The sequence below is a fragment of the Cyprinus carpio genome, chromosome B14, assembly GCF_018340385.1.
Source record: "Cyprinus carpio isolate SPL01 chromosome B14, ASM1834038v1, whole genome shotgun sequence".
Classification (NCBI taxonomy): domain Eukaryota; kingdom Metazoa; phylum Chordata; class Actinopteri; order Cypriniformes; family Cyprinidae; genus Cyprinus; species Cyprinus carpio.
The window spans coordinates 10,700,749-10,772,837 of NC_056610.1; the positions used below are offsets into that span (position 1 = coordinate 10,700,749).

General features: G+C 35.8%; 5 protein-coding genes across 6 annotated transcripts in view; 3 read left to right on the forward strand and 2 right to left on the reverse strand.

The window, feature by feature from the left end:
• Nucleotides 1–2,622: 2,622 nt before the first annotated feature.
• On the reverse strand, nucleotides 2,623–7,365 carry LOC109070423 (CDGSH iron-sulfur domain-containing protein 1-like). Of its 2 annotated transcripts, none has more exons than XM_019087004.2 (3): nucleotides 7,169–7,365; nucleotides 4,749–4,951; nucleotides 2,623–3,220 (listed from the first exon to the last, which is right to left on the reverse strand). In XM_019087004.2, the coding sequence occupies exons 1-3, from the start codon at nucleotides 7,239–7,241 to the stop codon at nucleotides 3,131–3,133; spliced, it is 366 nt and encodes a 121-aa protein (XP_018942549.1). In that variant the 5' UTR covers nucleotides 7,242–7,365; the 3' UTR covers nucleotides 2,623–3,130. The 2 variants fall into 2 exon arrangements, with proteins under 2 accessions (XP_018942549.1, XP_018942550.1); XM_019087005.2 differs by having other exon boundaries at nucleotides 4,749–4,921; nucleotides 7,169–7,332.
• An 836-nt stretch (nucleotides 7,366–8,201) lies between these two features.
• Nucleotides 8,202–14,965, reverse strand: ube2d2 (ubiquitin-conjugating enzyme E2D 2 (UBC4/5 homolog, yeast)). The gene is made up of 7 exons (XM_042738036.1): nucleotides 14,689–14,965; nucleotides 13,389–13,452; nucleotides 12,103–12,134; nucleotides 11,867–11,944; nucleotides 11,376–11,481; nucleotides 10,452–10,545; nucleotides 8,202–9,348 (listed from the first exon to the last, which is right to left on the reverse strand). Exons 1-7 carry the CDS (start codon nucleotides 14,710–14,712, stop codon nucleotides 9,303–9,305), a joined length of 444 nt encoding a protein of 147 aa, XP_042593970.1. The 5' UTR covers nucleotides 14,713–14,965; the 3' UTR covers nucleotides 8,202–9,302.
• Nucleotides 14,966–16,380: 1,415 nt separating this feature from the next.
• LOC109091092 (serine/threonine-protein phosphatase 2B catalytic subunit alpha isoform-like) lies at nucleotides 16,381–59,748 on the forward strand. Its single transcript, XM_042738037.1, has 14 exons — nucleotides 16,381–16,860; nucleotides 36,850–37,050; nucleotides 39,720–39,844; nucleotides 39,975–40,086; nucleotides 42,713–42,858; nucleotides 44,081–44,220; nucleotides 46,104–46,181; nucleotides 49,463–49,557; nucleotides 51,050–51,175; nucleotides 51,594–51,671; nucleotides 52,007–52,091; nucleotides 52,933–53,030; nucleotides 53,380–53,427; nucleotides 57,981–59,748. Exons 1-14 carry the CDS (start codon nucleotides 16,803–16,805, stop codon nucleotides 58,157–58,159), a joined length of 1,569 nt encoding a protein of 522 aa, XP_042593971.1. The 5' UTR covers nucleotides 16,381–16,802; the 3' UTR covers nucleotides 58,160–59,748.
• A 3,109-nt stretch (nucleotides 59,749–62,857) lies between these two features.
• LOC109091093 (stimulator of interferon genes protein-like) lies at nucleotides 62,858–67,488 on the forward strand. Its single transcript, XM_042738038.1, has 7 exons — nucleotides 62,858–62,981; nucleotides 63,898–64,124; nucleotides 64,415–64,592; nucleotides 65,513–65,621; nucleotides 65,976–66,199; nucleotides 66,662–66,848; nucleotides 66,970–67,488. The coding sequence occupies exons 2-7, from the start codon at nucleotides 63,898–63,900 to the stop codon at nucleotides 67,254–67,256; spliced, it is 1,212 nt and encodes a 403-aa protein (XP_042593972.1). The 5' UTR covers nucleotides 62,858–62,981; the 3' UTR covers nucleotides 67,257–67,488.
• A 3,383-nt stretch (nucleotides 67,489–70,871) lies between these two features.
• The window catches only part of si:ch211-39i2.2 (DNA damage-inducible transcript 4-like protein-like), a 1,346-nt gene continuing 128 nt past the window's right edge, over nucleotides 70,872–72,089 (forward strand). Inside the window, exons 1-2 of the mRNA XM_019105289.2 lie at nucleotides 70,872–71,153; nucleotides 71,764–72,089. The exon at nucleotides 71,764–72,089 is cut by the window's right edge and continues 128 nt beyond it. Coding sequence (XP_018960834.1) covers nucleotides 70,997–71,153; nucleotides 71,764–72,089 — 483 coding nt within the window. The 5' untranslated portion in view covers nucleotides 70,872–70,996. The remainder of the gene's footprint in view (nucleotides 71,154–71,763) is intronic.

The window sequence follows — 72,089 nt, forward strand, 5'->3', positions numbered from 1 at the left end:
ATGAATTTTTTAAATGTTGAAAAGTTGAAAATTGAGTGTCGCATTTTTAGAACATCGTGTCATGTGCGAGATGCAGTGGTCAAAAACATCCTTCTAACATTTTCATTGAAAAACACTTGGAAAAGTAGAGCACTGAAAAGGAGAAACACTTTCTGTGTGAATGCCCCCTAACTTTAGCATCACGTTTTTATAATGCTGCATCATGCACAAAGCACTGCAAAAGACACAAGTGCGACGGCCAAACAAATCCATCTAGTGCATGTTTTCATGGGAAAAAAAGATTGAAAAATAGTGCAGTGCAATACAAACATCCCCTTACACACTCAAAGGGATAGTTCACCCAAAAATGACAAAAACAAAAACAAACCCTTATTTCTTTCCAAACTCGTAGACCTTCGTTCCTGCTGATGTAGAACACACACACATGTGCTGCACCTTGTTTAAGAGCATGCGTCACTACTCTCGATAATGGAGGAGGACAGTGATGCAGGAAGAGAAGATTTGTCGAATAAAGTCTTATTTTTGTTTTCTTTACACACAAAATGTATTCTCGTAACTTTGTAAAATTACAGTTGAACCACAGATGTCACATGGACTATTTTAACAATAGGGCCTTTCGCACCACTTTAGTTCCAGAACTAAATGTACATTACTAAAGTACTGGGATGTTTTTGCGAGAACTATTTCCCAGTACCATTTAAAGGGTTGCATTCGCACCAACAGTGTGTATTAGGATGTGACGTAAGCCAGTCGACAGCGACGTTATTTGTGCACGGCGTTCAACAACAAAAACAAAGAAGAACAACGTTAACAACAGGAGGATGAAGGACGCTGTGATCGGAGCTGTGTTTTTGTTGTGTCTCGGGGGTTTCACAATAATGGACATGGAACGTTGACGTATACGTAAAGCAATTGAAAGAACGGAAAGGAGGACTAAGAATCTCCAACGACAACTGGCAGTGCTACATTTGCTACAAGTGCCTGCAATTCAGCGTCCGTTCATTTATCTCTGTTCTCCATACTTGCGAAATAAGTTGACACAATGTTTACAGTATGTTTACACAGCTTTTTAAATCATTGTGGGTTAGGGAGTTTTCGCCTGCGTTTGGCCAATCAATGTCTACTTACAGTATGTCATGGGTAGTACCAGTTGTGCTGGTTAGACCATGCTCCGGAGTAGGAGCTAATTTGGTTCTTGAAAAAGGCAGTCCGGTACTAAAATCACACCCAGTTCCGGCAGTGCGAAAACGCCAAAAAGTGGGTAGTTCCACAATTAGTTCTGGTTCTATGAAAAGGTTCCTGCGGTGCGAAAGGCCGTAATGTTCTTACTATGCTTTTGGGTCAGAAATTCAGAAAGCTCTCTAAAACTTAATTTGTGTTCCGAAGATAAACGAAGGGCTTACGGGTTCAAAACGACATGAGGGTGTGTAATTAATGACAGAATTTTCAGTTTTGGGTGAAATATCCCTTTAAGCCCTGGCCATATTAACAACATTTTGCTATTTTTTGGAGACTAAAGAGCCCATGCACATGGAGACGCGTTTAGCCGTATACGTAAAATTTTTTTAATCGTATCAGCATCCGGACAGATCCGATTTTTTGGGATCCTGAAACCGCTATTTTTTTAAACCAGGTCCTGGAGTGGCTAAAACTGAAAACAACTTTTTGTGTGTACAGCCAATCTGTATATTTTGTGCAACAATGATGTCATCACCCCGCGGCTGCATCCGAAAACTTAGGCAGGTGACTTGCTGTCTCGCTGCCGTTTTTGCACGAAGGCACCTCACGAAAGATAAACTAACAAATGTGCTTAAAATTTTATTTTTATTTTTTTGCTTAAGAGTGTGGAACCTTCTTCTCCTGCGTTCTACTGTACAGACGTGAATTTACTTTTCCTTCAGCCTGAGGTTTAATCATTACACTTTTTGGTGTGAAAGAGCTTATACATTTGCTATAAATAGAACTTCTTATATTAAAAACAATAAAGCCATGCTCATATTTAAAGAAAGTATCGCGAAAGTAACGCAAAATAATGTAATGCATTACTTTCCATAAAAAGTAACTAAGTAACGTAATGAGTTATTTTTTATGGAGTAACGCAATATCGTAATTCATTACTTTTAAAAGTAACTTTCCCCAAAAATGTTGACAATAGACCTTTTTTTTTTTTTTTTTGCACAGCACCTTTAAGTTACATAAAACAGCTAAATATAAAACATATCAATATAAACCCACTAAATAACAGTTCGTGGGACTATATACTTTAGAACTGACTATAAATATTTAAAAAACACCGAAGAACCTCTTAGTAAACATGCAAGATTGGGGTGTCCAGGATTTAAAAATCAATATATTTATAAACCTCACACTTCCTGCAGAGCCAAAGAGGTGACGCTGCAACAAAATCCCTTCAAAATAAACTCAAGAGCATTAAACTGATACAGTGGCTCCATCTGGTGGCTGCAAGCGGAACTGCAGCAGGTTATTTCCTGTGTTTTGCAGCAGTACAGGAAGTAGAAACACATTATCTCCCACATCCTGTTTTAAAACGTTGGCTGTTATAACCCTGCTTACTGAATATAGAGAGTAAAGATCCAACCCTGACAAAATGACACAAGGGTGAACCTTTCAAATTACATTTATTCAAAATGCACATCTTCATCATACAGCAAAATACACATGGCCTCCGAAATACACATCAATTATATTTCTATGCTGTTTTTAAATGGAACCTGGTTTAGTTTTACACCTAATATGGTAAAAACTACACAAATGTTCAAGTCATAATTACCAAAATGTTCATCAAACTGTGCGTAGTAGTTCTGACCTCCTCTCATCCACATTCATCTGCGCTGTACTACAAAGTTATTTTTGAGTACATTTAAAGCACATTTAAATGATATGGTTTGTGTTAGAGGCAGAGAGGAAGACCAAGTATAGAACCACATGTTTACAGGAAATACAGTATGTTTGCTGATGCATGTCTGCAGTGCTACAGGAAGTCCTCATGTGAATGAGACGCATTAACATTGAGAATTACAGTAATTGTAATATTAAATGCTCAACCAGTTCCTCTCATCGCCAGTGGATGGAAAACACTGATGCAAACACACACACACTCATTGAGTATTTATGGGTTTTTCTTCTTAATGATCAAAGGTCCGACATTATCGCCAGTTTCCTCATTGTGTTTGGTGTGTGCGCCGTCACAGTATGGAAACTGTCCAGGGAACAAACAAATACAGATAAAATTCACAACCAAATATGATTATCATTCAGAGAGTGCGATGACGTATCTGTACGCTTCCTGCAGTTTTAATGTTTAAACTTTGCATTGGTACATCTGCAGGAAGCTCTTCTAGATCACTATGGTGCTTCAGGATATGACAAACAGTGATATGAGGGTGCATAAATGACAGAAATCACAATTCTGGGGGAATTATACCATTAACCCTGTAAAGCCTAGCGTATGGAATAACGGCCAAAAAATAAAATAAAAAAATAATTTTTTAAATGGAACAATGTATTGAACCTTTAGAGAAAAGTCTGCACGTGTAATTTTTTTTAGTTGAATATCATATTTGATACATCAGGATTTGTATGGCTAATATAATATGATATAGTGAGATTACGGAGTTCACACTTGAGGAAGAAGAAAAAAAAAAAAACACCATGTTATTAATGTAATAATTTTCTTCCTTATTATTTTCTATCTTACTTTCCAATCTTAAATGAAGATACAATTAAGAAGCAAAATTACATACGTGAACATGTTACAAAACATTGTTTTTTGAAAATGTATCAAATTTAAGTGACTTTAGGCTTAAAACAAGACAATAAGTCTGCCAATGGGGTTAGAAAAATAAACTTGTTTTTCCTTTGAATTAAGTCTATTTGTTTTGGGCTTGGCAGACATATTTTTCTTGTTTTAAGCAAAACTCAGTTAACTGTAATAAAGTTTTCAGTTTTATAATTTTATATCTATGCAGGAAGATATATGTTTGTATCCTTTTTGTATATCTTTGTTACAGTGAGAAAATTAAGCAAAAACATGCATTTAGGTGAAGATGTTACTTTAATGGCTAAAAAGTAACAAACTTTTATGTAAAACAATATATATATATATATTTTTAATAAAATAATTACATAAAATGCTTATAAATATCATTTGTCACTCCTAATTATATGTCTTAGTAAGATGATATTTAAATGCTTAATTTTTTTTTTAAATTTCAACACTGTAGTTTTTAATTGTGGGTTTAAATCATGCAATCAAATGCAATACAATGATGATCAAATAAACGTTCCTCAAAAGCCTGATATCTGATATTCATATTTTAACATGATTATGAATGGATAATTGTTTTAGTCCATCAAACATTCATCTCAAAATATTTCTATCAATATAAAAGCTATATTGATGTTTATTTTTATAAAAAATCATTAAATATTTAACAGCAAAAAGAAACGTGCAAAATATCCTGAAGGGGGTTGTTTTGAAATAATACCAAAAGGCCTTTTACTTGCTAAATAAGTATAAATGAACATTCAGACAGAAGACATGTACAAGGTTGTTTATAACAGGTTTTTAAGTAAAGTTAATAATTAAGAGGCCTTAAAATGCATGTATCAAAAAAAAAAAAAAAAGGTTCAGATGATCTCCAAACAGGCCATTGGGATGAAGAATAGCCACACCATCCTATTAATATGAACTCATACACGTGATCCACTGAGGAGGCTGCACTCACCTTCTTGGACCTCCAGCAGCGGCAGTAGACGGCCTTGTTGCCGATGTCCTCCATGTCGAAGCTGTGCACTACTTTGGGGCTGTCTTTGTTGACTGACATGTTGACCCTGCCTTTGGGGCTGCTCTGTGAACTGAAGTAGCGTGTCAGCAGGTAGGTGCTCAGAGCCGCGGCCACTGCAACGGGAACGATGGTGATCAGCTGATCTGTAAATGTACACATGAGGAGGCGCTCGTTTTTGACAGGGCCGGGAGGTTCCTGCACACTACTCTACGAGCATTACTATTTTCTAGAAAAGATTTAGTTTAACCTTTGGGTCAAGCCCAGCTATGTTGAAACTGGATTTTGGACATAATAACATAGGTGGTGCCTTATAAAGTTTTCCCTAAATTCCTTTTGTTTTTCTATTTTACTCCTTTTTGGAATTTTTCTCAATTCCATTTTAATGGTTAATATAAATATTATTAATCAAAAAGCATTTCTACCTATTTGAAATCATGAAATGTGTACAAACTTAACAATTTATAACACATTGAACAAAAACTACATTTATGGCCCCATGGAATCTGTTTTTGTTTTATTTTTCCCAAATTCCATGCTTCCTGTTTTTCAGTAATTTATTGAAACTTTTAAAGTAATAGTGCTTTTCCTATATGAACTTGAAAATGGGCAAAGCACTTAGGTTCATTTCCAAGTTCAGAGAAGAGTAACCTTGAATTTGACATCTATAAAGTCATATTAAGGACTCTGATCTGTATAGCATACAAAAAACATAACTGTTAAAACATTTCACAGTATCCACCTGCCAAAAACCATACTTCATTATTAACAGTTAGTGTTTCCAAATGTTATTTGTAACAATAAAGGCTTTGTTTATTAAAGCACATTTGTTAAAATGTCTTTAAAAAACATGATTCATCATTACATGTCATTTGGAAATTGTGCCTTTATGAAAAATTAAAACATAAATTTGGTCCTCCACACCTGGAGAAGAAAAAAAAACTTACAATGTTATAACTAAAACTAATAGTAAAGTAATTTTGAAAGTGGCTCTCATTTCACAATCATATTTAACAATTATTTCACAGGTCTGAATACCGCATTACCTCAGCATTAGAAATAAGTGAATCTTCAGCTCAGAAAATAAATCTGAACACTAGTTTGTGGTCATATTCTAATTTCCCTGGTTCCGAATCATTTTTTCAAACCTATGATTTTCTATCTTCAGTATTACTCATTTGTATATTTCTACTTCACACAGCCTGATCCAATAGCACCATATTATTTCTATATTATTTTCTTGGCTTAAGAATTTGTATGAAACACACTTGGTAGTTATTAATTAACAGCTATACAACCAAAGCAATACTACAAACTCCTTTAGACAAAATAAATTTACAATCTGATATCAGTAAACCAGCAAACTCCAAACAACAGAAACACAGTCTAGTGTACAGCCTTTAAATCAAATCAATGATTTGCAAATAAATATTACATGATTCTAAGCACACATTACGCTTATACAGCTTTAAGTGCACTATAAAACACATGCAGTTCAGAATAAAAGTGGTTATTGACATTATGGTGTGTCTTTATGTGTCTGATCTTCAGTGTCATGTGAGCTAAACCCACGCAACTTAATCAGCACTAAAATACAGCCACGACCTACTGTATATCAACACAGATACAGACTGGCTAAATCCAAAGAGTCTTTCAACTCAAACTGTAAATCCTGGTCAGGTGAGAAGGATTCGCTCTGACTCTACTAATGGTAGTCCTACAGCTTTCCGCGAATCGGTTCTTTAGAACGAATCGTTTCGCAATTCTTTAACCTCATCACGTGATCACTGACATCTCGATATGACATTATAATAAAGCTAGTCTAAACTGTCATACAGTTAAGTTGTAAACGTATTTTAACACGTTTTTTATTTGTGAATGTGTGGACGAATCGTACAGACAGATTCGGTTCAAATGATTCATTTAAAAGATTCGACTCAAAATAACTATTCGTTCATCGCGGTGTTTCCAGAGATATCAAAACAATCGAGTTTGTCAGGCTCATGATGTGCCGCATAACAAATGCTGCAGAGAGACATGGCAACAGGATGCAGCTTTATTTCCTACTAAAACAGTGCATTCATTAAATATCCAAACTGCATAATCAATCAGTCCAAAAAATACCTGCAAACCTATGACCTAATAACGCGTGCGTGAAATAAGCGCCATACAACTCTTCTGTACTGTGTGCATATTAGAAAGCATAACAATGTAAAATAACATAATGTATACGTTAATCTGAAATGGAGACAATTTCCGATACACAGCATAGAATCGAACATGCTGACAAATATGTGTTTGATTCTTTACGGAATTGCTGCAATCAGCTTTATTTTAAAATAAAACACTAACATTACTCTTACCTTTAGAAACCTTGAAACCCGGTATTAACCCCGGTTTAGTCAGAGCTGAAAGCCCTGGCACTTGAGATGCCATGACGGTAGAGTTGTTTAGACTTCAAATTTAAGGGCACCACAAGGTCTGAGAGACGCTGAACCTGAGTGGCGACGTCACTGCGGATACTCTGCGTGATTGCGTCATTGGATATCTGACCAATGGCTGGAGAGCGTGACTGCTAGCTCGGATTACTGTAAACATGGGTCACAAATCCCTCTTTACTGTGCAGCAGTAAGTTTGGTAGCGAGGGTTTTTTTTATTATACACTTTTTAGCCCCGATATTTAAATGTTTCATAATATAAAATGTTACATAAATATCAAACATATAAAAGAACGTTCACTTGAACCTGACTGAAAAGATTTAAATGAACAATTTGTCCCTTAACTATGGACAACCACTATTAAATAACTTGGTATATAATACAAATAAATTAATTTTGTAATAGCCCATTTAACACAAAGCATTTCATGATACCCAGTTACACAAAACTATACTTCAATTATTCGTTCCATAATATTTCTGAATGTCACTTCAGATAATAAAAAGCTTTGTTTTCATTATATATATATAAACGATTTATCCATTAGGTGCCATTTGGAAATTTTGGTTTTATGAAATATTAAAGAAAATTGCACATGGTGCATTCAATTGTTTCCATCATTGTATGTGCTTTGGTCCTCCACATCAAATGGGGAAAAGGCTCCTATAAAAAGTTTATGTACAAGTCTCTTTCAACTTTTACTATAGTACAGTAACTGTGACAGTGGCTGTCATGAGGCTCATATTAAACAATCACTGCACATTTGTTTTGATCAAAAGAACCACCGAATGGACAAACATAAGAGATCAGAGAAATAATCCTTTTTCAACAGAGCTTTCGAAAGACTTGAGGATTAAAACCCCAAAAGGACAAAGTTCCTCTCATGCAGTTTTTACAACAAGACCTGCATCACCTGTTTAACAAACACATCAGGAAAAACCATGCAGACACAAAGCATTTCAGACTTTAGTAATCATTTTATTACACAGTTTTAATCAACACACAAAGCTCAACGAGCCTGTCAGGAAATTAAATATACAGAAGTTTGTCTGTGAGGAGTTTTTGTCCTCTCACCCAGGGACCCAATCGAGTCTGGCTTTACCATGTTAGCATCTAATTAAACAAGAGCAGGGAAAAAGAAAAAAGAAAGAAAAAAAAGCAACCTAAGAGTTACAAGGGTGGTTTGGGGGAGAGAGAGAGAAAAATAAAACAAAACAAAACCAATAAGACGCATGTTATAGAGACTGCTTTAAATAACTGGCCCGAAACCCTCCATATGGTGAATGTTTGTGATGTTGGTCATGGCTAAGGAAAGGGGTAGAGACAGTCTTTGCATTGAAAAATGGAAACAAAATATATATATAGTCATCGTTTTCAAAGTCCATTAGAATACTCCGGAGGAGAGGACAGGAGGTCCATTTTCATTTATTTAACTGCTATGATTTTAAAAGAATTCCTTATAGATTTTATACAAAAAAGATAGCCAGCATACCCCTCCCTTCTCTGCAATAAAGAAATAAAGAGAGGAAAAAAAAAACAACTTCCTGATCCAATGTACAGTTGGAAGCCCAGGAAATGGAAAAGTAAACTGTAAAAAACATATCCCTCTATGTCCAGACTATCACAAATTGCAGGGAGAAAACAAAATGATAATAATATAGCCTTCCCGTCCCAGTTCTTAAAAACAACAAGGAATGCTTTTAGAGCCATAAACATCTTCTACAGCAAAATTGATATGGACTGATCCTAAGCAGCGGGGACGTCGCAATAGCAACGGAGAAGTTAAAGCAGGAGCTGTGGAGTCGAGGTTTGCATTTGGGGAGTAAAAGGGGCTACAGTTGTAGTTTGAGTATGTACACCATGGCTGCCAGAGGGCTAAGAGTGGGGGGAGGTGCTCTTGTGAGGGGAGGCGTGGCTTAAAGCACTCCAAATGGAAACCAACAAGATCTGCTTTTTTCTTAAGCTTTTTTCTTTTTTTATCTTTTGAACGTTCAAAATCTCCCCTAACCTTAAGATGGAGAGGTGTAATTTTCTCCCATCATGATTTTAACTCCAAAACTACATTGCATACTTTTGTGTCCATTCCCGAGCTATTCTGTTGTACCTGTGAAGGAAGAGAGAGAAAAAAAAAAAAAAAAAAAAAAAAAAAACATTACCATCGCATGTAAGAAAGGCATTTGCATGACACATACGCTCTTAAAAATAAACACTCCAAAAGCAAATAAAAGAACCATTTTGGTTCACCAAAGAACCTTTCAGTGAACAGTTATTAAAAGAACCATTATTTTCCTAGTATGAAGATTTTAAACATCTAAACCTTTTTTCACTACATACAGAACCTTTTGTACAATAGAAGGATGCCACTGATACTAAAGTTTCTTCATGGAACCATAGATGCAAGTAAGGGAACTCTTTTTTTTTTTTTTTTTTTTTACTCAAACAGGTTGCAAACAACCTGTTGTTGAAAGATGTGGCAGTAAAAACTATTGGAATTAAACATTAGTGTGGAAAAGTAAAGGGCCAAAAGAACTTTGTTTTGTTTGTATGTGAAGAACAAAAAGTTATAAGAAAAACATGAACTGCCCCTTTGACACTGTCAATAGCCCTCTTCAGGTTTTAAAGGAAATTTGGAAAAAGTTGGGAATCGCCAATAATTTACAATCTATTACAAATTTACTTTTCAGTATTCTCTTGAGTTCTTACAAGCTCTAGCACTCAACCTCAATTGCTTATTCCACCCACATTTGCCAATAACACCAGTTTAAAACAATAAGAATGTAATGGGAGTCTGCTGGGATTTAATTACTTTTTCTGTTGAATTTGATTAGAATCATCCTCCAGTTCAAATTATTACACCCAGCTCATTCTGGTTTAGATAAAATGAAACACTGTTGCTTATTGAGCTATTGAAGCCTGCCTTTTGGAATTACAGCAAGCTGAAAACATTTACACTTTTGCTATGTCTCTATTTCAGACAACTTCAAAGCTCAACAACAGTAAAAGTAAATTATTCACAAAACAGGACTTCAGAGTTTGGGCGTATAAACACAACATCCCCAGGGAAGAAAGGTGACAAGTGTCAAAACAGGAAACTGCATAGACAATAACGTAGCTAATAATGCAAATGACTGCATGACAGCACCTATGGGGAAGAGCATTAGGGCAAACAGTGTGCAGTACAGATCTGGTGCAGAAGAGGACACTCACTTTTCCCTGTCAGTCTTGTAAATGCGGGCAATCTCCGGTACTAAGGGGTCGTCCGGATTGGGGTCACACAGCAGGGAGCAGATGGACAGGAGAACTGAAGGGCAAGATAAAAACATAAGAAAAAAAAAACCAACAACTTTAAAAGAACAATATACTTGTTTAAACAGCTGTCATCTTATATATCTTTTAGGCACCAAAAACCTGTTATAAGCAGCTTAACATACATGAATAAAATATAATCAATGTAGTCGGAAATTACTCTCAAAAACAAAATGTCCCTAACATAACCACTAAACGTGAATAGCTGCAAATTAATCACATGCAGATCTAGCTGCATGCATTTACATTTATAACACTGCAGTAAATTCAGAAACTCAAAACATATTCTCCAATATCTCTTTATCCTTTTGTTTGCGATTTTGAGTTTTAAACTAAAGAATGAGATTATTATTAGAAACAATTCTTATGCAGCAAATGTCATGTCAATGAGAAACCAGCAGCATCTTACACTCTCCTCTGGTGCAAAAGCGTAACATATTTCAATTTGTGTTTATTGCCATGTAAATCTTTAAAGACTACTTCATGACACATACAGACAAACATCTAAAGTAAAATTTCATATATTTAAAAAGGTAACAATTATGCATGACAACGCTACAAAAGATTTTGTTACTTTGAACGAATCTGAATAAAAAAAATAGGATTCTGGGTGCTACATTATTTAAAGCAGTTCTCACAGCACTTGAGTATTTAAACATCACATTCTAATATTTTGTCTACATGCTAAATTTTGTGGGTAACAATAAAATCCTACTACAACCCCATACATGCTACACCATGGGAAGATATAGACTTGGGCTAAGAAACAAACAAACATTTCCAGAATTAATTGCTGTAAAACAATCTTTGAAAAGGGAGGTGTACCTTTGGAGATGGTGAGTGCCGGTGACCACTGTGACCTCAGAATATCCAGACAAATGCTGCCATTGCTGTTGATATTTGGGTGATAGATTCTTGTGGTAAATGCAACCTGAGAAAGGAGCCAGACAAAAATAAGCATGCAAATCACAACCTTTACAGGCTAAAAAAAAAAAAAAAAATTACAGCCAACTCTAGAACAGTTCCTAATTACTGAAGATTGTACTCCAAACAAAAGCACTGGCTTCCTTCGAACACATTCCTTAAATTCATCAACAAGATTCCCTGCATTCTATAACTGCATATGATATACAGTCATGATAAGATGAATTATCTGAATATATGGTAGAAGAGAAAACATTTCCTTATGTCACGACAAAGAAAGTACAGGTTGGTAAACTGAGGACACAAAGTGACAAATAATTAAGCAGCTCCTGAGAATAACCAAAACATCTGAGGAGCTGTGCCTGAGTCAAACAGGTGTGGATGTTACTGACCTTTGGCGGTTTGAAGGGGTAATCTGTGGGAAAGTGTATGGTCAAGAAGAACACTCCGCCCTGGTAAGGACTGTCATTCTGTAGGGTAAACATTTAATTACCATAAATATATATATATCTCATTTCAAACACTCAAAATGTTCTATATTTACTTAATATTTCAAGACAACAATATCATGCTCCAATGGATTTTTGTAATGTTGCCATCTACTTTAGGAAACAAAATAAATACTTACTGGTCCCATTATTGTGGCCTGCCAATGAAACACTGAAACAAGACACACAAAAAAAATTGTCAGGGAAAGCCTATATCAGTCACACCATGTTCATCATGTCTTTTTACAACTCAAAGAGGTACAAATTTTTGCTTGCCAGCTTAGAATCAGTCTTGTCAGAATTAAAAGAGCCCAGAGGAATACAGTATAAAATATGATGAAGCAAATTTGGGTACAATTATGTTGTCACATTTCAGTCAAATCTCTGAGGCACTAAGTGGGTCAGATGGTTGTATGAGTCAGTTTAAGAAAATAGTGACTCTTTTGAGGGAAGCTATATATGCTATTTGTTAGTTCAAACAATCCGTCGTTTTGTGGCTGAGATTCACGCTAAATATTGATGAGCACCATCTATCACAGTACACACAGAAAACACGATCAGACCGGAAAAAGCACTTCTGACAATGTTTTTGAAGCTACTATGACATTCAGTTCCTATAAGTGCTGTATACATAAGACACCTTTAAGAGCTGATTCTATTAAACAAGGCAATAATAATAATTAAAAAAATAAAAAAAATCTCAGCAGAAAAATAGTGACAAGTTGTTAGTTGTAACTAGCTGTAACACCACAAAATACCAGTATTTCTCCTCAAACTTAACATACATACATACATATAGAGGCCTCTACTATATTTAGACTATAACCATATATTATATATGGTTGATAAAGAAGATCTGAAAAAGAAAGGACATGACGTTACCCCAGAAGAGAACTTGTTCTTTCAAACAACCAATTATATCTATAACAATTTTCTTTTTTCCAAACATGCTAGTTTATGTTATTGCATTGTTCTAAAACTTACTGAATTCCCTTAGTGTAAATTAAGGCCTACAACCAATCAATTCCAAAAAGAAATACAAAACCGTGCTAACTGAAAGAAAACAAGTTGACAAAAACCTTAAATCCTAGATTTGGTGATAATATTGAATAAAAAGAGATTTACACTAAAAAATTTGAAAAGGACAGTCATTTTTGACAGAAACACCAAATTTGTTAGGTAAAAAATTAATCAATAAAACAAAAAACGTTTTTAAAAATATGTATATCCTGAATGCACTTTAAGTTGCTTTGGATAATAGCGTCTGCTAAATGCATAAATGTAAATTAAGCACAGAAAGAGTTAAATGTTGACTGTTACGAAGCTGAAATTTCCAATGATTATCTTCAAAGTACCTGTAACTCGAATTTGAAAAATAAACTCACTAGTTTATCAAATTCATTGGTGGGCAAAGCGAGTTACTTACTGTCATCCCCTACTGGGCCCGCTGAACACTGAGCAGGTGGGTCACGGCCCAAATCATGCAGCTCCTGCAACACACCAGAACCAAAATTGCATTTTAAAACAGTTGACCTATCATGACATTAAAACCAGCAAGTAAAGCTCTGCATCACCTGTCCGGATCCCTTCCTGAAACACCTGCAGTGCACGCATGCTGACAATGAAGCACCAAAATGAAATGGAGAAACTGACACCGAAACCTAATACTCCAAATATCTGTGCATTTGATAAAGTTACAGTAAAACACGTGGAACAAACGCAATGGATGGATAATTAAGAGAATAAAGAGGTCAATATCAAACCAGACACACAACAGTCTGTGTAATGGAGTTATTGCTGCTGTAATGACATGAGAGGTTACCACTGCTTATGTAACTCTGATTTTTCCGGGTTAGTCTGTTCTACTGAAACCCAAGAGTATCGAAACGTTCAGAATTATCAGAAAAGCACAATAAGGGGTCTGCAATGTGAATATGAATGCTTTGGACCACGTTCATAACGCCAATTTGCTTGCGCCACGAGCTAACCTCAAACCTCCAAATACATAATGTGCGAGTTGGCCTATAAAGATTAAACAGATGAACTAAAGGACCAAATCTTTAGATATTGGTGAGGAGAAACAGGTATACAATTTAAACAACACAAAAACATCCTGAAAATGATTTTAAATATTAACGCGATGGTAAACTGAGGCTAGATGCCTCTACCGGAGCGGTTAGCCAGTTAACAACCCAAACCAACACGAAATAAAGAAGTATAATATAACAACACCGTACACTAATAAATTAAAAGTAAAAATACAGTAAATTGATGAAGTTGTGGTGGATATAAACGATCTTTGTTCAAGGTTTCCAAATGGGCCTTTAGCATTGGTGGCAACGAGGGGTTAGCATGCTAACACGTTATCAGGATCTCACATTAATCGTCAAGCGAACCAATTCAACCCTACTTCAATTTCAAATGACTATTTATATCCGTTTAAGATCAAAACGAGAAAAAAGAACTACAAAAGCAATGACCGAATACACATTTTATATCAGTCACACACAGTTCGACGGAGGGTCGCTAGCTATCATGCTAACCGTTAGCCGGGCCGAACCGCCGAACCGGGGTACTTTACTACACTTGTCATTCCACCAGTGCCACATTTTACACTTTGACTTCTCAATAACACCCCTTAAATCGCCTTTCTGGCGTAAATGAGGAAGGATGGTGCGTTTTCAATGCGGAATAGGGCAATGGCGCCCGTGACTTCCTTCTCTTACCTTGTGGATTCTTTTCAGAGCCATTGTTGTGCTGTTACTGCTGTCAAAAACACACAAACCCGCCTTATACTCGATTAAAACAGCGCTTCTTCAATTTCGACGCGACCAACCCCTCCGGTGTCTTAATAAGGGACGCCTTGGGGTAATAATTCAGTCGGTGTTCTGTGTGTGACGGAGCCGGTTGGTGTAATTTGAAGGCGAAACTGAAAGGTGGTGCTGGTAGCGGTTCGGTCTTCCTCCTGCAGCAGCGGCAGAGAGCAGCTACCGCATCACGCACACTGCGCTGCTCTAATCAGATCCTTCCGCCAATGGACGCAGTCGCCGGGGGCAGATTGCGCGCCGACGCCAGTTGCTAGATAGTGCGGTAGTGAATAACGAAACTGGTGTAATAGCGGTGCCAAAATGGCGGATCGCGCTCAGCGACTTCAACGCTTAATGAGCCCAAATGAAAGCCTGTGTCTGAACGCTTCCATTTCGAGGCGACAAACGAGTTTGATGATCATCTCAGTAACAGAATGGAGAGAATAAGGAGGATACAAGTATATGTCGAGATGTTTATTGCAAGTGGTGTTCATGCGACTCATATTCATATGAGCAAAACAGTTTATTAAATTTTAACATGAATGGCAATAACACATAGGCTATAACAGTTACCCTCGTTCAAAGGAAGTTTCACCAGTGCGGAGGAATATTTCACAAATTAATGGTTTATCGCGGCAAAATACGAGATTATCGTCCATAGATGAGGGAATGTGTGTATAACTAAGAACCACAGCTCTCTCTCTCTCACTCTATATATGATTTGACTTTATCTGATGCATTGTAATTATTTATTGCCTTACCTGTTTTTGTTCTCATTTCTAATATTTGATTGTCTAAACAATTAATAGCAAATATTTTTAGGCTGCTTTTGTCTGATCCTCACATAATCCTGATTACACAAATCCAAAAAGATCAAACTATCTTCCTAAAATACCTTGTTTCATTGTGATATCTTTATCCCTTTGCACAGGTTTATGCCCACTACCCCATTCAGACAATCACATTAATTGAAGAAAAAAACAAAAAAACAACAACAACAACAGGCCTTTAGGCCTGAACAGAACAGTACTGACACACTGGGTTCAAAGGAAACTGTCAATGGTACAACACAAAATAATGCTGATTATTAATGCATGACAACAAAATAAGTGCAAAATAGAGAGTGATGAAAGCATAAAATGTCAAAATGGACCAGGTGGTATATTTAAAATTTACAATGTTGTTGTAGTACCATGGTAAGGTGACTTTGATATAGAACTTGCTATTGAATGACTATCATACATTATTTACATGCAACTCTGTGGAAATTAAAAGAAAAACATTGTATTACCATGGTACATGTTCAGAAGTCCATGGTGCTGTGCCTAAAACAATGAAAATCGAGGATTGTTTTGTACTTATGTTAATGAAACAGCATTCCAAACTGGTATTTGTTCAATATTTTGATAGATAGATAGATAGATAGATAGATAGATAGATAGATAGATAGATAGATAGATAGATAGAAGAGAAGGCAGAAAACAGAAATTGGGTTGTTCTTGCAGCAATCGCAATACAGTAAGATTCTTACGCCGCCTTCTGAGTTTCTACGCCATGAAGCATTAAAAAGACTGACGTCAATAAAGCAGCAACAACGCCTGGGTGCGCGCGCGCTCTCTCATCTCGTTCTCAGGGAAGCCCCGAATCAGCCTCCGCGTGATGGCAGTATGAGGCAGTCCCTGCAAGCCAGAGCGTGGGAGTTCCTGTCTTCGCCATGTCGGGGTGGTGCTGCAACGCGCTGAGGATACCCTGAACCGACCAGAAGTCTCCCAGCCCCCCTCCTGCTTCTCCATCCATCCATCCATCTATCTGTCTATCCATCCGCCCCCACACGGCACCAGGCAGAGTCCAGCATCTCCAGCATAACAGTTTCCCCGGATCAACTGCGACACATCTTCCCCCTGACCGACGGTGGACGGAGGAGAGACGCACCAAGTGATGCGGCTTCTGCAGCCCGCGCATCCCGCAGCACCGAAGACCGCACGCTCACCCGTTAGGAGTAGGCGCACTTTCCCCGTTATCCACAACAACCCATGAGAATGTCCAGCGCAGACATCATGGGTTTAAACCCTACCGACCGCGTGATCAAATGTAAGTGCATTGTGTTGTGTACCTTTTTAATCGTACTCAGCATTTTTAAGCATGCAGCGTTATGTGCGATTGTGCATGTTTCGCGATGATTCTGTGTCTTTGATGATGCGCTATACAAAAAATCATTGATACGTCATGCATCAATGATTGATCAGTGATCAAAGGATGCTTCAGATGGTGTGTTTGTAGCCAAAAAACTCTTTCCATTAAATGAGATTGGCAACCCATTAAGGTTCCCTATATGCTCAACGATACTGATGCAGGAAAGGTATGGCAAGCCATTTTAACGTTTTCCCTAAAACTTACATTTTTAATGTTAGCAAATTGGTAACAAGTGCTTATTTATTTATTTATTTATTTATTTTTGTTTTATTTACTTGGAGCACAAGTGGCCCCTGTCTGCTTTTAGGGTGCACGATTTTAAAATTCATCTTAACCTACTTTAAGTATTATTAATTCAGTAATTTTTCAACGTCATGTATCACTGCATACATGACGTTTACAAGTAATCTATAACAATTTCAAATCACATGCTCACGAAGAAGAGGGCTTGTGTTTTCGGCTGAGTAATGTAAGTGGTTAAATGTACTTGCACATTGGCTTTTATGCTTTTATGATGCAAGATTAATGTAAACACAGCCCACTGTGAACATCCTTGTAATTCGCTTCAACCTTTTCAGACTTTATGAATGATTATTTTAGATTCAAATGGTGTGTGTGTAAGGAACTGGAAGTAAGCTGAATACGGCTATTTCTAAAGCACGCAGTGCCTTCTGCTGTTAACAACTAAGCTCAGAATAGATTCAAGAGAGAATCACAATGCCATCAGAAAATCGCAGAATCATTTCTCGATTCGCGATGCATTGATTTATTGTCCCAGCCCTAATTCCATTAGGATTTATTGGTTTTTAACAAGCTACCAATAGAAGGCAACCAATTACCAGTAGAGACCAACAGGGTCCATTACAGTTTCCAGTAAAACCAATACAAGTCCCATTGTAACCAGTAAAACCATTAAAACATTTCTAATGTTGTCTATTGTTTTTTTCAGCAGGGGTTTTATTTTTTTTTTTATTCAAAATATTCCCAAAATATATCATGAAATATCTTGATTCTGAAATCAAATGCATTTTGCACTTTTATAGATTATGTTAGTTGATCTATATGGGCGATGGGGAATGTAGCTTAATAGTGTAATCTATTAACTTTGCATAAAAATATGTTTTGTTACTTAAGTAACAGATATGGGTGTCATAAAATATTTTAATACGACTGACTTTGTATTTAATGTGAATTTAACAAAAACATTGTAAGTTACTAATTAGCTTACAATACTTTCATTGTACAAAAAGAGAGCAAAGAACGTTTACATTATCAAATAACATTTTCACTTCAGTCCAGTGAGTTCCAGTGAATGCAGATTTGAATTTAGCAGCCGGTGATGTTTTTCTTTTTTTAATAGCCTATATATATATATATATATATATATATATATATATATATATATATATATATATATATATATAGTTTACAGGACAAACTGCACATTTCACCCAAAATTTTTGGTGTGATATGATTCCAAATTTAGGTATCATATAACTGAGGTAGTAACTAAATGGGTACTAGTATCTAATAAGTGCTATAAAACTGAAATACACTATAATTTTTTTCAAAAATGTAAATAAAACAAAGATTACTGGAGGACATTTTTAAAAGAAAATACTATTTTCAAACAGTGTTTCTATTTCAAAAAGGCACATTTAATGCAATGTGTTACTTGCTTTTTCTTTGTAAATATTTGTGAATTTGCTAGCAATTTTTGAGTAAACATTGTTTGAACATTGTACACTTTTTTTGTAGATAAAGGCTAGTCACTATTGGAACAGGCACTAGAAGCTATATTACATGTATACATGTAGTTATTAAAACTAAATAGTGGTTGCATAAATCTAAGACATTTGTAAAGAATAAAAGTCAAACGGCTTGCCACATCTGTGGAGCGCATCGACGGCTGCGCTCGCCTGCTGGCGGAAGGATGAACTGTTATACAGTGCCAGGTTACCCGAGAGAGAGAGAGATAGAGGGGGGAGGAGAGCAAAAGAGAGAGATTAACATCTCGAGCCAATGAAATATTTTTGGCAGTTTGAGGATGACAGCGAAAGGACGACTTAAAGGTAGCGTGGCTTTTGCATTGCATTCCTGCATTGTTTCATGCATCTCCTTGCGCTCGCCCATTCGCATCTTTTACTCCAATGTCAGTGCGCGCGCTTGTCGGGTAGCTACCAGCGCTCGGATAACGAGGTGATCTCGTGAGTTACCATATCGATTGTGCGTGTAATGATGTGAAATGTGCAATGCCTCGAGACCTTGCACGAGTACACTCTTGTCATGCGGGGAAAATGCGCTGAGATCCTCGCAATGTCAGTTCGTGCACTGACATGCACATCTTTGCATAGACGGCCTATGAGGGTATTTTAGTGTATCTTTCCGAAGCAGTTTATCGATTCGTTGGTACAGCGTTACACACTGTAAACAAGGCTTGCACATAGAGGATGCGCTGCATCCAGAAATCCCAGTGGCATTAAATCGAAATGTTATTGCAGAAAAACAAGTTGCATTGCAGTACTATATATTTCATGTGATGTGATGCATAAATACGTTAAGAGACTATGCAAACCCATCATACCTAGCCTATACCAATGCACGCATGCACTCACTGTAAGCTTAGCAAAATTTAAAGCCATATTTATATTTCCAGTTTTTGCAATACACAATAAATATATAAAAATTATTAGAATGCCAAGTAGTGAAGATGTGGGCACTATAGCATCACTGGATGATGGGATATGTGTATGTGAATGTATAGTGTGGGCGGTCAGTGGAGAGAGGGGTTAATTAGACTTCAGCAATGCCTGTGCATACTGAAAAGCTACCCAAAAGCATCTATCCCCTGTGTATATGTGATCAATTTGTTTGGATTATGGAAAACAATAAGAGAAGACAGGGGAGGCACGTTTTGGGCCACCATAGTGTGTGAGCAAGTGTGGTTTGGGCAGAGAGAGAGGTGTTGTGTACTGTAAGGGCTATCCCTTCAACCCTGGAGTGTGGCTGCCTGTAATTATTTAGCAACATATGCCATTCTGCATTAAATAATCATAGTGCAGCATATGTGTCACATTTATGTAATATTAACCGTTAGGTATCTTGGGTACTAAGCTTTAGGGAAGGTCTGTGTGAGAGTGTGTCCAGATATTGCTGGTGTACGAGGAAGGCAAAGCAGCCAGTGTGAAGGTGAGAAAGGTATGAGGAGGACACAACGGAAGTAAGAAACTGCCTGATGGTTCATAGAAACCCTTAGGAAAAAAGTACAGTGGGTTATACCATGGTGTTTTTTAGTCTAGAAGATGGTGTGCTTGGGATAATTATTCACATATTACTCAAATAAACTTCAAAGAATACCATAGTATTACCATTATGCTTGTATATATTTTTTCTAGTCTAGAAACAATGGTTATACTATGGTACCAATATCCATTGTTGGGAAGATGGAATAAGATTCCATAATAATTTAGATGTTGCTCCAAGATATCGTACCATGGGACCATGGTAGTAAAAAATATCACAATTGTACCATGTCTGTGGCAAAACTGTAGTACTTTTTGCAAATTTTTCTAGGGAGTAATAGAGAGTAAAAGTGGTGCATAGAAGATGGCTCGCTTGAGACAAACACAAAGTGAGTAAGCGAGTAGATAGGTTGAGATGAATTTGCTCATTTCCACAAGTTATTATGTGCTGCATTCTCTGTGAGACAGAATGCGCCTCACTGCCATCTGTCTCCTCAAGGAATGTAGTAATGCGACAATAATGACTAAATTATTCTAACTGCATCATAGTGTATTTTTTATGATTGGTACTAATAGGTGTTCTTGGCCCCTAGGAGTGGAGAGGTTTTGAAACAGGAATATATTATTTGCATGCAGTAATAAACACACACTTTCATGGCATTATCGAAACGGCTTCAAAATCAAAATTTTTCTCCAGATTTTGTGCCTGTGTTAATTCATGCATGCCTCCTGCCGAGCGAGACACGCAACATGAACGGGATGATAAAGCCCAACACTGAAACTAAGAAAGAGTGTTGACACGAGCCTGGCGATAAATGAAACGAGAGCAGGTGAAAGAAAAGAGAAGGGGGAATGTGTGAAAAGTGTGGAGGATGAGAAGTGGGAGAGACGGGGAATTAGGCACTTGACAGCAGATAGATGGATGGATGGATGTGCATGCGCTTGTGTCCCAGCAATCTCTTTCTCTTGCACACGGGCAAATGCGCAGGCAGTGTTTGGAATGGAATTCTAAAGTACTGCATAGCGCACACTATATATTGAATAATGCTAACTGTGTTTAAAAAAAAGCATGTGGACATTATGCAATTCGAATCAAACCAAAGGTGTTTATTATATCACACTTGAAGAAAACTATCCTTTAACATTCCAATTTATTTCAAAACATTTTGTAGTGGATTTTAAATCCCATGGATACTTTTGAATGACTGTCTGAATGGTGTAGCTATTGGTGTAGCTAAGGGTGTAGTGTCCACAATAAACTTTTACTATAGTATTGTGTCCAGAAAAAAACATGTTAGTACCATTACAATGTACTTAGAAAAAGCATGATAATACCATGGTGCTTTTACTGAAGAAGATTGTGTGCGTTTCATAATTATTTACACTTTACTCTAAGAAACTTTATAGAAAACCAAGGTATTACCATGAGACTTTTATATGTCCTAGAAACCATGGTAATACTGTTGAACTAGTGTCCAATGTTGGAAAGATGGCGTAATTGGCATAATTAATTAGATATTTCTCCAAGATATTATAGTTTTACCATGGTATCGTGTCCAAAACAACATAGTATTACCATAGTACCATGTTAAGAAAAAACATGATAATACCAAAACATTGAACCTAAAAAGGCATGATTTTTTTTCACATATTACTTAAAGACACTTCAAAGAATACCATGGTATTACCACGATACTTGTAAACATTATAGAAACCATAGTAATGCTGTGGTCCAGTGTCTAATGTTGGGAAGATGGAATAGATCTGATCAAAAACTTAATCCCAGATGAGAAACTATAGCTTGACTAGACAAAAACAATGACCTTGCAAGGAACAATAAAGTCCTTCAATACACAACAAGAAAAAATGTCCAGTATGAGGACTTAAATGCAAGACTGTGTTAATCACATAACATAATCAATGACAGAACAGAACTGCTAAACAAGATAACAAGACAAATGGACATGATAATAATGAAAAATGCAATGAAAACAAGACACGAGAAAAAAAGCTGGAATAGGTCACATGACATGAATCAGGAAACATAACTGATACCAAACTAAAAGATAGGACATAAAAGACTTGATAGACCTGAACTGAAAACATGAAACATGAACAAAAACCTTAGACAGACGGGACATATATAGCATTAAGAAAGTATATTTTTCAGGTCGGTCCCACCAATGCGCATGTGCAGTCCTAAGTGTATGCGAGTCTCAGGTTTCTATAGGAACCAGAGCTTCTAATGGCAGTGATTCTTTTATTTAGAAGGCAGGACTGGAGCCGTCATATTGCGCATTGCGGTTTCTTCTATTCATTAACTTTGTCACATGACCTCATTACATGCATGTTTGATCCTCTTGGGATGTTCCTGCTTATGAGTTTGGAAGTCATAATTATGATGTAATAATGTGCACTTAAGTGATTTTTTTTTTAATTCATTGGCCAATTTCAAAATTCTTTAAATTTTACTATTGACAAATCCATTTAAAGAAAAAGAAAAAGCACATTAAGTGTGTAACTGATTCATTGTCAGTGTATTTAACATTCTTCTTCTGCCACAGAAAATGATGGGAAATATTTTGTCAAACAAACCTGTTGATCGAAAAGAAAATTACTTGCTTTTATTCATTTACAATGCACAAAATTTGTACAAATGAAAATTGTACAAAAAATATTCACAATTAGGTCTATTTAATCAAAACCAATATCAATTTGTTTCCACCATTACTTTTCAATTTACATTCCCCAACTTAGAAAGTCAGACTCTCTTGCTGGTAATTACAAAATTTAGTGGTTTTTATATGCAGTAAATTAGCATATTACAGTAAGTGTAGTCAAGTTTCAGATTTTTGCATTTTTAATCAAATTTTCTATAAAGTCATCTTAACTCTTGGCAGTCTGTTCAAAGAGTGAAGCCAGAAAAAGATGTAAAGCATTGCAGCTGATAATACTCGCTTGATTCATCACACTGGAAATGGAAGGTCAAGTACACTGCATTGTGGGATATAGTGCTCAGTGCATTGCAAACTGCAGTACTCTTTTGTATACTGCACATTTTGGCAAATGTCGTAGGTCATCCAGGTAGTTCATGCATACAGAAGAGTTGCATGCTGCATTGTACATCCTGCATACTGCAGAAATATTAAGACTAATACTGTAATATGAAGTATGTAGTATGCAATTCCGAAAGTAGCCAGTGTCACACACTTCAGTTCTGCATTCAAGCATGTGAGAATGCTTTTATTAAGGACTAAAATGCTGGCCATCTAACCAGATACTGAGCTAATCAACTTCATCGCCCACCTGAATGATGCAGTGGAGAGAGAGCGAGAGAGAGGCAATCTCGCATCAAATGCGGTGATACAGGACTGCAGGAAAATGATGAAAACTGTTTCCTCCCACACAGATGCACAAACACACACAGACACACACACACACATATGTTACGGGTCACTTGAGACATTAACTTGATCACATACACACATACACACACACACTGATACATACAGATGTGTGTAATGGAGAACGCATACACGCTTGACCACCTTCACATACCACAATCTGTGTGTCTCTCTCTCACACACACACACACACACACACACAGGATGGAAAACAAAATGCAGTCATCTGTGCCCTGGGCAGGACCTCTAGCTAAAATCACACTCACCCCTAGTCTGTCATTCATCATTACTTTTTATATGTCATAACTTCCTTTAAAGGAATAGTACAATTCTGACATTGTTTACTTATTTACAAACCTGTATGCTATGGTTGCCTAATTGTCTGAAATAAAATAAAAATCATGACCCAAAAATCATTGCCCAGTGCACCTGCACCAGCTGTTGTCAACAAAAGAAGAAAGTTGAAGGGCTTCCACCAAAATAAATTTGAAAATAAATAAATTAAGATATACATAAATTTTAGTATTGTAATTTCACATTTGTAAGGTAAAATTTTATTATTAAAGTATTTTATTTTATTTTTCAGTGAAATATTACAATATTTATTTATTTGTTAATAATTATAATAATAATAATAATATTGGTCTTATTAACATATACACATTTTAAATATTTTAATTGCTGTTTTAATCAGAAAATTCACAATGTGATTTTTTTCCCCAAATTGTAAGCCCTACTATAATCAGATTTTTCTCCCCCTGTAAAGCAGCATCAGAATATCTCCTTTTGTGTTTGACGAACGAAACATACCACAACATACAGGTTTGTCTCAACATGAGGGTGAGTAAATAATGCCAGATTGTTCATTTTTGGCAGAACTGACACTAGACCTGGATGAGAATGCAGCAGGGTGACTGCCAGGAAATTGTAGGATATTCGAAATCATTAGTGCACAACACAGGATGTGGACCAGAGTAAAAATAACATGCCGCTACATACGCAGATCTGGTTCAAAACAGACTAAAGGTGAAACTAGGAGGAAGAGTGGAAGAGGAAGAGAGAAAGAATGAGTGAGACTAAATTTAGCCTCTTTAACATAAATACTTTGGGTGTGAGTTTGGAGCACAGAGGACACAGTGGATAGCGCAGGGCTGAGACCTAATGAGGCCACGCGAAAGCAGGAACGCTTCTGTGATCCAGAAATCCAGTAGAACGGATCTTTATCCTGTATTTACTGCTGCCTGAGTGGATGACCTCATCATTTCTGGCCTGTCAGTCAACCCAGCTCATTCTGCTGATTGGTTCATTGGTGTGTTTGTCATCTTAAAGTCCCGCCTCCTGCTTTTGTGCACATGCAGATGGCCCCTTCATGTGTGAAGCATGCATTAATTGTGCAACATCAAACGGCGCTTGTAAAAATCCCTCCGTCAAAAGGCGCATGATGCTGTTACCTTCTCTCGATCTGGGTCAGATGCGACTCTCCCTCTTATCCATCCCTTTAGTCAATTTTCTCCATTCTCTTCCGACAGTACATTTTCTTTCTCTTTGTCTTATCTCTATACAGAATTCTGGGATTGTCAAAGGATGTGGTGGCTGTATTTTTGAAGCTCGCCTGTAGTAACAATACAACACTTCTGTCTGACACACAACAAAATGTGTGTTCCATCGCTTTTAGGTCTCAGGGGCAGAAACAGAGCCATCCCATGGTTGTGTGATCACAGGATGATGTATTTCAGATTGTCAGCAGTTTAATTACAGGATGTTGCAGCTTGCACACTGGAAGTGGTTCTGGAATGGCACCGTGGGTGTCTGATGGTCTTCGCTTGCTGCAGTTACAGCCGCTTCAGATTGCACAAGTTTGTTGTTCACATCACAAATCTCTGAAATTCTTTGTCCTACTTCCTCCCCACCTAAGCCAGAAGTTAGCTTCCCACTGACAACATCCGCAGCAGCAGTGTTGTATTATACAGTGAGTTCTCTAATAATCCAGTACGGCTTCAGTACGACCTCATTACATGAAAACTCTGCTTCTGCACAAGTTATAGTGCCTGAATCATACCTCATGTACCTGTGAATGAGTAGTCTGAAGTCTGACATGTAAAGGCTGAATTTATCATTAAAGTGAGTTTCCTCATTAAAAAAAAAAAAATTACTACACTCAAAAAATTTAATTTGTTATTATTTACTCACCCTCGTGTCATCCCTTGTTTGCATTTCTTTATTCTATAGAACACAAAAGTTTGGAAAATGTGTTTGTAGTTTTCTCTATCCAATGAAACTCAAAATCTAATAAATTTCTGAATGCAGTGTGCTTCATAGCAGAGAGACTTACAGTTTGAAATGACATGGCAGTAAATACTTTTCCTAAGTTAAACTGGCTAAATGCTACCATGCAAAAGGCAAAACACAAAAACTATGCTAATGCTAGAAGTATAAAAAATGGCTTTAAGTTTTTTGACTTTGATATCAGTTTTCATTCATTCAGTATATTCTTGCATTTAGGGTTTCAATTGTAAGTAAATACTACCGTTCAAAATTTTGGGATCAGTAAGAATTTATGTTTTCAAAATAAGTCTCTTATGTTCACCAAAACTACATCTGTTTGATTAAAACAGTAAAAACATTACGATTGTGAAATGTTATTCCCATTTAAAATAACTGTTTTATGTTTCATTATATTTTAAAATGTAATTTATTCCTGTGATGCCAAAGCTGAATTTTTAGCATCATTGCTCCAGTCTTCATAGTTTCACCTGATCCTTCAGAAATCATTCTTATATGCTGATTTTCTGATCAAGAAACATTTCTTATTATTGTCAATATGTCCAAAATTACCATTTATTCATTCAATGCTTTGAACAGTAGTGTATATTGAAAAGATGAGTTATTTATTTGCAAAAGAAACTTATTGTATTTATTATATTCAACTATCCCCCCCCCAAAAAAAAAAAAAAAAAAAAATCTGAACAGATAATCCTAAAAGTGTACGTGAGGGTTTTATAACAGAGCATTTCACAGAGCTGTGTAATGGTACAGGAGGTTTGAAGTGGTCCTAATGCAGGTGTGTGCATTATAATCACTGCAAAGCACTGTATTTTGTGCCAACTCAACAGATATTGCTCATACCCATACTGGAGAATCATCAACAGGGACTGCATGAAAAATGTCTGAAATGGTGGATGATGAGGCTGCAGCCACAAAGAGTTTGTAGTTTACTCATTTTAAGGCCAAAAGAAAAGGAAAAGATCTCTGCAGGAACATGTAGAGATGTTAATAAGGGTCTCAGTCTCAGTTGGTTGTAGTTGGCCTTTGGCTCAAATGACAAGGTTTGTTTTTTTTGCTATCCAGCACTATCTATTATTGCCACAAGGGGGGCTGTAGCATATATATTAGTGTAAACTGACTTCAACAGTCACGTTTCTCATGTTTACTTGATTTAATATGTTGGATTTAATTTCTTTTTTTTTTTAACTGCCTTGCATCTATGGTTCCCCATACTAGTGTTCACAAACACCTTAGGGTTTGAAAATAAACTGCAGGGGATTTGTGAGTTTATGGAAAGCTAATTATTAAATAATAAAAATGTAAAATAATCAAAATAAAACTAATTACCTGCATGTCATGTGACCATTAACCAACATCAGAAAACCTTGAACTTGTGAATGTCTTAAATGATTGAAATCTTAACTTAAAATCTTTTTTTTTTTTCAAAAATGTATTATATTTTGACATATTACAGTTAAAAATTTTAATACACAATGGCAATCAAACAAACAACAACAAAAAAAGCTATTTTACTATCCAAACAGTAAAACAACCTCAACAGTGTGCAAGAACAACAGAATTAACTTAGTAAAAAAAATCAATAACTTTGTTTTCCATCTTAAAAGGCAGTTGCAGAGATTACATCAAGTGGAAATTTTAGTCTAAATAGGTTTGTCTGACAAAAAAGTTCACTAGGCTATTGCGCAACAAAAATTCCCATATTGCACTATCTAGCATCTAACAGCTGTATTATGGTATAGTCGGTTTAAAATTGAATACTACATTGATGTGAAAAGCAAGATTCTATGTAAACTTTCACTATGACATTAGTTGAAGTAAAGGTAGGGTAGGCAATTTCGGATAGGTTAGCAATAGCAAGCTAGCTTTGAAAGCATAAGATCCCACCCTCCCTGCAAATCACTCTCCAAAGCCACGCCACCTCCAAAATACATGAAAGCACACAAGCAGATCAGAGGCTAACCAGCGACACAATGAGAAACGCCACTGGTGGAGGGTTGAATGCAATGCTGTCAGATTGCCTCATGTCTCGTTCACCTGTAAGAAAGCATAGCAGTGCAAAGCACATGCTATTACAGTAATAACACCTTCCATTCTTACTTTGTCTGCAGTAGTGTAATGGAATGCCCTGATGACATATCATGTCTGCTTGAACAGGGTGCATGGAGGTTTGCAAAGGCATACGTTGACAGGCAGGTAGGACATCCTATCGTAGCCCTTGAACAGAAACAATTTATGGTCCTACACTTTCTACAGATGATGTAAATACATTTAGACCACTTAACGTTTTGATTGCTATCAGGATGTGAACAGACTTTAACAAAAAATATTTTTGAACAAAATCACCTACCCTGCCTTTAAAAGAGAAAACCGATTGTAGAAGAAGAAAGCTTACACAAATGTCCCCTATAGCACTTCTGGTGGCAACACTGAGAAAACACCATGCACTTGAGTTGTGAATTACACACTAACACATGTGAAATCAAGCTTAGTGTAGCTAGAAGTGTCTGTATTCATGTACTTTAGAGTATGCTTCAACTAGTGCTGCAAAAATTAGTGTGTTAACCCAAGCAGTTTAACAGCGTTGAAAATATTTAATGCAGTTAACGCAGGGGTGGAGCTAGGGTTGGCCACATCACTCAAAACTGCTGCTTCTGTCGCTTTTTTCTTGACAATAATTGCATTTATTTACATGCAGAACATCTTTATGACCATATCAAACAGGTAATTTTTAGACGCACACTTCACTTTGGCTCAGTGCCAGTCAGTAGTCAAACTAGCACAGAAACAGTACAGGTGACGAGGAGCTTCAAGACAACATCAGTGAATCACGGTCAGATGCGATGTTGTGAGGCCATATGTCAGTAAAAACAAATTTTCCTGTCCGATCAGCCATTATACTGTGCTCGTAGCATTTGCTCTTCAATTGCACACAAAAATCTGGTGGTGCGCGCTGTAGCCTGTATCATTTCATATTAAAGAGTGAATGAAACTACGAGCATACCTGTCAGATTCGTTCAGCAGCAGCAGCTCTTAAAGTAATAGCAGCCAAATAACCTTATAACCCAGCTGCTGTGATGTCTGTTAATCAAAGAACAAAAGAAAAAAGAGGAAATCAATAAGTTTTGTAGCTTTTAGGATCTATATTCAATTTAGAATTTGTGTTTTATTTAATTTCTGTATATTTCTTGCTGAAGGACACAGGTATATATGACATTTATTTAATGGTTTTATGTAAAGATTGTTTTAAGTTCACTTAAATTAGAAGTTTTTATTTTTTTAAGTCTAATAAATGTTAAAGTTGATAGCTCTGGTAATGTTGAATGGCGAGTCAGTGGTTATATATTTGGATAAAAAGAACAGTTTCCTAGAGACGTCAGTAGTATTAGTATCAGTGTCACTCACCTTCAATCATAAAAAAGGTGCCATTAAATAAATATAAAAAATATACTGTCTTTACGTTTTTTTTCTTCATTATTAAAAATTATTGGTACTAATGTACCAACAGTTTCTTCTCCACAGCAGGGGTTCAGAATCGAAGGCAAACCCTTGTGAGTGTCTTCCCTATAAGTGGGGGTCAGGACAGGGCGAGGGCAGGAGTGAACGGTCAGGGAGGAGAAAGAAGGAAAGAGTGAGATAGAGAAAGAGAGAATGAGAGAGGCTCTAGCACAGCTGTGACCTGAATGAGTCCCTCCCCTCATACCTCTGGGGTCCGGGAACAAGCGAGAGCCAGTAAGCGGCCTACTTTCCCAAAGTATGATTCTAGGCCGTTATCTGTGTTACCACTGGTGGGGCTCCAGCGGGCTCAATGCATCCGCAGAACAATCCTTTTCATCGCCCGTGAACGTGTGAGGGAGGGCCGGCCGTTTGAAAGTGTTACTCTGAGAGGAACGTATCTTACAGGAGGGAGTCAAGGTGAGGTCGACTACTGGGTGCAGGAGGACAGAGAAAGAGACAGAAGAAACAGCAGGGAGATAAAAGGAGAGAGATTATCAACCAAACTCCTGCACATTGTGGGTTGGATTGCTCATTGATATTATTTTATATAATGCAAAGAAATTTATACGTAAATACAAGTTTGACCCGAGTCTATAAATAAATACTTTGTATACTTTGAAATACACAAAATGATATTTCGAAAATAAATTGGATCTAACCAACAATGTACACAATATATCCCTATTTTTGTAAGTATCTTTGTGTTCCACAAATGAAAGAAAGTCATTTGGAATGACATGAGGGTGAGTAAATGATGACAGAATTTTGATTTTTGAGTTTGAACTGTGCCTTTAAGGTTCGTGTTCAACCATGATGGAGAATTTATAGACAAACCCTAATCTTTCTGACTAATCAGATCATTCGTTCATAGGCTGTGTGTGAGCCACTGTCGTCTCTGTCAATACACTGTCACATTCCTAACGAGTCAACAACTGACATGTTATTTCAGCACAAATTTAGCTGAAATAAAGTTTAATAATAAGTTTAACTGCCATACAGTAGCCTCTTATGTATTTTATCGGGGGGTAGTCGTGGCCTAATGGTTAGAGATTCGGGCTTGTAACCCAAAGGTCATGGGTTTGAGTCTCAGTACCAGCAGGGATTGTATGTGTGGGGAGTGAATGTCCAGCATGTTTGTTCACTACTCACTGCTGTGTGGGTGCACTTGCATGGTTTAAATGCAGAGCACCAATTCAAAGTATGGGATGCCACACGTCACATCCTTTCCTTTTCTTTCTTTTAAATCTTATGTCTCTTTGCTTACCATGGCATGCCTGATTGAAAATACAATAAAAACAGTAATATTGTGAAATATTACCATTTAAAATAACTGTTTTATGTCAAATATTGTTAATATATTGAAAAATGTAATTTAATCCTGTGATGCAAAGTTGAATTTTCAGCAGCCATTACTGCAGTCAGTGTTACAAAAGAATAGCATTTATTTGAAATAGTAAAAACATTTATAATGCTACAAAAGATTTCGGTCACTGTTGATCAGTTTATTACATCCTTGCTGAGTAAGAGTATGAATTTCCTTTAAAAAATCCTACTGAATCCAAACTATCAAAATATCAAATAGTCAATTAATTTAACTATCGACATGTTCCACTAAGGTTTGACAACCACAGTACTAATCCAAATAGCCTACTTTTTGTATCTTAATTTAGAAAAGTATATTTTCTGTTATTATCAAAGCAGTTCTATCTATACAAATGAAAACAGGATGCAGGAACAGCAGCAGTAACTCAATAATAAAAAAATAATAAAATACATTTTGGTTTCCAGCTGAAAACGGTGCTGACAGGATGAAAAATGGTATTACAGCAAACACAGTCAAAGAGTTACATCTTCCCCATAAAACTGGAAGTACCAAGTGGCACTGTTCATAAAGCACAAACTATATGTCTACCGTTGGACAGATTCAACGTTTTTCAAGTTTTTGATCTCCATTTCCTCTTGCAAGCTAGTTAGATAAATTTTTAATTAAGCTTCAGACAACAATAGCTCAAATAGAGCCACATGGTGCTTTTTTATCATTTCTTTTTTTGTCTTTTTAAAAGCTTTACAGCCGCTGGTGATTGTATGTTTTCATTGTATAGAAAAGAACAGTATAAACACTCAACAAAATGTCTCCTTTTCTGTTTAATGGAAGAAAGTAAATCATACAGGAAAGTGAGTAAATCATGACAATTTGGGTGTTCCAAGATACCAAATTCTGCAAAGTATCAGTCAGAAATGAGATGTGAACAGTCAGATGGTTTTTTTTTTTTGTGAATGCGTTAGAGCCTTTTGTGTGTGTATTTGTATGTGTGCATTTGAGTGAGAGAGAGAGATCAGAGTGTTTGTGTGAGTGTGTTTGGTCTGCTGCTTGTTTTTTTCAGTCTGTAGTAGATGCAGAAGGAGTCTCAGCATCTGTCTCAGCAGCTGGAGGGTGTCACACACACACGTACACACATGCTCTCACACGTGGGTCAGTTATCCTGACCTCACACTGCCACTGCTTGTCCTGCCTTGACCTGCTCTATCACACGCACACACATGCAGAGAGCGTGCAGGCTGTGAAAGGGCTAAGGAAGTTCGACAGAGAGAAGAAAATAAAGGCGCAGCGAGTATTCATGAAATGCTGATATTACATTTCCATGCCAGAGGTCAAAGGTCAACACCAATGTTGACACAGAGCAGATGGCAGCACTGTATTGGCATTGCTGATCACAATATGCAAAAATGTGTATGTGGGTAGCTGCCATGCAATATGTGTCCTATTTTAGGCAGTTTTTTGCTTACTTTTATAATAATTTTATAAATAATAGTTTTTTTAAATAATTGTTTTGCTTGTTTAAAAAAAAAAAAACCTTTTGATAATTAGAGGCACTATTGGAATAATTTTTTTATATGTATGTTTTTTACTTAACTAACTATTTAAAATAAACTACTAAATAAAATAATAATAAAAAATAATAGTGAAAGTTAAAGTCCAACTTTATTATTATTTTTTTCATTTTTTTAAAAAGAATATACGTTTTATATTCTGCACATTAGGATGTTGAGTGAATTTCACTAAATTCAGCATTTAATATGGTTGACTTTAAACTGTTTTAATATTAGATTAATATTATCCATTTATAATTTATTGACCAGCTTTATATAATCAATTGAGGGACTACATTGAATATTTATACTTTTAAAAATTCATTGTTTAGACCATTTAAAATAAAATACTGAAGCTAAAAAAAGGGATAAAAATAGTGACAATTTTATAACCCTAAAGTTAATACTTAAAATCTTTGATGGATTAATAGTCATTAATAGAATTGTCATTTTCATTCTGTACATTATAATGATGTGATGCCAAAACAGCACTAAATTCAGCTTTTAAAGTGGTTGATATAAAATTTGTGTTTTGATTTTAAACAAAAAAGCATATCACAAATGTTAATTATATTCATATTCACAGGTTCATAGACAGATTATATGTCAGCTATACTCGTGTGTTTATTGTTTAGGCTTGTGCTGCTTCTCTGCAACACTCATGTTTATATTTAGCTCACATTGTTTTGCGCGGGGTTCGTTCCGCTCTCCGATCAATGATTCATGGAGTTTCATTTCATTGTTGTGGTTCATAATCCAACATGTTTATTTACATTCAAATGCCTGTGAAAAGATGCACCACATGTGTGTTTATTGACATGAGAGGGTGTGTGTGAGGCCCGTCGCTCTATGACTGTGTGCATGACAACAATAATTATGCTCATGTTCAGAAAGAGGACAGCATACAGTATGTGCTTATTCAGAAGGAATGTATGCAAATATCTGTACTGTAAAGGTGTGTGTTTGTATGCTGCAAGTGTTTAATGGTAACCAAAAGAAAAAGGTTGTTGCTCAGAGTTTGCTTGATCTCATATGATCATTTATTTCAAGTTTTTAGATATTGTTATTATAATTTCTTAGGTGAAATCAAAATCGACTCAAATGAGACAATTGTTGACATGAAGTAAGATTACAGGGTTTAAATTATTGAGGATAGCAGCAAAATCTGAAGAGAAACATCATGCGAGTTGATATTGAATCTCCTTTGATTGCAGACTTTATCATCTTGGCAAGTCTGAGCACAGTTTGAGACATTGTTGAGATCTCTTTTGAAACTTTAAAGGAAATGAGAGATTACTGGGGTCTTTTCTCAGCAGAACAATAAGAGAAGCAAGAGTCTTCATTTGCTGTCTCTGTTTTCATTAGGAGAAACAATTGAGATATTAAAGAGATTTATTTTCCTATTTTCTAGTCTTTTTGAAAAATATGTGCAAATGCATGCACAAAATAATTGCATGCACATCTCTGGGTTTGCACGAGTCATGCATATTTCTTTTCTCGGGAGCGTGTGTGTGTGCATTTATTACGTGCAAGTGAATGCTTGTGGAGTCGGCAGTGTGTGTGTGTGTGTGTGTGTGTGAGTGCAGTGCATTTGCCTGAGGAGGCAGTGTTATGTAAGTTATCTCTGCAGCATACTGCACTTCAATAATATACCCAAACTGCTAAATAAAGACATACACACACTCATTGTAGAGCATGTCCTAACAAACTGTATCTAGTAAAATGTCATAGTGTTCTTATCAGCAGGAAAGAAAAATCACAAATGACATCTCTTTGATATCTCAAATGTTTCTCCTAGACTGGATTGTGATTAAATTGAAAATAAATGGAGAGATGCAGACTCTCCTGCTTCTCAGTTTCTTCTGAGAAAAAGACCCTAATATCTCCTTTGAGGGTTTTAGAAGACATCTCAACTGTGTCTCAGACTGTGCTCATATTTGAGCAGAATCAGGCTCAGATGCGAACTCAGAGAAATTCATACTTATAGGTTGCCCTTTCATAGTCCTTAAAGGAGACCTATTATGCCCCTTTTTTAATTACTGGTTGGAATCAGGTGTCACCAGTCACAGGTGTCCCCAGAACCCACAGATCATTTATAATATCGTTTTGAAAATGGCTATTTTGAGTGGAAGCAAAAAAATGCTGTTTTCGTGCATGTCTCTTTAAATGCAAATGAGCTGCCTCTCCCCACCCCCTTTTCCAATGAGTGCGCCCGTGCACAGAAAACAGCTGTCACACGGCAAACTTCTGATATACGGTTTTCTGAGCCCACACATCTGAAGCCCGTGCACAGAAAACAGCTGTCACACGGCATGCAAGTACTAAAGTAAAGTTTTCGCAAGTGACAACAGTGTACCAATTTTAATGTCATGGAGAAAGTTTGAGCAAAGCATGTTAACTGTTCTGACTTTGGATGCACAGACGAGCACAGAACACTATTTAGAGTCCCAGCTTTAGAGGAGATGAGAGAGCAGTGGATTTATTGATTTAGTGTAGTATGCTGCTACCACATAGATCTAATATAAACATGCGATTTCTTTCCCAGCTCTTTACCTTCACAGACATAACCGACTGTTTTCGTAACTCATGGGTGTTTTTAACATAAACCTGTGTGTATTTGACAGTTTAAACACAATAAGACATGAAAGAGAACACAATGGCAGCGCCGTGGTTGGAAACTTGTAGATTAAGGAGCGGTAATATTATAATAAGTTCCCCTTTCTACGTCATGGCGAGAGCAAAATCTGAGCGGCTTGTTTTTTCACAAGCTTGCAGAGAAAGGATCACCAAAAACTTACTGGGTTGTTCTTTTTCACATTTTCTGGGTTGGTAGATGTACCAAGGACCTGATTATAGCACTTAAACATGGAGAAAGCCAGATTTGCATGATATATCACCTTTATGACTTATGGTCTTAGAGGAATTTTATGTAAAATGCTTGAGTTCATATTGAAATCTTTACTGATGGAGACATTGCTGCAATCAAAATACAAGAGATTTTAATATGAACTCAGACTTTCTCAGCAAATTCACCTATTTCCATTGGTTTTATAGCTCTATATTTTCTCTGTCAATCTTTCTCTGTCTCATTTGTGTCTCGTATTATTGCTTGCAAGGAATTTAAGAAGAATCCCCTGAGACAAAGTTGACAATTTAACATGCTTGAGAACTGAGCAGCAAAAGAGAAACTTTTGGGCAATAAAACTTTTCTCTGTGTATGATCTGATGTTCTGCATCATGAAAGTGACTCCATTCCTTTGTTTCTGAAATATGTTAATGTTATCTGACTGAATTCATCTTCACAGTTGTTGTTTTGGCTGCTGCAGCATGTCTGCGTGGCTCGAAAGCTTGAAAAATAAGTTTCTGAAAACACATTTTTTGGATGTGGAAATGGGTTAGCATGTGGGCTGCTATGACTCAGTGTGTGTGTGTGTGTGTGTGTGTGTGTGTGATACGCTTCACTGGTGGCATGCCAACCTCTGGCTGCTGTTGCTCGGTAACACTTTGCCACAGTTTTGCATTCATTTCACCTTTTTACAGACTTTTTGTCTTTTTCTCGGTGTATCTATTTTTTCCCCTTTCATCATCATTTCCAGCATGTTATGTAATGTGGAAATGATAATGAACCAATATCAGTCTATTCGAAAAATATCTCTTAATGCCTGCATAAGATCATTATATGTATTTTTGGATTTGTTTATGAGCATTTTTCTTCACATATTTTGAAGTCAAAATTTAAGGTTGAAGTTAGTATCTTCTGTGGTAAAATCCCAGTTGAATTATAGTGTTAAAACATATATGCCCAGTGTAAAAAAAAAAAAAAAAAAAAAAAAGTGTTGTTTCAGCTGCTGCCTTAAAATATTAAGTTTAGTCAACTTAAAAATATATTGTTGTAGAAAGTAACAGCTTAGGTAGGTGACTAAGCTCTTTTTTTTTTTTTTACTTACAGTGCTCTAAAAATGATTTTTCTAAATTGTAAATAAAGATTGTTGGTTTGTTTTAAAAGAAAATACTATTTCAGTCATTCCACTTCAATTTCATGTTCCATTCATTGTGTTACTTGCCATTTGTCTGTAATTATTTGTAAAATTTTCCACAATTTTCAAAAGTTAATTCTACACCATTTTATTCAGTGTATAAGTAATCTGTTTAGACATTTTGGTCAGTGTGTGTTTTAATGTGTAATCAGTACAGTAACATTTACTGGCATGCGTGTCTAAGTATGCCCACCTGATATGATTCGATCCTTCCTTCAGTGGAATTGTATGGGATTTTTTACCTGTTTTGTTTCCTTTGTCAGTTAGAATCAGTAGTAGAATATTTTTTATCAATATTATTTTGGAGATTGTGTTGGTGGATATTCCTGAGATTTAAATAGTATAGTCAGTCTGGTTTCTCATCCTCATGTTCCTCACGGAGTCATCTGGAGGTGTTACATCATGTATGTTTTATGCGTTCTAGCTTCACTCAGCATTCTGGATGTGTCATTGCACAATGAATATTTTTTTTTTTTGTAATCTGTTTCCCTTTTTGTTTTCTACACCATGAACTCAGTTCTTTTCTCTGTCCTTCTCTCTCTCTCTCTGCAGCGGTGCCGTTTCCGCTGAGCCACAGGTTAAGCATGCGAGAGGTGTTCGACTGCGAGGGGAAACCGCGTGTGGACCTGCTGAAGGCTCATCTCACTAAAGAGGGCCGCGTGGAGGAGCCCGTTGCTCTGCGCATCATCAACGAGGGGGCCGCCATCCTCCGCCAGGAGAAGACCATGCTGGACATAGAGGCCCCTGTCACAGGTTACTGATACAGACATCTCTGACAAGAAAACAGGGCATGATCGGGAGACACAAACAGAAACAGTTACTGTTCTCAAACACAGCTTAATCTGGATTTTTACATCCTAACTGAGATGTAACCTCACAAGTGACATATTTGGATCACTACATAGGCAGCAACTCAATGTGTCACACAAATAGCTCTCCACAAGGGAGACTCAACTCATAATTGATTCCAGTAGGCCTAGAGTTTGACGTTAGCATTATGCTAAACTTGCAACTTGATATTCTAATTGCAATAAAATACAGCATGCAAAAGAACAGGGTGTAATAGTAAATTTTTATTTTTCATTATTTAATTACATATAAATAGCCATCTTGTATTTACTCTAAACTAAAGACAATGCATTCAGGGATTGCCTTCATCACAAAGAATATGTGTGACACTGCATTGAAATTGTCCAAAATAAGGCATCCATGTATAATTATTTGATGTCAAGTTATTATATTCAGTGCTCTATTAGCTCTATTTCAAAACCTACTGAGCTGATAATCCCGGAATGGTTTGTGTTGGGCTCTGTGAAAATTTGGCAGAGGTCCTTGAAATATAATGTTGAATTTAATATACACATTTTATTCATTATTAAAATATTAATATCTGCAATATTTAATATAAAGTTTACAGTTGCACTAGGTTGGTACTATTTTAAGAAATTAAAGTAAATATATTTAAAATGTTACAAAAGATTTGTATTTCAAATAAATGCTGTTCTTTTGAACTTCCTTAAAGAATCTATTTTCAACATTGATAATAAAAATGTTCCTTGAGCAGAAAATCAGCATATTAAAATGATTTCTGAAGTATCATGTGACAGTGAAGACTGGAGTAATGATGCTGAAATGCATCACAGTAATAAATTACATTTTAATATATATTTAAATATAAAACAAATAATTTAAATTGTAATAATATTTCACAATATTACTATTTTTACTGTATTTTCAATCACATAAATGCAGCCTTGGTGAGCATAAGAGATTTCTTTAAAAAAACATTTAAAAATCTTCCCAACCTCAAATTTACAAAAAGTATCATGTCATATGTTTTTTAATGACAACCAAAATTTAAAATGGCTGAATATTTACCTTTATATACCCATAATTTTGAACAAAATGATTTATTATATTCACGTAAAGAGTAAAATGAGAGTTATATTGTCCTTTGTAATTTAATTTAGTAATGTGTCAGATGATAAAAAGATACATACACAAATATACTATAATATGAATATAAAATATGTCACTAGAGACTAACAACAGGGAGTTGCAAGTGGATGTATTTACGTAATTACATTACATACTAATGAATTTTTTAATAGAAAAAGATTATCTCTCTCATCCTAATAAAGCAGAAAACTTTTGAAAAAACAGGCTGAGAAGACGTTAGGGAATAAATGGCATTGTTAGGAGAGGTCAGATAATGAACTGCACCTTGTGAACTTAATTTCCCATGAGTCAAAGCATCATTCAACACAGACAGCAAGTCTGACACAGGACGAAAATGCCATCATTTAGCAGGCAGAAAAGCTGAACAAGAGAACCTTTCCCTGCTCTCGCTGGCCTCACACCTGAGACCAAACCTCTCCCTCTGTCCCAGCATGCATTTCTGAACCCTCATCAGCTCGTGGCCCGGTGAATTTCACACACAGGAGTCATTAAACATTAACTGATTTAATTCCCTGGAACCCATTACATAGAGAGATGGTTAGATTTGTGTGCTTTCAGTCGTTCAGACCTCGTAGCCTTTCACCCTTTGATCTCCCATCGGGAACACACACTCACATGTGAATAGCTCCAATTAGACGACTTCATTAGCTATAAAACAACACTCTTCAGTCTCTTTCTCTTTTTCTCAAATACACACATTTCAGTCAGGATGGTGATCAGCTTTTTCATTCTCATCTTAATGATGTTTATTAGATGGTTTCAAACTGATTTCAGCTATAACTATTTGATTTTATCATCATAGCCAGAGACAAGATCTTACAGTGTTGACAAAATAACCATACTTTGTATATATCACAGAATAATTGCAAGAGCCATTCTGATGTTCTAATAAGTACTTGTGTACTAAAAATGAGGTCAGTTATTTTAAAAAAATTCAAATTTCTCCACAATTTATGTTTACATGTTTCTTGACAGAAAATGTAAACACAAATACTTATTATGTGACTTTAAACTAATAGAAAGTTGTCTTTTAGGATGATGGCTCACTTTAAACTTTTTGTACATTTAAATTGCTTGTTTTTACATTTAAATTGCTTGATTTCTATGCTAACTAATACTTTTAACTAACTGTATACTAATATTATTTATATAAAAATATTTTAAATAATGTTAAATAAATAAATCCCATAATAATATCTAATGCTAAAATACTTTTATGCCAGGGATGTCACTCTTATATTTGCATACTGAATTGTTTTTTGTCAAACATTTGTGTTAAATAAGAGTTTACTAAATGGAAACTCAACTACAGTTAAGAGGTCAATTAATCCCTCTCTCTTTTTCAGACGTCACAAACAGCAATTCTGCTAAATTCTTCCTACTATTCTAACTCTATTCTTTTACTCTTTTGCAAGCACTATTGTTTCCTTCAGCTATTGCCAATCTTTTTTGTGTTGTTGCAGTGTGCGGGGATATTCACGGGCAGTTCTTCGACCTGATGAAGTTATTTGAGGTTGGCGGGTCTCCTGCGACAACGAGGTACCTGTTTCTAGGGGACTATGTGGACCGAGGGTACTTCAGTATTGAGGTTAGTACATCCTAAGGTTATTTTCTTCCCTGCTTAGGGACCCTAGTTGGTAGTACACACCACCTTTGCCTAAATATCTTGATGTGGTCTGTGAAATCATCTTTCTTTCTGTCTAAATTCTGTCCTTCAGTGCAAACAATACCTCTGGTCACTGAAAATCCTCTACCCAAAGACACTATTTTTACTGAGAGGAAATCATGAATGTAGACATTTGACAGAATATTTCACCTTCAAACAAGAATGTGAGTACTGACACAAGGAAAACTCTGTCTTGTCATTTATGGTGTCTCTACACTTAAATTTAAGGTGTGAAACTATACAGTTCTTATAAACACAACATTTCATCTCCTCTCCTCTGATGGAGGTCTTTTTCTGGAGCAGTCTCTTGTCAGACAGAAAGAGAGATGCAGAGAGAGAGAAAGAGGGAGTATGATTAGCAGAAAATTAATTTGCCTGTTAATGTTGGGCCCAGGGAGCCTGTGAGTGTGATTTCCCTGATGAGGGGAGTGAGGAGGAGTGGGTGCCCTCCTTTACCATCTGCTGACTGACTGAAACAACACAGACGGACCCATACGGACCCATCACACACACAAACATACATTAATACGCTCAAACTTATATACAAATTATTTTCAAGTAAAACTAAATACTACTACTACTACTTCTGCTACTAATAATAAAGTAAATAATTTATAACAATCATTAAAAAAAATTATAAAATGAAAAAAAAAAATACATTTGTCATTATTTCCTCATCCTCATGTTTGTGACTAAAAGTCATTATTCAGTAATAATCTTCCTCGCTACATGACCTGTATATATATATACAGGTGCATCTCAATAAATTAGAATGTCGTGGAAAAGTTCATTTATTTCAGTAATTCAACTCAAATTGTGAAACTGAAGTAGTTTAAATCTTTGGTTCTTTTAATTGTGATGATTTTGGCTCACATTTAACAAAAACCCACCAATTCACTATCTCAACAAATTATAATACTTCATAAGACCAATAAAAAAAACATTTGTAGTGAATTGTTGTCCTTCTGGAAAGTGTTCATTTACTGTACATGTACTCAATACTTGGTAGGGGCTCCTTTTCCTTTAATTACTGCCTCAATTCGGCGTGGCATGGAGGTGATCAGTTTGTGGCACTGCTGAGGTGGTATGGAAGCCTAGGTTTTCTTTGACAGTGGCCTTCAGCTCATCTGCATTTTTTGGTCTCTTGTTTCTCATTTTCCTCTTGACAATACCTCATAGATTCTCTCTGGGGTTCAGGTCTGGTCAGTTTGCTGGCCAGTCAAGCACATCAACACCATGGTCATTTAACCAACTTTTGGTGCTTTTGGCAGTGTGGGCAGGTGCCAAATCCTGCTGGAAAATGAAATCAGCATCTTCAAAAAGCTGATCAGCAGAAGGGAAACATGAAGTGCTCCAAAATTTCTTGGTAAACGGGTGCATTGACTTTGGTTTTCAAAAACATAATGGACCAACACAAGCAGATAACATTGCACCCCAAATCATAAAAAACTGTGGAAACTTAACACTGGACTTCAAGCAACTTTGACAAGCTAATAAAATATAGACAAGCTATGAGCTCCTCCACCCTTCCTCCAGACTCTAGGACCTTGGTTTCCAAATGAAATACAAAACTTGCTCTCATCTGAAAAGAGGACTTTGGACCCCTGGGCAACAGTCCAGTTCTTCTTCTCCTTAGCCCAGGTAAGACGCCTCTGACGTTGTCTGTGGTTCAGGAGTGGCTTAATAAGAGGAATACAACAACTGTAGCCAAATTCCTTGACATGTCTGTGTGTGGTGGCTCTTGATGCCTTGACACCAGCCTCAGTCCATTCTTTGTGAAGTTCACCTAAATTCTTGAATCGATTTTGCTTGACAATCCTCATAAGGCTGCGGTTCTCTCTGTTGGTTTTGCATCTTTTTCTTCCACACTTTTTCCTTCCACTCAACATTTTGTTAACATGCTTGGATACAGCACTCTGTGAACAGCCAGCTTCTTTGGCAATGAATGTTTGTGGCTTACCCTCCTTTGTGAAGGGTTTCAATGATTGTCTTCTGGACAGCTGTCAGATCAGCAGTCTTCCCCATGATTGTGTAGCCTATAGTGAACCAAACTGAGAGACCATTTTGAAGGCTCAGGAAACCTTTGCAGGTGTTTTGAGTTGATTAGCTGATTGGCATGTCACAATATTCTAATTTGTAGAGATAGTGAATTGGTGGGTTTTTATTAAATGTGAGCCAAAATCATCACAATTAAAAGAACCAAAGACTTAAATCACTTCAGTCTGTGTGCATTGAATTTATTTAATACACGAGTTTCACAATTGGAGTTGAATTACTGAAATAAATGAACTTTTCCACGACATTCTAATTTATTGAGATGCACCTACAACATTGTTGTGTATTTTGACATATTGATTGTAATTTTTACATATTGATTGATCCAACTTCATTAGTGTGACAGTATTTGTGTGTGAATAGAGGAAAGACAGAGGGAGAGCAGGAAAGATAATGCAGAGTGATGCGGTGATGTGGCTGAACAGATTGGTCGATTTGGAGCAGTGAGATTGACACAGCACAGACTGTCTCACACACACACACACACACACATGCACATCTCTGGTTTAGTGTCCTCTGAAAGTGTAAATGAATGCAGGAGCTTAATGTACAAATTAGTTTCATACAGAGAAAATAAACTCTTCAGAATAAGCTTGCTTCATTTCTGAGCTCAGGAGTGACATTACTTCTCATCCGTATCTCTCCTGCGCTCTCTTTGTTTGTCTCACTCTCTGTCTCTCGGGTGAAATCAGATGCTCCGTGCAGGTGTGTGATCTCTGTCTCTCTTCCTTTCAGGTAAAATCAAATACTCGGAGCAGGTGTACGATGCGTGCATGGATGCTTTCGACTGTCTGCCTCTGGCTGCTTTGATGAACCAGCAGTTTTTGTGTGTTCATGGTGGCCTGTCTCCAGAGATACACACATTAGATGACATTAAGAGGGTGAGGAGGAGTGTGTGTGTGTGTGTGCGGGTGTGTGTGTGTGTGTGTGTGTATTATATGCTTGTTCTTTTGAACTTTCTACTCAAATAATAAAAATATGTCATGCTTTTCACAAAAATATTAAGCAGCATGACTGTTTTAAAAAAATAAGAAATGTTTCTTTAGCAGCAAATCAGCATATTAAAATGATTTCTGAATTCCTTAAGGGTCATGTGACACTAAAGACTAGAGTAATGATGCTGAAAATTCAGCTTTGCATCATAAGGAATAAATTACATTTTAAAATATAATGCAAAATAAAACAGCTATTTTAAATTGTAATATTATTTATCAATATTCAATTTTTTACTGTATTTTTGATCATGTAAATGCAGCTTTGGTGAGTATAAGAGACTAAACCACTAAAAATCTTACCCACCCCAAACTTTTGAACGGTAAATTCAGTTCCTGTTCACCAGAAATTCTTAAACAAGCTGTCCTAGATGATTTAAAATGTTTTATGTCTTAAGACTGAGCTCTAACAACAGACGTTTGACGGATCTTCTGTAAATCTCCCATTATGCTTCTGGTGTATTTTCTTTAGCAATGAACAGGCTGTGCACAAACACAGCACACAACACTGTTTTTTTATTATTATTATTATTCTTGTCTTCTTTACTTTATACAACAAAGTATATTTTTATTTTCAATGCACAAAAAAAAGAATGCAAAATAAAAAAATGGTTTAAAAAAGTAGTATTAACAAATTAAAACAATAGTGCGATGTAAAATAAGATAATAATACAGAAAAATATGGTTAAATATTAATAGTGTTTTTTATTTATTAGTATTATTAGCATATTTAACAATATTTCATTTAAGTGATGTTGACACTGAGCATATGACTCACTGTATTAATGTAAATACTTAAGATAAACATTTTAATATTTTAATTGTTCATTTACAACTAATACAGAGCCACTCTTTTGCATTTAGAATAAAATTAAGCAACTTTATTTACATTTTTACATGTATTTGTTTATTTTAAGGGAAGAAAAAGATTTGTGGGGAAATTTGTTAACTAATTTGCCTCCAGAGTATTACTATATTAAACATGTACTCATTGTTATGCACATTTGAGGAGGGCATCACATTCAGTATTGATTCTCGAAACAGAGCATATTTCTTAAACTACATTTCTTATACTACTAGATAACTCACTGTCTCTCTGTGTGTCTCTCAGCTGGACAGGTTCAAGGAACCGCCAGCATTTGGCCCCATGTGTGATCTGCTCTGGGCCGACCCACTGGAGGACTTCGGCAATGAAAAGAGTCAAGATTACTTCAGCCACAACACTGTCCGCGGATGCTCCTACTTCTACAGGTAAACCTCACAGCCTCCTCCAGTATCTCAGGGATTTCTCCTAGACAGCAAACTGAGACTCTCCTGTTCTCACATTTCTCCTCAAAAAATCCCCAGTAAGCTGAAATCTCATTCTCAACAATGACTCTGACGATCCACATTTATTTTATAACGCTTTACTCTTACTGTATGTCAACAATTGTGTCATTTATGTATCTTTATATTACCGCTAGGGAATTTTAAGAGAGCCATCTTAAATTTTAAGTGTTCTGCGATATGAATGAGCAACGACTGAGCAAACCGATGTTCCTCAGGGACTGTTTGAACATTGAAATAAATGTGCAGATGAAAGTCCAGCGCCTGAAGTGCTGCACGAGTTTAATTGGAATTGTAAAGCAGTCCAAACAGTGACCAGCCTCAGCACAACACAGAATCCCCACAATCCCACGGGAATCTGCGCTCTGCCGTTACCATGACAACTGGCTACTACTGCCAGATCTGCTGAGATATGAAGATACAGCGATATAGTGAGAACCTGAGAGAAAGACAGAAATGATGGAGCAGAAAAGGAAGAGAAGATAGAAAAGAGGGCCAAGCGATTAATCGAAATGAAACTGAAATCGTGATATGGCTTAGTGCGATTAGCAAATCACGAAGGCTCCTATTTAATTAAATAAACAGTGAAGCATTTTGTAATGAGAAGCATTTTTAAACCTGTAGCCAACAAAGGAGAAGCAGTTTTCCACCAAATGAATGCACGATGGCTTAACATTTGAAAATAGACATTTAGACATAAATATTAGTATATTATATAATATTCTGTACATATGTATATAATATTATTACATATGAAATTATAATTTTTCTGTTATACTGTAAAATAAATAGTAATAATGTAGAATGTATGCATTTCTTATTTTGTTTATTTTTATTTAATAATAATAATAATAATAACAAAATAAGAAATGCATTACTATTATAATATTTTAATATAAAATAGTTTATAATATATAATAACAATTATAATAAGAATATTAATAATTATTATTATTTTAAAGTCATTGATATACATTTTTTGGGGAAATTACAAGGAATCACAGCAAACCTCCAGCAAGCAATCAAATAAAAAAATAAATAAAAAATAGATAGCATTTTTACTTTTTTTTTAATTACTTTTAGATTCAGGCTTACTGCAAATATATAGAGAAAGAGAAGGGAGACCACAGCTAACATTGTGCAGAATGTGAATGAGAGCCTTGGGTGTGAACGTTATTACCCACAATCCTCACTGTTTTTGCTTCTTATGAAACCTTCTGAAATCAATGAACCAGTGGATTATCGGTGTGTCTTTTTGCGCTTTAGGTCTGTTACTTTCAATATACCAGTATAAAAAGGAAAATAATAGACTTCTTCACCATGCAATCATACACCACCGAGTCTGAGTGCTCATCTCTTTACTAGTATTACATTTAGACCCTTCAGATATTTTGAGCAGAAAATGATGGTGATTTTTCACTGTAAGCTGCACATTTTCATCACTGCTACCCCCTGGTGGCTGATAGCAGCAAGACAATAATAAACACGCTAGCAACGGGTAAAGTCCACTATCATAAATATCAGAAGGCTGTGTAATCAAATAAAACCTAATGAACTGGCAATGAGGTTTCAACAGATATGCTAGATCTAAATCACAAGTGCTAACTGGACTATTAGCAATGACACACTAACATCCTGTTGGAAGAAGCAGTCTATGTTGGTTTGCTGGGCTTAGCTGGTTTTAGATGGTCTCTCAGCCTGGCCAAGTAGTTATTTAGTCAAATGAGTTGTGTTATCAGTGAAGGACTGTAAATAGTCTTTATCAAGCCTCATTAATGTTGGTTTTATCTTTTTTTTTTTTTTTACAGCTATCCTGCAGTGTGTGAGTTTTTACAGACCAACAACTTACTGTCTGTCATCAGGGCACATGAGGCACAGGATGCAGGGTGAGAAACCAAACCAACATCACCTCTGACCTCTTGTCTCTTTCTATATGCCTGTTTTCTTCACCTTCCTCACCTCCTACAGATATGCCTGATGAAACACCCACACAAAAGCAGTATGTGTATATTGACAGGCTGGGGGTGTTTGTGTTGATGGACGATCAAATACAGCAGACAGACAGATGCATAGAGCCATTGATTCTCCATAATCCACATACATTACAGTACAGTAGTGTTTATTGATCTGAAATGCCACCAGTGCACAAACATTCACCTTTTCACCTCAGCCCAGACCCACTTATCAGTCAGTGTAGCTTTAAATGTGCAAAGATACTCAACAATAGTGAACTATACCCTACAGCTAAACAACAGTTAGTAATGCATCTATAATATTCAGTACACAGGGATTAAAGTTCTCCATTGCTACGACGGATTTCTGTTAATTGCAGCGAGTCTACGAAGGATTTCCGTCAATTGGAAAAAATGAGGGGAAAAGAAACATGTAGCGCATTGTTGTTATTCTGCCGGCACACCAGAAATCCTCCCCACCACGGCTGCAGCTTCTCAGTGACAACATAGTAATACGGCTTGCATCATTCACAGTCGGGTTATTAGCAGAGAACACCGAGCAGAACTTGACTTTCGCCATGTGATTGGGGCTGTTAATAACAATTCTACTCATTCCCGCAGGTTCCGTGTTTATAACGGGATGGTAGATGACGAAATGTATCATTTGCACGTGCTTTTGAGTCTTGAGAACTCACTCGCGCGCTTTCATTTTCTGTGTGCCCACAGATCACGATAAGGAGAGTGACAGCTTTTAATAGTTATTAAGAGAGTTTGCAAATCTGATATTGATTTAATACAACAGTTCAATAAACAACTACTGCCTGATTTTGCTCTATGTCTTCAATGATATAAATATAGTAACAGCTCAGCCGCTTCGCATCTCTAAAAGCAAACAAAGCAGAATTTCATTCATTCAGTGAAAGTGCATTTTTGAATGAATCTAGTGAGTCAGTGATTCATGTTTACCTATTCACAAAGACACCCTGCGTCTCAATGTTCTTACTATCCATCCTAAATAGTAGGTGAGATTAGAATAAGTGTGTCCCAAAGCATATGTTGAAAAGAGTATGCCAAAAGTCCCCGGATGATCAACTATTTCACGTCGATTTTTGAAGTGTGGATCCATGCACACTCTAATGGCTAAAATTGCTCACAATCCATTGTGCTTTGGCGAAGGATTCGGTCCAGAGCTACAAACACGAATAAAATGCATTAGAAAAACTACAAACATGGCGGATGCAACCGATCGATGGTTAGGTAGAGAGGTTTACAAAAAGGGGTTTGAGTTACTAATAATCAACATTTAACCTGGTAAAAAATATTTATTTATTGTTATCTGTTTTATATTTCATCTGCAACATTATTGTGAACTTTTATAAAAATCCATTTGGTCGTTAACTTTTAAATGCATCATCATGCAGAAAATGAGCAGAGTGTAACAGGTGCGACAGAGCGGTCCTTTAAAGACGCAATTGTGTGACGTGATAGTATGTCCCAAAGCTTGCCTACTCTTCTACTACACAGTCAAAAGTGTGTACTTTTTCTTCACCAAAAGAGTACATACTTTAAGAGTGTAGTATAAGTAGGCACATTGAGACGCAGGGACAGTCACTTGCTTCATTCCTGAATGAATCAGCCATTCGAACGAATCAATTGAATGAATGATTCAGTGATAAAATCAGTGACTTGCCAACACCTGCTGGCGGATTTAGTTTCATTTTTATCTTATAATTTCAGTTATTTAAATCCTTTAATATTTCTGTATTAAAAATTTAATATTTAAAACATTAATCTCCACATGAATGTATGAATTTAATTACACTCATTCCACCTCTGAGCCTCATTAAACGTCTCAAAATGTACATACAAGCCACTTTTCTGTTCTTCTGTGCCACCTCTGTAGTACAAATTAATTTTTTTATTAATACTAATTTCATATGATTGGTAACTTATTTGTCTTATTCTACTTCTTATTATATTGTTTTGAAAATCTTATAAACATACATTTTTGAATGCCATTACAAAGGTAAAAAGAAAATACCCCTGAAAGTCACTTTAAGGAGTCAAACGTCACCTCGTATTAGGAAGGATAATTTTTGATCATAATTTTTGATTATTAAGAAGATGCTCCTAAATTTTTTTAATTAGTAGGACAAGTGCTCCTAAAAAGAAAAGTAAGCATAGAATCATGTGTATTAGATCCGTGCATGAGGTCTTAAAGAGACAGCAGCCTAAATAAACCTGCTGCTGTCTTTCATTATACAGTGAAGACTACCCAGTGTTATTTTACAGTGGAATAGATTATAGTTAGACCTGACTGAAAAAATTAAAGTACTGTTAATTTAGTTTGTATCTTTTTATTGTTTTTGTTTTTGATATTGATTGTCATTCATTTATTTGTTCTTATTTTCTTATTTACTATTTACTTGTCTTTTTTAGTTCAAATACATTTAATTCTAAGTGCACGTGATTCTTGGCTGGGGAGGGGAGGGCGCGTGGTCCATGGGAAATAGTCCTGCCACCACAGCTGGAAAAAAAAATCATAGAAAACTGCATACGTTTAATAAAATTAGAAAAATGCCATTACAAAAATAAAAAGAAAATGCCCCTGTAAATCACTTTGAGTCAAATGTCACCTCATATTAGGAAGGCTGATCCAGGTTTGATCAGAATTTTTTGTTTTTGATCAGAAGGTGCTTCTAAATTTTTTAAATTAGGAGGACAAGCACTTTTAATTACAAGAAGAAAACACTGCTGTTAAACTGGGTGTGTGACAGGTATGGCTGAGGAAAAAATTTCAGAAAAGATTTGTTTTTCTTTAACCCCTGAGTACAACATAAGACGACAACAGACAGCATGTTAGATGAGTACATTCATTTTACACAGACTAATAATATTAATGTTCTTTAAACATATTTAAAGCATTTTATGTTCATAATTTTGTTGTATTGCACACCTTTGCACATTAAAGGCCAAGTTCTTTAAAATAAACAGTGAATAAAGGCTTCCGAACAATCATTTATTTTGATCTGAGACTATACTTTGAGAAACTAAACTTTTTGGTGGTTTTAAATGGGGTCCACCAAAAAAAAAGTACTTAATGTTTAGCAAAATCTGAGGACGAAGATTATTTTTTCCTCACTTATTTCCTATTGTGATTCTGATTGCCATACTGTATTTATCATCTTCTCTTCTTTGTTTTCTTGCTCTCTCAGTTACCGTATGTACAGGAAGAGCCAGACTACAGGTTTCCCTTCTCTCATCACCATCTTCTCTGCTCCAAACTACCTGGACGTTTACAACAACAAAGGTCTGAATTCAGGGGGCTGTTTCATAAATGATGCTAAGAAAAGCGGGAATTAAAGTCCAAAACCTGACTTGAAATAACCTAAGAAATCAATCAGGACTAAAGCAGTTTCATAAACGACAGTTAAAGTTCACATAATCTCACTAATTCGAGTCAAGATCATTTATTCTTAAGCAGCCCTTAAAGGGAAATTCCACCCCAAAATTAATCACTTACCCCCATGTCGTTCCAAACTCGTAAAAGCTTCGTTCGTCTTTGGAACACAATTTAAGATATTTTGGATGAAAACCGGGAGGCTTGTGACTGTCCAATAGACTGCCAAGTAAAATACAATGTCAAGGTCCAAAAAAAGGTATGAAAGACATCATCAGAATAGTCCATCTGCCATCAGTGATTCAACCGTAACATTATGAATTGGCGAGAATACTTTTTGTACGTGAAGAAAACAAAAATAACAACCTCACTCAACAACCATACCTCCATTTTGGAGAATATGAGCTGGACGCAGGCAGTGTACGCTCTTTTGTCAGCCGCGACACAAGGATATGGTTTGTCAACACAAGGGATTGTTTTCTTTGATTTAACTATTTGAAAAACAATCTCTTGTAACAGAAGAGTGTAAGCTGCCTGCGTTTCAGATTCTCCGTGTACGCTGATTTTTTGTTGAATAACTGAAAACACCATGTACTACATCTGACACACATAAACAAATTAAATTCAAAACATATTAAATAATTACTACAATTAAATCTCATAATTAAATTAAATTTCAACTCATAAAATAATAACAAACAGTATATTTATAAATATAATATTTTTAATTAAATTTAAAAAGGAAATTAATAAAAAAATAAAAATTTTATAAATGTAATATTTTTAATTAAATTTAAAAAGGAAATTAATAAAATAATATAAATAATTAGGAATTAGAGAGAGAGAGAGAGAGAGAGAGAATATAAAAAAATACATAATACAATTTATATAATATATAATTATTAATTACAATCATTATTATTTACACACATGATAGATAGATAGATAGATAGATAGATAGATAGATAGAAGGATTATAGACAGATAGATAGATAGATAGATAGATAGATAGATAGATAGATAGATAGATAGATAGATAGATAGATAATTCATATACAGAATATCAACTTCCTGATTGCCCTGAAAAGGCTTAATTTTCTATGTGCAAAATATTTTTTCCTATCTTTGTCTGAAATATGAAATGTAACCCAGGCATGTTGTTGATAGGTTTTCATATATCTCTCCTACACAAACCTGTTTTTTAAGATTTATAAACACTCAAGTACGTCAGAGGCCATTGTATGTAATGCAAGGTTGCAAGGCTTTGGGTTTTTGTTGTATGTCAGTCATGTACAAAAAAAAAAAAAAGAAGTAAGTGATAGATGTTCATTAGAGAAGCAGAGATACTTATGTAAATATGTTTGTTTTGTGTAAATATAACTGCCTTAATGCCTGTCTGCAGCGGCCGTGCTTAAATACGAGAACAACGTAATGAACATACGACAGTTCAACTGCTCGCCACATCCGTACTGGCTGCCCAACTTCATGGACGTCTTCACCTGGTCTCTTCCATTCGTTGGAGAGAAAGGTGGGAAATTATAGGAAACATGTTCTTGAACAGTATTGCTTAACAGCTTGAGACATTTTCATTTTGCCTGGGGACAGCCAGGCTTTGTGACTGCACAAATTCCTTACGATTTCTTAATTCTGGGTGTGTGTGAGGAAAGTGGATGCACTCTTCTGCTGACTTGTTGAAACAAAGCAGATGGAATAGCTCCATCTATTCTGTCCCAACAAGTCAAACTAGAACGAAGCAAATGAGCCATCCAAAAATATTTCACTTGATAAAGATGGAGATTAAAGGATCAAGTCTATCCAGGATATCAATATTACCCTAGCATTTCTTGTTATGTTGTTATGAATGTATTTGTTCAAAATTGTCATAGTTTATGCAAAAATGTCAAAAGATCTTGCCTTTTTTTTTTTTACCTTTGACTCCTCTACAGTGACAGAAATGTTGGTGAATGTTCTCAGTATCTGCTCTGATGATGAGCTTATGAACGATGGAGATGAGATCTTTGATGGTGAGGACTGCACATTACTCATAAGTTTTTCTTCTAATGTTTTCTAAAATGCACATGACTAGATCATTTAAATTATTACACCTATAGTTTTTAAAGTCAAATACAACAAAATGACAACTAAAATAAACATTTTGCTTAATTGTTGGCATTCTCTAACAACTTAAATTGTTTAGCAACTGAACAATGAACATTGATGTACTGTAGCTTCAAAAATAAGATTTAGACATCCCAGATTCATAGAGAAACATTGCTTCATTTTAAAATCTTGATATTCAGAATATACAGCTTTAGTATGTTTTTTATGAAATCTAAGTTTGTTTCCTGGTACCTCTTAGCCAATGCTGCAGCCGCCCGTAAAGAGGTCATCAGAAACAAGATCCGTGCCATCGGCAAAATGGCCAAAATGTTCTCAGTCCTGCGGTGAGTCTGGAAAGGGTTGGGACACACATGTTTGTGATTTTGGTGTGTAGGACATAATATATATATATGTTTGTGTTCGTGCAGTGTGAGACAGTATTGTCATTGCTACCATTAAAATCATTTTCATTAATTGAAATAAGCTAGAAAACATTTTAAATGAAAAACTTGAATTTAATCTCAAATGAAGATTAGAAATGTTGCCTTGGCTACTAACTGAAATATGCTATATGGACAAAATTATTGGGACATTCTCTTTTTATTAACAGGTTTGACTACTTTTTAAATCATGGCTTAAGGCCACTTTTAAACTTGGTTACCACTGATTTTAAATCACATGTGTAATGCAGTGCCAAAGGTGACCAATCACAAACTAAACAATCCTTACATCATTAAATATTCATGTGTTGTATTATTGTAGAATGTTTTAGAAGACACCTTTCCACAAATGGACAAGCAGTTGCATGCTGAGCTTGTCCAATTAATGTCATTAACCTCTTAATTATGCACATAATAGCATTAAATAATAATAATAATAAAATGTATGGGTTAACAGTCAATTAGTATTATTTATATAATATTACAGTGTTTATTAATATTTTGAATTATTTTTACATTTTCAGTGTTCATTTTAAATCTTCTTTTTTTTTCATTTTCTTTCATTTATTTTCATTTCAGTTTTAGTTTTTGTAGTTTTAGTACTTATTTCATGTCAGTTCCGGTTCATTTTCAGGTTTTTTTTTCTGATATGGATATTTTTTTAATTTCAGCTTTATTTCAAAAAGTTTTAGTTTGTGTGGCGTATATGAGTGTTTAATCTCAGTGTGTGGTTGTGTTTCGGCAGAGAGGAGAGTGAGAATGTGTTAACCCTGAAAGGTCTGACCCCCACCGGCATGCTGCCGAGCGGCGTACTGTCTGGAGGAAAACAGACCTTGCAGAGCGGTGAGTTACAAAAGCAAACATCGCTCTTTCTCTCTCTCCCATCACAGCCTCTTTTCTCTTTCAAGGTCACTAAGACAATGACTTACAAACTCATGGACATGTTTGCTAACCCCTCTCTTTTAGTCAAACACTTTCGTTCATTCTCTTCGCTAATTAAACCATCAGAAATGTGCACACACATACAGGGACACTAACCGGCTAACGCTAACTGCTAACTGTCCGCGGCAGCTACTTGGCAGCTAATGCTGGGGGACTGTGCTGCATGCATGACTGTCACAATAAACTCCCCCATCCATCCTCCCTCTCTCCCTCTCTCCTTCTCTCCGTCTGTCTTTCTGTGCCTCCTCAGCTACCATCGAGGCCATTGAAGCCGTGGAGACGGTTGAGGATGGAGAAGGTAAACTGGCCGGCCTCTATCTCTCTGTGCTGCTCAGAGGTTTCATAGCGACCGCTGTAACACGCTAGCTAGCTAGACAGCGAGCCTAGCTAACTGAGTGTGTGGGGTGCTATGACTGGTCAGGGATTGTTTATTTCTCACAGACACACACACACACACACACACACATTTATTTAGATGTCTAAATGGGAACATACACTATTTAAAAGTTTGGGGTCAGTAAAATTTTTTTTAACGAAATGAATACATTTGTTCAGCAAGGATACATTAAACTGATCAAAAATGACAATAAAAACATTTATAATGTTACAGAAGATTTCTATTTCAAATAAATACTGTTAGTTTGAACTTTAAATTCATCAGAGAATCCTGAAAAATAAATATATCATGGTTTCCACGAAAATATAATGCTGCACAACTGTTTTCAATATTGATAATAATCAGAAATGTTTTTTGAGCATTAGATCAGCATATTAGAATGATTTCTGAAGGATCATGTGACACTGAAGACTGGAGTAATGATGCTGAAAATTCAGCTTTTCATCACAGGAATAAATTATATTTTAAAACTAATTCAGATAGAAAACACTTATTTTAAATTGTAATAATATTTCACAATTTGACTGTTTTTACTGTATTTTTAACCAAATAAATGTAACCTTGGGGAGCATAAGAGACTTGTATGGGTTTTTTTTTTAAGCTACATTAATGTTAATTATAAAGACTACAGACTAGAAATGAAAATGTTAATTTCTAGATTAAAAAAAAATTGCTTTATTTAATGATCCTATTTTATTTATTTTTACCGTTGAGGGCATTCCTAATGGAGGTTTTGTTAATATCTTAGAACTGTTTTCAGGCACGATTAGTTTTCTCTGAGGTAAGTTTGTTTCACAGACTTGCTTTTCCTCCATTTTACTCCAGTCTAGTTTTTCTAACACAATCTCTGTTAAAAGTCATGGCTAAATTGCCTACCATTTTTCAACTAATAAGTCCATATGTAGCACAAGGTTTGATTATCATTGTAATAAATTCCTTCCCATAATAATATACTTAATGTCATAATCATATCCCCTCTAAAAGAAACCATTTAAACCAGCCTAAACAGTTTTTCACGTCTCCCATGCCGGCCAAGCTGATCTGTTTTGCTAGTTTTAGAGGGGTCTAGGACACTTGAGAGGCTGGGAGAACAACTAGACCTGCATAAACCAGCCAAAACCAGCACAATTTAAGCTGTTTTTCAGCATGGATATAATTCTTATACATTGTAATGACATCCAGCCAACAGACAATCTTATTTCAGTAATAACTAGATCCCATTCCTGTTTAAATCAGTATAATAAAATATGTCCTTTGTTGATAATTGTAACTCAGAGGTTGTTTAAAAAGCTAGTCTGAATAGTGTTTTCTAGAAATACACTGAGACATACATAGACATGTACACACACATAACCACACAGACACCTGTGTCTTTCTGCTTATGCAAATGCTGGACTCTGCTCTGCTGTTCTCCACCCTTTTTACCAACGGCACACATTCTTATGTACCTAATAAGTAAGGTTACAGAATGACTCAGCAGATGGCAAGAATCTGGGCCATGGGCAGGTGAGGGCACGCACCCCTGCCTCTCACTAATGTCCCAGCATTCTAACAGCAAACGCTGATCATCCCAGCACCGCTCCTCGTGCACTCACTCTGGGTTTGGTCTATCATGACCATGTGATCTGCAGGGATCATGTGACCTCTCTATGATAGGGTTTGTTTTTTAGACTCGTTCTAAATGGTCTTTGCTTAAATCTGGTAAACAGTGACTTAAAGGTCAATGAGGGTTCTGGATATTAAATGCCATTTAAAATCTCCATATAGCAAAATTGGCTTTAAATCAATAACATATTAGCCTTGTGAGACTGATCTAAAGCTCCAAGGTTGTGAAACAATGAAACACACTTCTGTAGAAGTGACTCTTACTTGAAACCAAAACATGTTTCACATCTGAAATCCCTTCATTATGTTGCATTCATGACGCCAATATAATACAAAACAAGTTGAATGAATTTCTGTGTAGAGCTTTCATTTAAAAAAAAATCATGAAATGAGAACAGTTATTTAAGAATTGTTTTAGGAACAGTTTGCACAGAACCTTTCATAAGGCTCAGTAATAATTAAAATTGAAAAGATCAAAGTAAAATAAATATATACAAAATGTTTTGTTCTTCAGAAATACTTGGAATATATATATATATATATATATATATATATATATATATATATATATATATATATATATATAGTGGAAGATGTTAAGTAAACAGCAGTTACTTTAATATTAATTTAATTCTATTATAGCATTTATTAATATTCTAAATAATCTTTTTTATATTTTTACTTTTCATTTTAGTTTTTGGTCATTTGGTTATGTGCTTTTATCATTTCTATAAAGTTTTTTTTTTTTTTTTTTTTAGAGTTTTAGTAACTTTAGTACTTCAAATTCAACTTATTTCAGTTAGTTCCCTAGGCAAAATTTCTTATTTTTATGTGTTTTAATGTTTAATGTTTTCTAATTTATTTCAGCTTTATTTGAATGAATAAAAAATGATTTTTATAATTAGTAGCGTTTCTAGTAAATAACACTGGTGCACTGTCTGTTTTTATATAATAGTCAAATAGTTATTAATGTTTTAGCATCATTATTCATATCAGAGTGAGTTGGTTAAATTCAAGGTTTATAGCTACTTATCAAAGAATACCTATGGAGAAAATCAGTGGCAAAAATACTTTCAAAACTCTCTTCTCAGCACACAGGGTGAGACTGGAACAGCTTCAATGTATTTGAAAGCCAAAAACAACTCTGTCGTCTGAGAGCAAACCCAAGAGAGAGTCTCACATCATCTCTGACTGTGATATAAGGCACTATGTTTCCATCAGAATAGATCAAAGTACATAAAAAATTGACATTACAAAAAACTATTTTGATGCTGGTGAAATGGGTTTGTTTTCTAATGGAAACATTGACTGTGCTATTGGTGCTTGTGAGGTTTTTCAGTTAAAGTGGGAGTGAAAGTGATAAGATGTAACGTCCATTATCATTGCCAACAGCTGTTCCCTTGTACATCACACACAGTGTTGGGGAGTAACTAGTAAGTTAGTTTTTGATTGATTGTTCTGAATTATGAGACACCAGTGTTTCAGGAGTTAAGGACACAGAATAGGACAAATGCTTATTTGATAGCCATTTTATTTCCTATTTGGCTTTATCTATATACTTTATTTTTTCAAAATTAACTTTTTTCCAAGGCATTGTTACATGCCAGTGTTTCCTGTCATTGCTATGCAATGATTTAATTTCAAAAACAGTATCATAACTATTAAACTATTTCTTTTCATTATTTTCCATCTTTTTTAACCTCAGAACGATCTCAAAGTAAAAATAAGTGCTGAAGTCTGATTTTGTGGTGGTTGTGCTTTAAAATTAAATTATTATAATCTTAATCTAAGTGATGAGGGATTTTGAAAGTAATCAGTGTTGAGTTCTACTGTAAGGTTAACCTGCCTGGTTTAAATGTCTGAAAATGATTTTAAAATGTAGAAATTTAGAAAAGCAATCAAATGTAATCACCTACATTACTCTTCATAAAGTAATTGAAATAGTTTTAGAACTATTACCTATTAACCTATTACATTTCCAAAATTACCTTCCCAACACTGACCATATATTGTGTATGTGACTGGTTGTGAAATATGTGCAGTTGTGAATTTGTGCTTATAATGTGACTATTACATAGCAGAGTGAAACTGTCGAGTGTTTGAAGAAATATCTGTGTATGAGTGAAATTTTAAATCATACCAGATCACATTTCACTCCAATAATCAAAAGATAAAAAAAATTTTGCATAAAGAAAATATTCATGTGTATGTAAAATATTAAAGAAATTAATATTTTTGCAGTATTATTCATATTATTTATATTGCAATATAATGCCCCTGAAATATTAATTACTATAATTTGTCCAATATTGTAAAATAGTGAATTTTATTATTTAGAAAATTCAAAAAAATAAATTAAAATGTTGTACAACAAATACCAACATGGTAAAAAATTATTAATATTATTATTATTATTATTATTATTATTATTTTTACATTACATTTTGAGAGGAAAATGTAAAAGTATATTTTTATTTATACATAAATACATGCATTTATTTATTTTAAATAAATAGTATATTTTAAAATATTGCAGGCTATATATTGTATTTTTTTTTTACTTTTTTCACATTACAGTAAAAATATTTTGAGGGGGGGGGTTCACAAACAAAATGCAAAATATGATTTTGAAGTGAAATATGACCCAGATATGTGTATGTGTGTATCTATGGATATAGATATACCATCATGTCAAGAGAACACTCGGTGGCTGTATCCAATTTGTTGAATAATCCACTCATCTGTCTAACAGTATGTGATCATTTGTGGTATGTCTGCTTGTCTGGTTTAGATTTTGCCCATGCGCAATTGGTGACTGCTCTTCTTTTCTCTCTCTTTTTCTCTCGTAGCCATCCGTGGCTTTTCTCCACAGCACAAGATCACCAGTTTCGAGGAAGCGAAGGGTCTGGACCGCATAAACGAGCGCATGCCGCCTCGCCGAGACGTGGTCAACAGCGTGGGGAAGTCGATGGGCAAGATGAACATGGCCGAATCCAACGGCACGGATGACAACAGCAATATCCAGTGATTCATCTCCTCCTCCTCCTCCTCCTCCTCCCGTCCCTCGCTCGCCCCTGCTCCTCCTCCCATAATGCAATTCTCCCCTCCCCTCATTTTCACTGCTACTGTCTATGTAGCAGATGGATTATGTGATATATTTAGACAGAACTCCTGGCTTGACGTTCAGCGGCCTCAACGACAAACACGAGACGGGCCGCGCGAAGATGATCAAGCGTGAGATTTGCATGATGGGATATGTAGTTTTATGGATATGGGGCTATGTAATGGAAATACGAACACGGAGTGCATTTCCTGTTCCTTTGTCTGAAGAGATGTTTATTTATGCGTGTTTGCACTTTGTGTGCGTGTCTGTGTGCGTGCGTGGGCGACATGAGATAATTACTATACGAAGATGATGATGATGATGATGATAAGTAGGTTTTCACAAACGCTTACTTTTTTTTCTTGGCCTGCTGTGAAACATAAAACACAATGCCGACGCACTATTTATTCGGAAGCGTCGGAGCGCACGTTTGCGTTCGTACGCGTGCGAGAAGCTTGTAACCGTTTACTTTCACACTTCTCTTGCAGTTCTATATTTTGCTACTAGTAATCACTATATCTATGGAATAACTAATATTACACAGAATAACTTCACACAGGTTATCACGATTAATCCGCAAATAATAGAGAGGTTTGGAGTCGCCGCAACGCCCCTCATGCTGTGTGCTTGCTGTGTTGAGTAAATCAGCCATTGTCACATCGTGCTGCGGTTGCTATGGCAGTCTGACACTTTCCCGCCTCCTCTGGTGCTCCGGAGCTGTGCGGGGGGAAGCGTTCAGTCAGCTGCGTGTGTGTGAGTGTGTGTGAATGCGAGAAACGGGGGTGATTTGAGCTGAGGGATTGCGTCTGGCTGTTATGAGTGGTTTCAAACAGGTCCTTGTCTTGTGTTGGCGCACTAGACAGAACGGATTTCCAGCCACGCATAATTCATGGGAGTTTATTTTGTATATAAATGCCGTATATTTTTAAGGACTGTTTTGTTATCGCTTATTTTCATGTTATTTTCTTTTGTATTCAAGCTATTTATTTATTTATTGTTTGTTGGGTTCGTTTTTGTTTGTTTACATTGCTGTACAGTCAATTAAGCTCAGATGAGGTGTTAAACCTTTTGCGTTTCTTTATCGATGTACAGAAGTTATCCAGTAGTGTGAAGGAACATATAATTCTGTGAAAAGACATCCGGGCTGCCAAAGCATGACTGCATGGTTATTTCAAATGTAAATCGAATATGGACACACCTTAACGTGTCTCACATTTTTAAGGAGAAGTATATTCTGATCATTGTTCTAAACAATATTCTGGTTACTTATGATTATTATTAAGAGTTCTGCTGGTTTATTCCACTTTGCCTCATCCTTGTTTTGGTCGCTCATTGTGCTTTACTTTATGAATAATGAAAACGTTCATGAGTTATTTGTGATTCTATATCTTGTATTTTTCTCTGGAGCTTCATTCTGAGCATCATGATTTCCTGACCTACAGTACGGACAGTGTGAGCATGCCCTATGGGACAAATCTCTTTTTTACTCTTGAATAAAATATGCATGAACCTTTTTTGATTTTTCTGATTTATTCAACTCGCATTGCCAGCGTGTCTCACAAAGAGTAAACTATAAATCAGCATGGACATCAGCATCTCCATAAAACAAAAAATGTTCAACATATGCCGCATTAGTGCGTGAAAATCATGAAGATATGACCAGGTCACATTGCATAAATCACATAAGCTTGCAAAAGCCTGTACGATTTCTTTTTAAAAGATTATGTTTAAAAGATTTTTATGTTCACCCAGGCTGCATTTTTGTTCAAACATACAGTCAAAAACAGTAATACTGTGAAATATTACCATTTAAAATATAATTTAAAATGTAATTTATTCCTGTGATGCAAAGCTGAATTTTCAGCATCATTACTTCAGTCTTCAGCGTCACATTGATCTGGACATGTTCTTGACAGGTTTCATATGATTCACCCTCAGTAAACAGTACATGAATAGACATCACAGTGTCTCTATTGTTACGTTTTATTAATAGTTAAATTACTTTGATAAGAATGTCTAATCAAAATTATGTCATTAATGACTCACCCTCATGTCGTTCCAAAGGATATTGTAATCACAAATTATGCTCTTGGGCTAATATTCATAGACTCACTAAATACCTCATGTCGTTCCAGACTCTTGTGAACCCGTAATTTAGAACTCCGTCATGCTTCGGGTTAGTTGGGTCACACAGAAAATTATGTAAGACTCATCATGTTTCCAAACCCGATTTCATCTTCGGAGTATTTTAGATTTAGTCCGAGAGCTTTCTGTCCCTCCATTGAGAATGTATGTACGGTATACTGTCCACGTCCAGAAAGGTAATAAAAACATCTTCAAAGTAGTCCATGTGACATCAGAGGGTCCGTTAGAATTTTTTGAAGCATCGAAAATACATTTTGGTCCAAAAATATCAAAACTAGGACTTTATTCAGCATTGACTTCTCTCCCGGGTCTGTTAGGAGCGCGTTCACAACACTGCAGTGTAGTGATATCCGGTTCTCCAACGAATCACTCGATGTAACCGGATCTTCTTGAACCAGTTCACCAAATCGAACCGAATCGTTTGAAACGGTTCGCGTCAACAATAAGCATTAATCCACAAATGACTTAAGCTGTTAACTTTTTTAACATGGCTGACACTCCCTCTGAGTTCAAAATAAAACCAATATCCCGGAGTAATTCATTTACTCAAACAGTACACTGACTGAACTGACTGAGAGAGAACTGAAGATGAACGAGCCGAGCCAGATAACGAACGAAACATTGACTCGTTCTCGAGTCACGAACCGGTTGCATCGGTTTTTCGGATCACCGGTAGTGATGGGAAAGTTCTGTTCTTTTCAGCGAACCGGTTCTTTCGGACAGTTTTGATTCAATAAACCGGTTGCCGAAAACGGTTTCACCAGTTCTTTTGCGCTCGACGTAATGACTTCATTGGCGAATGGCGATGATTGCCCTTGATTCAAGCCTTCGGTTTACCCGCGCTCATAACATTAGCACAGAATCAGTTCAGAATCAATCACCACAAAAGAACCAGTTCGGTTCAGACGCGCTGTGTGTCAGTCTGAATCACGCATGCGCAGTATCATCAGCTCCTCGGGTTCTCGCACCGGACGCGTCCGACAGAAAACGGTTCTTGACTCGAGAACGAGTCAAGTGTTTCGTTCGTTATCTGGCTCGGCTCGGTGTTCATCTTCACTTCTCTCTTCACAGCAGTTCAGTCAGTGTACTGTTTGAGTAAATGAATTACTCCGGGATATTGGTTTATTTGAACTCAGAGGGAGTGTCAGCCATGTTAAAAAAGTTAACAGCTTAAGTCATTTGTGGATTAATGCTTATTGTAGACGCGAACCGTTTCAAACGATTCAGTTCGATTTGGTGAACTGGTTCAAGAAGATCCGGTTACATCGAGTGATTCGTTCGCGAACCGGATATCACTAAACTGCAGTGTTGTGTGAAACGCGCTCCTAACAGACCCGGGGAGAGAAGTCAATGCTGAATAAAGTCGTAGTTTTTGATATTTTTTGGACCAAAATGTATTTTTCGATGCTTCAAAAAATTCTAACGGACCCTCTGATGTCACATGGACCTACTTTGATGATGTTTTTATTACCTTTCTGGACGTGGACAGTATACCGTACATACACTTCTCAATGGAGGGACAGAAAGCTCTCGGACTAAATCTAAAATATCTTAAACTGTGTTCCGAAGATGAACGGAGGTCTCACGGGTTTGGAACGACATGAGGGTGATTCATTAATGACATAATTTTCATTTTTGGGTGAACTATCCCTTTAAACACAAACAAATGGTCATTAATACAAATAAATAGAACAAAGAAAATGTAATGCAACTAAAAGTCAATGTGACTATTTTACATGTATACTTGCAATTGTATTTAAAATATAAGAGCCTTAAAATATAACTAAATTTTTTTAAATATATTAAAATATAACAACCTACACCTGCCACACTCAAAAAAGACCATAAAATAGACATGAATGTAAAGGTGGCATACATAAATGAAAAACAAAAGAACAAACCACAACCACACAATCAATACATTCACTCAAAAACCATCAATAATCAACAAACTCGAACAAATCAGTTGAGTGAATAAATGATTCATTGACTCATTCAACAGCAGGGTCTGCATCCGAAAAACAATTCATTTTGCAAATCATTTTTTAGGGCAGATTTTTTTATGTTTAACCCTTTCGCACATGAGTTTAAAATATTCTAGCTAAGCCCCTAGCGTGAGTTTTTTTGGGCAACTGTTATTTTAGAATGTATGTAATGTAACTGTTGTTTTAAAAGTTTGAGAAGCACTGCATTAAGCCCTAAAACCTTTGCAGGTTTGAGTCCCAGATTTTCAATGTGGTCTTCTCTTACACTTATGGAACCCACTGTACTTTCCTATCCACATGTAAAAATAGACTCTAAATATGTTAACTATTTTATACTGTTTTACAGGCTACTTATTTATTTTTGAAGGCAACATATATTTGTGTATCTTATTATTATTTTTTATAGATTAGCCTACTTGTAGTGTGCATTAAAATGATTTGAAACACAGACCTCCAATCTTGTTTGGACAAGGACTATATTTCATCACTCAAAGTGAAAGTGAATGCCAGCCAAAAAATAAGGTGTGGTGTGAAAGCGAAGACAGAACCAAGTAAATTAAAACAAAGAGCGAGAGAGAAAGAGAGATCAGAAGATTGCACGGAAGAGAGTGGATAAGGTAAGCTTGAATGTGTTATAATTTCTTATAATCAATCTTCTTATAATGTTAAATGTAGAGTAATTGTTTTAAAGGGCAAAATATCAAGCAAATAGAATAGGTGAAGGAAAGCACAAACATAGGGTACTTTTAAACATTTTATCTGATGCACTGAAATACATATGATTTAAGAGTCCAAATATTTTTGTTGACCAATGTATAGGTTACAGTAGGCTACGTTTAAACTTTGCAAATCAGGTTTGTCATATCTGAAATGCAATCAAGCTCCATTAAATTATGTCTGTATATCCTAATGAAGCTTTAGAGACGACAGTGGCATAACAAGGAGTGGCATTCATCATCATAATTTAATGCTTGTAGTTCAGTTTACAGCTGTATATAGTATGCACCATGTTCAAAACAAGAACCAATTCTGACTGGAAAGTAAAAGAAGAATTTCTTTGAAATTTACAAGTATAAAACACAATAAAAATAGATTTAGTTGTAGATGTAGATGGGTGTTTCTTTAACTATGGACAGATTTTTTCATATTAAAGAAATCACAGGGGAATTCTGTTATGAAAACCGTTAACATTTGTTATTTTTAAAAGCATTCTGTAGTGGAAATTTTAGTGATGGAAATTACATTTTTGGAATAAAACGACCAACAGCCAACTGTCTTTCTAAATAATGATAATTTAATAATATGATCATTTCATTTTAGATGTCCTTAATAATAATAATAATAATAACATAAAAAACAATCACATTAAAATCTAAGAAATTACATTCATGAAAAATAAATAAACAATGAGGCAATAACACGGGTTTAAACCTGTTAGTTTTGAAAAAAATCAACCTCTGGGGAATGAAAGTGCAGTATATCAGTGGAGTTAAGGAGTGGGTGATATCTACACTGTGAATGTGATGTGTTCAGATGTCTGGTGTGATGGGAGAGGAAGATCTGGTTCCCAGAGCGCGCAGCAGGCTGCCGGTGGTGTGTTCTGCTGGACTCGGGCTTCTCATGCTGCTGGTTGCTTGGCTGCTGGACCCTGACAGGTTCAGTGAGAGAGCTGGAATGATCGCTTTTTGCATCACAGTTGAAACATTTATTCACAGTATGTGCTTGTTTGCAGAGGAGTGGCTCTTTCATTCAAGGCAAAGGTTAGAAAACAATTTGTATACCATGTATGTCCTTGTATTATGCAATTTAGTTAGAAATATTGTCTTCACTCTTAAAAATAAAGATTCTAAAATGTGTTTTGTCCAGCAATGGCATAGAAGAAACATTTTATTTAAAAAAAAAAAAAAATCTATTCCACTATTTTGTAGAATGGAAAGTTTTCATTGATGTTAAAAGTTTATCATGGAATCATATGCCAAAAAAAAAAGAAAAAAATGTTGCAAGTATTCAAAAATGTATTGTTTCAATATATAATATGCTCTTTTTCTAGGTATCATGGCAGAATAAATGAGATATTTCAGGCTTGCTTTAGAGGGCATGTTGTATTCGGAATGTGTTCAATATTCCTGATGCTAATGCTGGGTGTAGTTTCATTCTCTGGAGAACAGAGGAGCACCATACCCCTCATGTGTGCCGTTTACCTGTTACTCAAAAGCTTGGGGTTTCTGGTAAGATTCATCACATGGCAGGAGAGCAATGTTTACATCAAATGATTACTTGAATAATATTCAGTACATACTTGTTCAACTGGTTCAGTTACATGCTAAAGGAACAGTATGCAGTGTTGCACAGCACTTTATTTACATTTATGCATTTAGCAGACTTATAGTGCATTTAGGCTATACATTAATTTTATTTTGTTTTTACCTAACATGTGTTCCCCTGGGAATTGAACCCACAACCTTTCGCGATGCTAACACAATGCTCTACCACTGAGCCACAGGAACACATTTGTACATTTGCAGTGGTTTTCAAGTGGTCTACACAGTTGAGTCTATAACGATGTTCAAAAATATAAGATCGTCACACTCAAAAAGCACAGTTTGGAAGGTAGAAGATATTCAGTCTTAATTTGAAATGCTACACAAGAAACAAAACACACCCAGTACTCATTAAACAAATGAAGGTCACTGACAGAAAAGTACACTGTTTGCATTATATAATGATCAACTTAAGGTGCTGTATAATTTCAGCTTCACCTTTGCTTTCACAGATACTGGTGAGATTGATCAGGACACCTGATTCTGAGATTTAATACTGATATTAATAGCTCAGAGATGTTCAGAATACCCCTGTGGTTTTCTGATTGCAGTTTCTCTCTTCAGTTCAGGTTTCCAACTTAAACCATCTAAAACCAACTAAAATCTTATTTTATATATTTATAAATTACTGTTAATATTGAATATTACACAGTGTCATCCTTCACAGCAGCTTGGTTCATTACTTGTTCGTACCTTTAAGATTACTGTGGAAGCTTAAATTCCCATTCCATTAAAAAAAGACTAATTAATATATATATATATATATATATATATATATATATATATATATATATATAAAATAATAATATATTTCTGTGTTTTTGCAGGGCCCTGCTCCGGTTGAGATCTCAGAAATCTGTGAAATGAAGAAGATGAATGTGGCACATGGTTTGGCCTGGTCTTTCTATATCGGCTACCTCAAATTTGTCCTTCCAGGTACATTCGTTTGCACTCTACCTGTGAGACGATACTTGTTGAGGCCTCTAAGGGGCAGTAATTACACACGGTTTACTCAAAGGCAGCTAACTAAATAGCTGGATGTATTAATCATGTCCTAGTTGTAACTTCAGAAAATTCTAAATTTAGTGCACAAACTAATTTTATGGTGGTTTTGGTAAATGGTAGTCCCTGATAACTTTATCCTTTCATATGGAAGTGTGCACAATCATCATAATTTCAAAGTCATGTTTCAAATGTGATTAAATGATGACCCTGAGCTGTAAAACCATCTGATCATATGAAAGATTCTCCTTACTTTCTATTTTCACGTTTCTGTTCTTTCACCTGCAGATTTACAGAACAAGGTGAGCCAGTACTCCTCCACCAAAGGGAAACTGAGCTCTCCACGTCTACATATCCTTCTGCCCCTCAACGCCAAGGTTCCAACCAAACCTGAAGAGGAGGACACTAATGTGATCTTCCACGAGAACCTCCCAGAACTGGAGCGGGACACAGCAGGGGTGCGGAAACGTAGCTACAAGAATAGTGTCTACAAGATCACCCAGGACAAAGAGGTGGGTTAAAGCTGATTGCTGATAATTGAAGTTACTGGAAATGATCAAGAACTTTTTCAAAGAAATTATTGCAAAAGATATATTATATACAGAGCATTTAAACTAGCACCAGTGTGTCCTCTGATTGAGAGATATAGTTGTGTTGCCTGTTAATGCGCATGCTTCTAGTCTAAACGTCTCTGGTGTTCAGGAATTCCACACTTTTAAGTAGGCTATGTGGTAAGGTTTTATGGCAGAACTGATGCAGAGGTTTGTGACTACAGAAATATACTTTGACAACCTACCTGAAATACTAGACACAGGGATAGCAGAGTTAGGATAGCAGAGTAGGATGTATAATATGCCAATTGGGATGCAGCAACACAAACCTTTGACTTTCAAAACAGCATCTCCTTGTGGCTAAAAGCTGCAGTGGCACTGAAAATAAATCCAAGGTCATACCTTCTCTTTGTGCTGCTGTAGACTTTTAGCTGTGTTCTGGAATACGCCACACCACTGCTGACGCTGTATCAGATGTCCCATGAGAGCAGTGCAGGGTTTGGAGAAAGAGAACGAAAACAGCAGGTCCTGTTGTTCTACAGAACACTCAGCCAAATTCTGGAAGATTCTCTAGAGTGCCGGAACCATTACCGGCTCATCCTGCTCGACGGTCAGAATTTCATTCAAATTAGAGTTTGAAATAGAATTTAAAATCTTATCTGGATATAATTCTGCAGTTTTCTCCTATAGTTGTTCATCTCTAATACTGGTTTTATACACCTGTTTTTCAGATGAGCACACAGGTGACCCTCATTACCTCTCCAGAGAAATCATCCAGCACCTCAAACAGCAGGACAGAGAGATTCACATGGATCCCATCCAAGAGCAAACGAATGAAATCCACCCTGTTCCAGAAGAGGGTCCGATTAAGTATTTTAATGGTGTGCGTCATGCCACTTATCCAGAAGACCCAATAAGCAATGACCCCACCCTCATGTTTAGCCAACCACAATCCTTAAGATCTGAACCAGTGGAGACCACTGATTATTTTAACCAACCTATTAATGCAAAGAGATGAGACTGAATCATGCAGTGCTCTGCATGAGTTCTTGGTTGCTTGTGTTCAGCCTTAGAATTATTTCATAGGCCTTGATACAATAATAATATTTAAGAATCCATGAAATCAGCTGTTCATTACCACCCTCATTTTCTCTGTGTGTTCCCTCTCTGTCGTGTCTTGCTCTGTAAATATGAACAGTTTTAATGACAATTATCTACCAGGACCCAAATAAAAGCTCATGACACATTCACACTTTCAGTGTTATTTTAGAATCATGATTTTTTTATTATTTTATTATTTCAGTATATTTACTTTATTATTTGAATATCATTGGTATTTTATTATTTATTTTTTATATACTATAGTTTTTGGTAATATTGTGAATTTTCAGTTTCATTTTATTTAAAGTTAAGGTTTTATTAATTTTGTTGTGTGTTTTGGTCATTTTTATTTTGCTTTTTTAAATGTCTATATAGTTTTTTATTTATCAGTTTTGTTAGTTTATTTAGTTATAGTTATTTTAGTACTTCAAGGTAAACTAAATGAAAATAAAATAGGTTAAAGATTTTTTTTTATATATTTTATGTTTACTTTATTTCAAGTAATGAATATATTTTTTGTGCCACCTATGCCACTAATAAATGTAGCATAATTTATTTACAAAATTTGATATTATATAGGGTTTTTTATCAGAGCCATATGCTTCTTTGAATATGTTGAAAGATATTGCTTTGTTAACACCTACAAAAACACAGGCATTTTGCGTAAAGATGTTTTGAGGACTTCTTGTTGCTCATTTTTTTTTTATTTTTTATTTTTTTTTGATTTTACAATAAATCACATTAATTTTTGCCTATTAAAAATGGCAACCTTAAAATTAATGTCTTCATATATTCCGATGTATGCTTTTTCCCTTAATGAAGAACTACGTCTTCTCAATAAATGCTGTTGAAAAATTCCCTGCTTCTTCCAGTGAAACAGCTCTCCTCTGACTGACTGTTTAACTTCCATGTCCTGTGGCAGAACAATTACACTGAAGGAGAGAAACAAGTTTAAACAAGTCATGATGACGGAGGTGATGCATAACATATCATTTAATCTGAATCACTACACTGCTCGTCCATGACTAACATGTTTAAATCTAACATTTACCCACAGATCAAATGTCTTATCCAGTTGAGATAGCTAATTTAAAATGATCTATTAAGTGCTTACTCTGAAGCTGAGCAATTTAGCCAAGCAATATTTTTTATGAAGTAATATACTACCCCATCAGGTTCCTGCAGCTGAGCTAATGTAATTTGGCACTCAAATGATAAATGAAAACTAGAAGTTGTTAAGTTTATGGATGGTTTGATCATCTTTTTATTGTGAATTATTATGTTTGAAAATGACTGATGGTTTTCCTATGAAGTGATCCATATATGCAGCTGATTGAAAGAGCATGTCCATCAGGTTTTGACTTGACAGTGATGGATGAACTATCACGGGTTTCACTATCATCTGTTTGTGATCAAAATCAACAAAGAGGAGCTGTGAACTGGAAAGGAGGAAAGAACTAAAATATTTCAAAACATATTGTTGAAATAAATCTAGTCTAAGGTCACATGAATGTATTTTCTTAACAGCTGCTTCAGTGAAGACACAATCATTTTCTGTATGTCACATTACGAATCACTCCATGGTCAGAGGTTTCCAAATAATTTACTCTTTCTTCCTCGTTCACCCACTCAGTAAAACATATACGTGATCTGTGGCTCATTTATTCTCCCTTCAGTTAGGCTACATGACTTCTGGAAGGTGCTTCTACAGAAGTCTCTTCTAGTTCCTTTGTATTATCGTAAGATGATTCTGCACTTCTGCATGTTCGAGTGGGGCAATGTGACGTCACGACGCGCAGAGAACAAAGGTGAGGTCACGAGGAAAAGTCCCTCATCGTGACTCAGAGACAGACAGACGGCAACCAGACAGTTGCTGATAATGCCAGTAAAACTGTAAAAGCACTTTCTAGATCAAACCTGAAGCAGATCAGACAGACTTGAGTCACAGATCTGCTTTCTTTTGGTTTAAATTGTATCATGTTTATTAATTCAATGTAATTTGAAAAATTAAGGCTTCAATGAGTGATTGTAATATGAGTGTAAACGTGTTTCCTGGTTCATAGAGAAGGCTGCTGAACTGGATTTTACTGACCGTGTGTTTGTCTTTCTGGTCATGTGAGTGAATAATCTCATCTCATCTCACACCGTCTGAATCACTTTCTAGAAATTACATTTTTAGTACAGCACATAACTGTTCTGTCCATCAGCATTTATGTGCACGTGCGATGTCAATTTGAATCATCTGTCACAATGAGGACATATATAGGCACTTCTGTTTATTTAAAGGTCACTAATCTTAACACTAAATTTTTCATTCTCAAATTAAAATTATAATAATAATACCGTATATATTATTTTTCCGTTTTTTTTTTTTTTTTAACCAAGGGTCTAAAAAGTAATATTCCCATACTTGTCTGTAATAGGCTATTATCTGAGAAACTACATGTAAAATAAGTAAGTAAATAAATAAATATTCAAGGAGGCATTCCAGGACCCAGGTGAATTTGGGGGGGAGTAGATTAAAAATTGTGGAAAAAGAAAAATATATAATATATAATATTCCCATAAATGGCTGCTACGGATGAAAGTAGTAATGTTTAGGATGTCATATTAATTGAGAAACTACATGTAAACAAACAAATAAATAATTTAATGAATGAATAAATAAACATTGCAGGACTACTTAAGTGAATTTCAACAACACTAAAGTTTGATTAAAAATTGTGGAAAAAGAAGTAGTAAATAAAATACAAAAAATACAAAAAAATTAAATGGGGAAAATGATATAGTATACATATAAAAGTAGTTTAGTAATGTTTATGATCTCATATTATTTGAGAAACTGCATGCAAACAAACAAACAAACAATTGAATAAATGAATATTGTAGGACTACTTCAGTGAATTTCAAAAATGTTAAAAGTTGATTAAAAATTGTGGAAAAAGATGTAAAATAGGCCTACAGTAAATAAATAACACAATAAAATAACTAATAATAATGCTATAATATTCCCATAATTGTCTGCTACTGATTAAAGGAGTATAGACATGTTTATGACCTAATATACCAAATGTAAATTAACTATTTAGTATTACTATGTAAATTACACTACATGTAAATTAAATAAATAATAGTATAATAAATATTGAAAATTATTTAAATTGTTGAAAAAGAAAAACAGAATACTAGAAAAATAGGTTACAGCATGGTAAACAAACAAACAAATAAAACTTAAAGGTGATTTAAAAATGTGGAAAAATAAATAGTGACCAGCCAGATTATTGTAAAATATAAAAAAAATCCATAATAGAAATATATAAAATGTCATCCAAAAAGTTAATGTTTATGTTTATTTGTAAACTGTTTGCTTAATATAATGTCTATATTAATATAATATAATATAATATAAACGCAAGAAGCCGATTCGGTTGCATGTACTCACGCTGTCTGCTCTGATGATTTCACCTCTCTTGGGATTGCGTAATGTAGCCCATCCCACAAACTTCAGCTGATGCAACATTACAGCTCAGTATAAAACCGGCTGCCGTCAGGACAGCAACACATTCAACCTCTTGCATTCATGGAAGGAACAAAGAAACACTCAGTGAAAGAGCTGGGCGAGCTGTCGGGGAAACACTCGGAGGAAATCACGTTAACATGGTCTATACACAAGCCCTCGTGTTCGGTAACGGGATGTCCGTCAGGAGCGAGCTGGAAAACCTAGCTGAGGACCTGAGCTTTCTACAGCACTTCAGATCAGACAGAGACAAACTCAAACACTGCGGCAGACTAATGAAAGCACACAGCTCATCAAGTAAGTATCCCATTCCTGTCTAAATTGTCTATTGTAAGAGAAACCGGGGCAAGTTGTCACAACTAGGCGCTCTGTCTCAGTAACAAAAGTAAAAAGTTTTGGTTTTGCATGTTGATGTGAAATAACCTAGCTCACAAATGTTACATTTTTATATATATATATATATTAATTAAAAAACAGGATGACACTGAAGCAAAGGTCAGCTTAAAAGTCCAATGAACATTGATGTCAGGTTGAGTCACGTGTTTTGTGTAGGCCTACATTTTATTTTTATATACTTTGAAAATGACAGAATAGCCCCATTGTGGCAACTTACCCCTTATAGTGTATTAAAATAATAATAATAATGTTCAAAAGCTTTTAGATCAGATGTGGTTATTTATGAGCAGGGATATACATTGTTCCAGTTTTCCAAAATTGCAACATATTAATTCTGCCCACTAGAGTCCAGGGCAGTTTAGATCAGCTGATGACACTGTATCAGAGGCTGACCGTGTTAGTTTCAAGATCCTAATCTAATGAGCCACTGGGCACTCTCAAACTGCTGAGGCGTAAAGTTCCTGTCCGGTCAGCTGAGCCTCACGCGTTCTTCCCATTTACTCATTCACAGGTCTGGGATCTGAGTGCAGTTTGGAAGAGGAAGAAGGAGAAGACGTGTGTCTTCAATTCGACCTGGCCAAACGCATTGAGAAGTGCCTCTATGAGGCCAAAGGAGCCAGTCTGAGCTGTCAGGAGCTGCGTCTGCCCAGGCGCATGACCGCACGCGTGGCCGGAGACATCCTGCGCTCATCCACGGATGAGCCGTGTGGGATACGAGGCGCGCTGATCCACATGTTCTTGGAAAGCAAGGGCACACTACTTAAACTGGGCACCGTCATTCCCGATCAGAGTCTCACACCCACTTTTGAGGTCTCGGTGGTCCTGCAGCCTGATCTG

Bases quoted from the DNA above. Each gene is read 5' to 3' on its own strand.
- LOC109070423 (XM_019087004.2), bottom strand. From the start codon at position 7,241: ATGGCATCTCAAGTGCCAGGGCTTTCAGCTCTGACTAAACCGGGGTTA. The intron at 4,952-7,168 runs GTAAGAGTAATG...GTACATTTACAG, and splicing joins GGGTTTCAAGGTTTCTAAAG to ATCAGCTGATCACCATCGTT. The intron at 3,221-4,748 runs GTGAGTGCAGCC...TTCCCTGGACAG, and splicing joins GCTGCTGGAGGTCCAAGAAG to TTTCCATACTGTGACGGCGC.
- LOC109091092 (XM_042738037.1), top strand. From the start codon at position 16,803: ATGAGAATGTCCAGCGCAGACATCATGGGTTTAAACCCTACCGACCGC. The intron at 46,182-49,462 runs GTGAGAAACCAA...TTGCTCTCTCAG, and splicing joins CATGAGGCACAGGATGCAGG to TTACCGTATGTACAGGAAGA. The intron at 49,558-51,049 runs GTCTGAATTCAG...GCCTGTCTGCAG, and splicing joins GGACGTTTACAACAACAAAG to CGGCCGTGCTTAAATACGAG.
- LOC109091093 (XM_042738038.1), top strand. From the start codon at position 63,898: ATGTCTGGTGTGATGGGAGAGGAAGATCTGGTTCCCAGAGCGCGCAGC. The intron at 64,125-64,414 runs GTTAGAAAACAA...CTCTTTTTCTAG, and splicing joins CTCTTTCATTCAAGGCAAAG to GTATCATGGCAGAATAAATG. The intron at 66,200-66,661 runs GTGGGTTAAAGC...GTGCTGCTGTAG, and splicing joins AGATCACCCAGGACAAAGAG to ACTTTTAGCTGTGTTCTGGA.
- ube2d2 (XM_042738036.1), bottom strand. From the start codon at position 14,712: ATGGCTCTGAAAAGAATCCACAAG. The intron at 12,135-13,388 runs GTAAGTAACTCG...GTCTTGTTTCAG, and splicing joins GGGCCCAGTAGGGGATGACA to TGTTTCATTGGCAGGCCACA. The intron at 11,945-12,102 runs GTAAGTATTTAT...TTTACCCTACAG, and splicing joins AGGCCACAATAATGGGACCA to AATGACAGTCCTTACCAGGG.